This window comes from Podarcis muralis, chromosome 16, assembly GCF_964188315.1.
Source record: "Podarcis muralis chromosome 16, rPodMur119.hap1.1, whole genome shotgun sequence".
Lineage (NCBI taxonomy): Eukaryota > Metazoa > Chordata > Lepidosauria > Squamata > Lacertidae > Podarcis > Podarcis muralis.
In genome coordinates, this window is record NC_135670.1 from 3,169,981 (window position 1) to 3,232,111 (window position 62,131).

The window sequence follows — 62,131 nt, forward strand, 5'->3', positions numbered from 1 at the left end:
AGTTCCCCGCAAGGCTCCCCAAGCTGCGGATAGCAGCCTGCTGCCCGGCGGGTGGGGCGCCCTGAAGCAGAGCGCCCCACGCGCCAGGCAGACATCAGCCAGCCCCACAAGCTCGGGGGACAGCAGGGAGGCGCAGCGCCACTATCCCGCTGTTCCTCGACCTGGTTCGGTTTCCCTGACCTGCTTTTGGGGGGGAAATAAAGGGAAAATTTTCCCCCTTTATTTCCCCCCCCAAAAAACTAGGTGCGTCCTATGGTCTGGTGCGTCCAATCGTGCGAAAAATACGGTATTTTGTTGCGTGCAAATGGCTTTAGATGCCTATTAGGTCCATAAATTACCATATAGCATATATTCAACACAAAAAAACAGCAACAATTTGTTGTTGACAAAGGACAGCTGGACATAGAAAGGGCCCCAGTACTTTCAGGAGTTTATTTAAGGGACATCATCAATAAGGGACAGCAGCGGGACATGGCGCTGGGATAAGGGACTGTCCCGCCAAATAAGGGACGCTTGACAGCTATGGTACAAGGGCAACAATTACAAAATTCACAAAGTGTGCCGTTCCACAAACTTTTGCCTCTGGCCCCTGGGAGGTTGCTCAGAAAAGAATGCGGCCCTCAGCCTGCAAAAGTCTCCCTGCTCATTTCTTGACAGCTTGTCTGAGTCATGCGCCGAAGAACCCCCTGGGACATCCGGGATCCTGCTGGACGAATGACGTCCGCCTGAGACTTTGGCCCTGAGATAACAGAATTCTCATGTTTGACTCCCCATAAACTTAATCATCAGACCAGCCTCAAAGTCCTACACATAAAAAAGAGGGCAAAGTCTCTAGCAATAACGTTTCCAGGAGATAAGAGTAGACCTTCGACCGCGGAGATATCCTGGGGGAATCTGCACCCTGCCTTGGGTGGGGAGGGACCCCAAACTCCACACAGAAACCACACTGCGATGGAGCAGATTGAAATATGCAGGAAGTCAGGATAAACCTAGCTCAACCTTGCCCAACCTGGTGCCCATGAGACATTTTGCACCACGACTCATGTGTGGGGCCACCCTAGACCCTGGGCCAGAGTCTCTAGCTGGTACAAAGCTCTATGGCTAGACAGCTCCAGCGCATAACTCCAGTGTTGAGAAGCCCCCACTGGTTGCCCCTACGTGACCGAACCGGGTTCAAGTCCTTGTTGTGATTTACAAGGCCCTTAACAGCCTGAGTTCAGGATACCCCAAGGACTGTCTGAACCCTTAAATCCCTGCCCCATCACTGAGGTTTTCTGGGAGTTAATGTTATCACTCAGGCGCACGGCTCTGATCACCCATAGATTGTAGAATTGGAAGGGACCTCGAGGGCAAACTAATCCAACCTTCCCTTTTTTTGCTGGAAATTCCCTTATTCCAGCGCCATTTCCTGCTGCTTCCCGCTGCTATCTCAGATTGTTAGATATCCCGTAGACTGTCCCCGGGACAGGTGAAACTGCTGATCCCTTATTTTCGAGGCTGCTGATCCCTTATTTTCAAATCTGAAAGTTGACAGCTATAGCCCATCCCCTTGCAATGCAGGAATCTTTCGCCCAACTAAAAGTCTCATGCTCTACCGACTGAGCTATCCCGAAAGTCGTCTGTTTTGTGGGCCCAGTTTTAAGAAACTCCCTGCCAGTTGTGGCATCTGGCATGCCCGCTTTCCCTGTTGCCCATGGTATTTTCCCTCCTTGTCCTGTGGGGCTTACAATGCAAAACTGAAAGTAGGGAAGAGGACACAGAGCTGACTGAAGATTAAGTTAAGACTGAGCTAATTTTCCCTATCCCTTAACTCGAAAACAATGGAGCGATTCAAAGATCCTTCGAGTATTTTGCGGGGAATCTCAAGAACAGTGGAATCTGAGGTGCACCGCTGCAAATCTCTTCGGGGAATGGCTGTGACTTTAAAAATCTTTAAACTCTTGGTCTCTGGCGTGCAGCTTCACTATATGGCTTTGGGCAAACGCTGAAGACCAGGGGTCAGCAAACTTTTTCAACAGGGGGCCGGTCCACTGTCCCTCAGACCTTGTGGGGGGCTGGACTATATATATTTGGGGGGGGGGGATGGACGAATTCCTATGCCCCACAAATAACCCAGAGCTGCATTTTAAACAAAAGGACACATTCTACTCATGTAAAAACACCAGGCAGGCCCCACAAATAACCCAGAGATGCATTTTAAATAAAAGGACACATTCTACTCATGTAAAAACACGCCGATTCCCAGACTGGATTCCGCGGGCTGGATTGAGAAGGCGATTGGGCTGGATCCAGCCCCCAGGCCTTAGTTTGCCTACCCATGCTGCAGACACATGCTGAAGAGACACACCTTTGACACCTGAGCTATGTTGTTCCAGAACCCTCCCTATTTCTGCGACTGTAACATTTTTTACTTGTGATCTTTGGGTGAAGGGTGGTAATAAATGTAATCATCATCATCATCATCATATCCAGAGCACAGCCCAAGAATCTCCTGACTCAGGCTGAGTGGGCAGAAACAGGAGTGGCTGCACTTTGCTACCTTGAAGGGTTTTCTGAATGCCCTGGGTAACCTCCTATGGTATAGGCGGGGCTAGAGGCAAAAGTAGGCGGGGCCAAGCAGGTGAGTCTTACCTTTGTAAGGACAAGCAAGAGGCACAATCACAGGTCAAGGACACGTTTTAAGTTAAGTTTTTTTTTTAAAAAATATTATTTTAATCCAAAATTTGAGTGACATAACACGCTGTTTTGGGGAAAAGAAAAAGAACCTGTGACCTGGTAATGAAACTCTGGGAAATCATCTTTAAAATGATAACAGAGCATGTTAACTCTGAAATGAAAAATGAATCTGTAAGCTGACGTTTTCATGGAATTACCCAGTTCTGTAACATACCGTATTTTTTCCGTATATTAGGGGTTTTTTGACTAAAAAACTGGGTCGAAAAACTGGGGTCGTCCAATACACAGATATTGGCATGGTGGGAGGAGAAGCGGTGCCCCCGCCAGCCATCCGGTTGGCAGGAGCGCAACTTCCCCCAATGCCGCTGCACGTGGGGAACGATCTACGGAGTGTTTCCTGCCCGCAGCTGGGGCGGGGGGAAAGCTCAACAACTTTGGACCATCTCCCCTCATTTCCCTAAAACCGAGTCCCCAAAATTTTGGGGGGGTGTCTTATACATGGGGGCGTCTTATAGATGGAAAAGTATAGTGTGTGTGTGTGTGGGGGAAATAGAAAGAAAAACAAGGAAGTGAAAATGAAACACACACACACACACCTGGCCTTCGAAGAACCTAGTTTCCCAACCATGACAGTGTTGCATAGTGGTTAGCGCAGTGGACGCTTGGGTTGCAAACATGATCTGTGCAGGATACACGTTCGCAACCTGCAGTGTTCGCAACCCGCAGTGGCGCTTCTGCGCACGCGTGGGTTGCAATTCAGCTCTTCTGCGCATGCGCAAAGTGCGATTTAGTGCTTCTGCGCATGCACGACTGCCAAAATCCGGAAGTAACCCGTTCCGGTACTTCCAGGTTTTGGCGGTGCGTAACCCGAAAAACCGCAACCTGAAGCAGCTGTAACCCGAGGTATGACTGTACCTGGAAGACCAGGGTTCAAATTCCCACTGGTCATGAAGCTCCGTGAGTGACCGTGGGCCAGTCACCACCATGCAGCCTGACCTACCTCACAGGTTAGGATCTCTCTGTCCCGAATCTTCCACCATTCGGCTTCATTGCACGGCCACGAGAGAGGGACGCCCACTTTCTTCACCCCCTGCATTATTTTATAAACCACCATCATGCTCTTCTTACTCGCCTTTTCTCCAAACTGATAAGTCCCGAACGCTGCAACCTTCCTTCGTAGGGAGTTGTTCCATTCCCTTGATCGTTCTGGCCGCTCTTTTCTGAACCTTTTCCATATCCTTTTTGGGGCGAGGTGCCCAGAACCGCCCACAGAATTCCAAATGCGACTCTCCCCTGCTGTTTTAGACAGACAGCAACATTTGTGTAAACTGCTTCACCTATTTGCTTCAGGAGGGCTTCAGGTATTTGCCTCCGTTTGCCTTTTTGAGATATTTACTTGCAATTTCTCTCCCCCCCCCTCTATCTATTAAAAATTAACCCAATAGAATTTTTGAACCCGATTGGTTTGTTTTTGCTTTTTATATGCAGTATTATTCTACAAAGATTTTCCAGGGGCATCAAGTTATTTTTCTGCTGAAGAAATAATGTATATGAAATAGAGGAATATATGTTAGATGAAATGCGTGATGTAATCGAGGAATATGCATTCGGTGATAAGTGGGGTAGTGACACGGGTGGCGCTGTGGGTTAAACCACTGAGCCTAGGACTTGCCGATCAGAAGGTTGGTGGTTCGAATCCCCACGACGGGGTGAGCTCCTGTTGCTCGGTCCCTGCTCCTGCCAACCTAGCAGTTCGAAAGCACGTCAAAGTGCAAGTAGATAAATAGTTACCGCTCCGGCGGGAAGGTAAACGGCGTTTCCGTGCGCTGCTCTGGTTCGCCAGAAGCTTAGTCCTGCTGGCCACATGACCCGGAAGCTGTACGCCGGCTCCCTCGGCCAGTAAAGCGAGATGAGCGCCGCAACCCCAGAGTCGGCCACGACTGGACCTAACGGTCAGGGGTCCCTTTACCTTTACTTTATGCAGTATATAAAAGGGATGACTATAGAAAGTTATGAAAGTTAGTTATGAAAATCTAATAAAAACCCTAATAATAATAATAATATTAAGTTATTTTTCTGCTTAATCTGAGAGTTGACTCAAGTGTTGCTTTTTGCGCTTTGATTTACGGACAAGAGCCTGCAGCCTAAAGTGCCTGACTTTGGACAATGCATTGCAATCAAGTTATTTTGGGATTAGGAGTCAGCAGATGAGAGAAATAAGTTTCCTTTTCCTGGGACAATAAAGAGGGAATTTGCAACCAGCGCCTTTCCTGTCCCCTGGCTGCCTCCCAATGCCAAAAGCGGAATCTTTCAGAATTCAAAGGCTCCCGAGATCTTATCTCGTGGTAGAAACAGACGGCGTGATTCACAGAACAGAGGAAGCTGGCTTTAGCATTGCTCCATCTGACTCAGTGCTGTCTGCACTGGCTGGCAGCAGCTCTCTGGGGGTTTCAAGCAGGGAGCCCCTCCCAGCCCTACCAGGAAATGCCAGTGGGGACTGAAACAGGGACTTTCTGCAGGCAAAGCCTATGCTTTGCCCCAAGTTAGGGCCCTTCCACTAAAACCAAAGCAAATGACCACATCCCCATGGCTCTGATATAAAGGGCTGGTTCCAAGAGGAACCCAGGAAGTTGCCTTGCATTGAGCCAGACCCTTGGTGCAACTGACTCAGTGCTGCATACACTGGCTGGCAGCATCTTGCCAAGGTTTCACATTGCAGCCTCCCTCGGCCCTAGCTGGAGAGGCCAGAGATTGAAGGTGGGAGCTTCTGTGTGGAGAGTGCTGTCCCTTAAAAATAATCTGGGCCTCATGCTTCTCAGCATGGAGCAGATTAGACAAAATCATGGAGGAGGAGGTGGCTATCAAAGGCTAGGAGCTAATAATAATAATAATAATAATAATAATGCTCCCACCCATCTGACTGGCCATGTTCTGCCTCTATTCTCGTTTTCCCTCACCTATGGTAGACAGCTTCTGAGTTTCCTCCTTCGGAGACTGCGCTGGAATTATTCAAAATTTGACAAAACCTGACCCACGGGGCTTTCCGGGCCGATTTGGGTACATTTTGACTGTGCTGCTTGTTTTTGGCAGAGCTATATTAGGATTAACCAAACCATTTTAAAATTATTGTTTTCATGACGCAATGGCTATAAAAACACCCAGCAACTAATTTTTCTGTAGGCAGCTTTGTGAGGGCCTCTGCGGTGGAAGAGCAACGTCATTCAAATAAACACTTTCACCACAGATTTAACCCTCACAGGCGGAAATTGACATACGCCGTTTTTAGGGTGAATTTTTCAAACCCCGAGTGGAATTCCTCTGCCTCTTGGAGCAGCCCAAAGAAAGCCACGTGGCAGGACCTTTTCGGTGGCTGCTCCCTCCTTGCGGAACACCCTTCCTCTTTATTGACTTTCAGGAATAACTTAAAAACATTCCTGCTCACTTCAGGCCTTTTGATGGCAACCTTGGAATTATTAGCTGCGAAGGTGACAGTTTTTTTAAAAAAAATTTATGGCGTTAATGTTTTACTTTTATTTTTTAAATGCATTGTTTTACCAGCATGGTGCTTTACCTCCCGGATCAACTTTGAGAGGAAGAGCAAGACGGAAAATCCTTCCTGTATTCATAAAAATGTAAGTTGTTGTCACCTTCTGCAGGCAAGCTGTTTAACACAGGGCGGAGGCACTATACACAGCGGTTTAGCAAGCTGCTGTGAAGCTCCTCCCCCTCTAAAAGAGGGTGGAGCTTGGGGCCTGATGGGAGGGGCTTGGGTGAGCTGTGGGTGAACTGGCGAGGGGTGGGTGAGGTTTAAAGGAGACGGGAGCTGGTCCGATGTGGGCGAAGGGCAAAACAGGAGGGAAGGTTGGCAGCCCCTACTTATTCATAACTGCATCATGCCAGCAGAACCGAAGAAGAATGTTGCATCAGAAGAAGAGTGCTTTCGTCTGTTTCCCTGGACCAGTTTCTGCTTGAGAAATCACACGGGACTTTGGTTGTTGTTTCGTTTCACAGCATGAAGATACTGAACGGAAACTACAAGTGGCAGCTTGGGAATTTGGGGGGCACGCTTTGCTACCCCGAGCCAAATTCAAACGTGTCTCCGCATCCGGGGCTCAACAAAAATGTAATTTTCTTTTCGATTGATTCCATCAGGCTCCGCTTTTGCCGGCCGGCCTAGAAGCAGCCATTCCGTCAGGCGACAGGAGGAGAGAAAAGGGACCGCGGGGCTTCCTTATCGGCTCAGCGGAGAGATCAGCAAGTTCCAGCTTTTCCCTCTCCTTCAGCTTGTTCCACTCCAGCCAGTTGTGACGAGAACCTTGCAGTGAAGAACTGGTGCCCAATTTTGCTTTGCTCTCCCCTACTTCCCCAAAACTTTTTCCTTTTGTGCTGCGTCTTTTAGATAGCAGGCCAGAGTGCAAGGATTATTATCACAGAGATTGCTTTGCCAGGCAGCTCTTTTTGAGGCTTGCCATTTTTAACTGTGCTTCTCATTTGGCAATACATTTATATGAAAGCAGAGTTTATAAATACTGAAATAAAAAATAAATAAATCGGAATGTCGGGTGGTACATTTTTCCCCCAACCCACCCAGCGTTGGGTCTACTTTATTTTTGGTGCGTTGATAGTGCTGTTGTTGCTGAAATCAGACCAGTGGCCCTGTAGTAAGCTCTGGCCCGTTGGCTGAAGACCGATCCTTTTTGAAGGGGTCTGCTGTGGTTCAGATCCAAAACTTTACCAGCAAACCTTCCCTCCCTCCCCGCTGCAGTCTCCCCCTTTTTGCACCAGTCAAGTGATGTTATCCCTTGCATGACACACTCCCAAGTTAATCACAGGGTGCAGGTATGCACCTGGGGAAAAAGAAAACAGCGATTATATCTTTGAAAGCAAACAGGAGAGGTTTATTTTTAAACACAGACGAAGGAGGGTTGCTCGCCCGGCCCAGTCACGCTGACTGCTAGAAGTCCAGACCATTGGAAATAGGAACAAATATCAAGCCAAAAACTGCATAGGTTTCCTCCAACTTCCAGATCAGGACTGGGGACCTTTTTCATCTCGAGGGCCACATTTCCCTCTGGGAAGTTTTTTAGGGGCCGCGTGCCAGTGGTGGGCAGGGCCAGAGGGGAAAGTGGGCGGAGCAACAACTGCGAACATAATCTTTGTAGAGTAGGCAGGTTTCTACAGCCACTCACCTATCCCCTTTTCCAAATGCGGTTGGTGTTCAGGGATGCATTCTGACCAGGCCAAAAGCACTCCAGGAGGGTGCAAAGCAGGGCTATTGAGGGGGTGTCCAGGGGCCAAACAGAAGAGCCTGCAGAGCCACACTCGGTCTGAGGTTTCCCACTCCAGTTCTAGAAGCAACAGTTGGTCTTCGATGACTCTCCGTTGCACCACCAGCAAAACAGGCCAACGAAAGAGATCCTGATTTATTTATTTCAGGGCGAAGAGCCTGATGGGGTGTATTTGTTTCGGCAGGGGGGAGAAGGCAGACTTGGAAGAAGTCTGAAGATGCTTCCAAACTGGGACTTCTCCTCAAATTGCAAATAAACAGGAAATTCTAAGGAGTTGGTTCCCATGGTTTGCTGGGCTTAACCCCCCCCCCCCCCCGTTGCTGATCATTTCTTCCCACACTTCCCGGAGGCGAATGACCTAAACCTTTGAAAATGCAAGGCAAAACTCTGGCCTCTCCTTCCCTTATTTGGGAGCGATTCGCATTTATCTGGCTTCATCCGAAAGTCTCTTTCAGCCTCTGCTGACCGAAAGGAGAACTGCAACAGCCCTCCCATCTGACGTTCTATTGAACCTTATTTTTAAACCGGTATTTTGGTGGGGAAAGGGGGCTTCGGACGGTTGGCCCGATTGTTACTGGCATGTCACAAGGGACTACATTTGTGGTCGTTTAGGATATTTTTAAAAAAGATTCGGTAGGTTTAGAATATAATCCATACTTTAGAGTGGCTGGGGGGGGGGTGTCCTTAGCTTTTGCCTGATCCAGCCATGGGTCTCTTCTGCTGTACATATGGAACCTCCAGGTCCAGAGGCAGTCTACCTAAATCTCTAGGTTCTTAAAGGAATTTGGCCTTGGTGAGAACAGGGCAAGTCCCCTTTGGCCTGATCCACCAAGGTTTCTTAGATCCTTCTTTTGTCCTCCCGATAGGGCTGGGAGAGACCGCCTGCCAAAGCCCTGGAAGGCCACTGCTGCCAGTCAGTGTAGACCAGCTTAGATGGACCAATGCCCCCAACTCAGTAGAAGAGAGCTGATAACTAATCCATTGCAACTGCAATCCGCAACTGCTTCCTATGTTCCTATCTTAAGTCAACAGCTTTCTTCAGAACATGAGGACTAGCGTTTTTAATTTTTAACTGCCCTGTGATCTTCGAAGAAAGGGTGGTGCAGAAATCAAAAAAGGAAATAAAAAGGTAAATGTAAAGGTACCCCTGACCATTAGGTCCAGTCGTGGCCGACTCTGGGGTTGCAGCGCTCATCTCACTTTATTGGCCGAGGGAGCCAGCGTACAGCTTCCAGGTCATGTGGCCAGCAGGACTAAGCCGCTTCTGGCGAACCAGAGCAGTGCACGGAAACACCGTTTACCTTCCCGCCAGAGCGGTACCTATTTATCTACTTGTACTTTGACGTGCTTTCGAACTGCTAGGTTGGCAGGAGCAGGGACAGAGCAACAGGAGCTCACCCTGTCACAGGGATTCGAACCGCCGACCTTCTGATCGGCAAGCCCAAGAGGCTCTGTGGTTTAACCCACAGCGCCACCCGCGTCCCAAATAAAGAAATACTCCCCTTTTAAAGGAAGAGCTGTGGCTCAGGGACAAAGCAGGTCCCAGTTCAATCTCTAGGTAGGGACTGGAGAGACTCCCTGTTGGAAACTTAGCTGCGTAAAACTGTGAGCAGGGAAACCTACGTAAGTAAGTTAACAGAACAAAGTTTGGGGTGCCATTGAAGCCATCGTAGGAGGAGAACCAGGAGTCCGAAAGTCCATGTCGACACGAGCCGGACGGCATTTCAAAGTACTTTTTAGGTACTTTTAAGAGAGCACAAACTTCAAACCTACGGGTCGAGACAAGGGTTACTTTATTTCCACACATTTTCTCTTTAATTCTCTTTCGCACCCAACTCTCCCTTCCTTCCTCTTTCTACATCATCATCATCAACAACAACACAGTCATCTGCAATTGCCCAACAGGACCCGGACGAAAGGAGGCTGCCAACACCCCCCTCCCCATCACCTCCCCCACCGCTACAAGAAGCTTCAAAACTCCAAAATCTTGGCTGCACCCGAGGCCTCAGTGGAACGGCAGACAGGCGGGCCAGGGATGTGCGACACATGTGGGGTGGTGCGCTTTTTGCGTGTTTTTTAGAATGCGTCTTTTGGACTATTTTTATTTATTTTTTTTAGAAAAAAAGCAAACACCAGAAGATAGAGATGAAGATGATGTAAAAAAATTATATATATATATGTATGTATATATATATATATTTATATATATATGATTCACATCTATTTACAGTATGGCTGGGAGGCGGGGGGGAAAGTATAGGAACCGGAAGCTAGAAATATATCCATGTTGTGAACTGTCAGCCTGCAGGCCAGAGATGGCCCACGAGCCAGATTTGGGCAGCCAGCCCCCAGCTCAATTTACCACCGCTGCCCGTTTGCAAGGATGCCCTGGGGTGCGGACTGGCCACACGCCCTTCCATCGCCACTGGCCTGCAGCCCCCCGACGGCTCTCAAATGGCCCCTGAGCCCCAAAAGAGGGTGTTAAGTCACCCCTGCCGTACGGTAGTTCATCTGGTAGAAACGGAAGCGAACTTTGAGGGGAGAAGTCTTTTGAAAGGGCGGAAGAGAAGGAAACAAGAGTCTGCCTCCAAGTACAGCCCACCGCCAAACACAACCTGCTCTAAAAAGCTCCGCAGTTTCAGTCCCACCCAGGGAGTGGGCATAGTGGGCAGCAGAAAGGAAGGGGCAGCAGCTACACAGATACCTGAACACGGAGGAAACGAGCCTAACTCACTCCTGAGAGTCCTCCGTCCTCACTGACCAGCTTGTGCCAAGGTAGGCACAGCCCACAGGCTGTCTTGCCGGTGGCACCTTGCCGGTGGCACTGTGACAATTTTGAGCTGGTGCCGACTACCCTCAAATCAAGGTGGGCTTTGTTTCCCCCGCTGGGCCAGTAAACCGGAAGCATCAACTGGCAGGACAGTGAGAGGAAGTCGGAGGTCCAACCGGTCAGATATTTTGCCCAGTCTCTGCCGCCTCGGCCTGCCAGCTCCTCTTGGAAAGACACAGACAGAGAGACACTCGGATGGCCACCTCTCAATTTTTAAAAATAATAATACGTGAAGCCATTCATCTTAATTTTTACATTACCCTTTGCTCCTGTTGTCTTTACTCCAACCCATCTGACGGCCCCAAATTCTCTTCTCAGCCCAGAATGACAGAGGCAGAGAGCGACAAAAGATGGGAGTAGCGGCACATTCCCGTGTCAGAAGTGCAGGGAGAAAACTCCTGGGAGCAGGGAAAGGCTGGTGGGATGTGTTTTCTCCAGGAGATGGACCATGGTAAAAAATGTTTTTAAATGCAGGCTTGCAGAGGTTCTGGGATCTCGTCGCCAGTTCGGCGGTGAAGCAGAGGACCAGGCAGCTCAAACATGCAGGGCAGCGTGGATTTCAGGCGTTGGCAGCGGAGCAGGGCCTCCGGGGACTTCCAGCTTTCCCGAAGTTTCTAGCCTTTTAAGACCACAGGATCAGCGTTACTAGCAAGGAGTGCTTGGTGAAATCCCTCAAGCCAAGAGATGAGGCGGGACGGGATTGCCAGAGGTCACAGGGGGAAGGAGGCTTCACACAAACATTTTTCTTGCAACACTGCCCCACCAAAGAGCTGTCAACTCAAGAAGGCAGAACATTTAACAGGTGGGGGTCTCGTTCTATGGAAACTGCAGAGAACTTTCTCGGGTGTCATCGAAAGGCAAAGCCCAGGACAGTAGCTAGGACCCAGATTCCCCCTGCTGCCCTTTTTTACTTTCTCATTCGCCCTCACAGCCCTGTAACAAATGGAGCCAAATGGTTGGGGGAGAGGCAAGATGCTAGATTTTGTTTTTAAATCTTTTCAGCAGCAGCAAATTAATCTTTTGTGCTTTTGCTTTTTCTTTTAGAGGAGGAGTTCAGCTCCGCCTGTTGCTGTGTGCAGTATTATTTCAGAAGCTTCAAGGATAGCCATCGGGAAGAACTTGCTCCTTGCTACAGGATTGGTTTCCCTGACCCAGCTGTCCTCAACCTGCTGCCCTCCGGCTGTTTTGGACTACAACTCCCATGAATGAGGCTGTGCTGGCTGGGGCTGATGGGATTTGTAGTCTGACACATCTGGAAGGCCTATTTGGCAAAGGATGTCCTGAACACGAAGAGGCAATAAAATCCTAATTTTTTGAAGGGGTGGGGAACCAGAGATTTAGAGTGGGCGACAGTGGGAAATCAACTAACGGATGAGATATTTCATTTCGAAATCTGCCAGAAGCTGAGCTAACTCTTAAGGTCAAGCTAACTTGGCCGTAGCCCATCCCACTTAAGGCACTGAATTTTGTTAATTTGAAAATCCAATTAATTTTTTTTTTGGGGGGGGGGAATCAAGGGATTGGAGGTGCTGAGTGGCAGAACTCAGCTCATATTTTTTAAGGAAAAGGTTTTTCACACAACGAGACCTTGGGAGGTTCAAACAGAGCTGAGTGTCGAGGTATATGGGTGTCTCTGGAACCACCTGGTCACTGCCAAATAAAACCCTCAAATTTGTCACCCGAGACCCAGATGCTTGAATTCAAAGCTAAAAGATTTCCATTATAGTCATCATGATTCTCTTACCAACTCTCTTTTCTCAAATAGAAATTCAACCTGCTTTCCTTAGGCATAAAAGTTATTTTATTTACGCTCACCAACTGCATTGGGGATGATTTTGTGTCCATTTTCTAAACGCTTTTTTGGGGGAGGGGAGAGTTAAAAGTTGTCAAGAACGACATTGGAATCAAGGTCACTTCCAAACAAGGCAGCATCACACCCCGTGAACAGAATACCTTGCAGTTTGGTAGAGGGCAGCGATGGAGAGGGAAACTCTGTAGGTCAAGGATTTCAGCACCCGTTTACAAACTAAGCCAAGGTTCTAGTCCTCAAGCCTCCAAAGGACGTGGGCAATATATTTTGCTGCAATGTCAGAAGCCGAGCGCTGCCGGATCGGCTGAGATCTCTCCTTCCCCATAACCAGGACTGAGAAGCAGCAAACATCTCTGCGGCCCCTGCAATTTCCTCGACTGATCCAGATAACCGACCCTCTGCTTCCATTGGCACAGAATTTCATGTTGTGGTTTTTTAAAAATCCACGAGGGAAGCACAGCCATTTGGGGAGTGGGGTGCTGGGACTTTGAGCCACCCGCGGTCACTCTGTGTCAAAGGGCCCTCGAGGAAAAGCTAGATGCCGACCGGTGCGGCAGTGGCGGCCTGCCTGTTTGCTGAAGAGCCGTGTGAAACTTAAAACTCTCCACATTCTTTACACCTGCCTAAAGTTGGTCTGACAAAAACGCTTTTCAAAACTCTTGCTTTGAAACAAACACAGCAACCCGGATCCTCTATAAGTTGATAACGGACTGTCTACCCCTTAAGAGCCACATTGGGCCAAAAGTCGGCTCAGGCGGCCTTTGGGGTGGGAGGGGGCGCTCCGTGCCTCCTGCCCCTCCTCAGTTTGCTAAAGAGACACAGCGCCCACCAAAACCCGCTGCGTGGAGACTTTGAGCAGCCTAGCTCACCCACAAGATCACGGACCAAGGCCCATCAAGCTTTTGCCATCTTAGCTTAGAAAATGTTGAAATGAAACAAAAAATCCTGTTCGAACCAGCCCTTCCCCAACCTAGGGCCCTCTCTAGATGTCTTGGACTACAATTCCCATCAGCCCCTGCTCAGTGTTGGTGTTGGGCTCAGAACACTGGAGCCATGATGCTTTAGACCCCAGAGAGAAACAACATGCGGAACTAGCTGAATCCTTGATCTAAAAACCAGCAGGGATCTTCTTACGAGAGCTGGCAAAGCGATGAGGTTCGAGAACCTGGGCCTTGTCTCAAGCAGCTCCCAGTTCTAATCTCACCCCTGTAAATAGCTCCCAAAGTGACCGAAAGCAAGCTTGTCTCTCTCGGCCGCAAGGCCCTGACTCACCAACTGCCATGTGGGGGCAAGCATCCTGGACTACCTTCATAGGGCTGTTGCCACAATGGCTGTGTGAACCCAGACATGTTATATAAAAATGTTTAGTGTTATTCTTAATTATGATCCTGCTCTTAGGCTTTCTCCGACGCCACTGGCAGTTCCGGATCTCGCTTTCAGAGTTCACAGCGGGGGAAAACTCACAGGTGGGGCTGGTGCTATTCCACTGGCCTTCCGCAGCGTCGCAGGAACAAGCAACAGCAGCTATAGAAAAATCTGGCTTTGGCCCGGCAGGACACCCCCCACCCCACTTGAAAGTGAGGTTCTTAACTCATCCTGGCGGGTGAGCAAAATTTAAGAACCTGTTTTCAGTGCTCATCAAGAGAACGGAGGGCGGGGGCGGGAAAGGACATCAGATCAGAACTGCAAAGAATAAACCATGTCCACGTGCCAGGCTCCTGGTTTGGGATTTGTATAAATATTTCCGACGGCTAAAACGAGTCCTGCATTATCCCAGCCTTATGATACAGCAAAGTTCAATCCATCTGACCAAAAAAATATACATAATAAAAATAAATCAAAAAAACCCCAAAAGGAAAAAAAGAAGAAGAAAACTCATCGGGAGGCGGAGGAGCGCAGGTTACCCTGCCAGCTTGCTGGTCACGAGGGAGGATTTCCTCTGCGGGAGGTCTTGCGGCGTCGGGATGTGGTCTCCCGTCACCAAGTTCTTGTCGGTCCCTGCGGTTGGCAGCTGCTTGTTCTTGATCTTGGCCTTCGCCATGTTGTAATCCCCGGAGTCGAAGTACTTTTGCTGGAAAGCGGGAGAGACAAATGTGTATGTTTCGAATCTGGGTCTCCCTTTGAAGGTGACCCGGAAACTACAACTAATCCAGAATGCGGCAGCTAGACTGGGGACTGGGAGCAGCCGCCAAGACCATATAACACCGGTCCTGAAAGACCTACATTGGCTCCCACTATGTTTCCGAGCACAATTCAAAGTGTTGGTGCTGACCTTGAAAGCCCTAAACAGCCTTGGCCCAGTATATGTGAAAGAGCGTCTCCACCCCCATCGTTCAGCCCAGACACAGAGGTCCAGCTCCGATGGCCTTCTGGCGGTTCCCTCATTACAAGAAGCGAAGTTACAGGGAACCAGGCAGAGGGCCTTCTCGGTAGTGGCACCCACCCTGTGGAACGCCCTCCCGTCATATGTGAAGGAAATAAAAAACTATCTGACTTTTAGAAGACATCTGAAGGCAGCCCTGTTTAGGAAAGTTCTTAATGTCTGAACTTTTATCGCTATTGTTATTATTATTATTATTATTATTAATACTCTGTTGGGAACCGGCCAGAGTGGCTGGGGAAACCCAGACAGATGGGCGGGGTATAAATAATTCATCATTATCATTATTATTATTGAGAGAAGAGGTCAGCAATGTGCCGAGAGTTCAGGACGCCACTGAGCCAAACCTAAGAAGAGGTTCTGCTGGACCTGACCAATGGCCCATCTAGCTGAGCATCCTTTTCTCCAAGCGGCCAACCAGATACGATACGATAATCTTTATTGTCATTGTCCCAGACAGAACAACGAAACTGAAAAAATCTACACCAGACATTCAAAAACCCACAAGCCTGCTATCCCAGCCTAGTCAGCCCCTAAAAACTCTGATACCCCATAATTGGATACAATATACCCAGATAAAGCGCATTTGGATAGAAACTGTTTCTCAGGCAGCTAGTCCTGGTCTTTATAACCCTGTACCTTCTTCCAGAAGGCAGAAGCTGAAAGAGATCATTTCTGGGGTGCGCACTATCCTGCGCTATCTCTGCAGCTTTCTTATGGCACCTGGAAGCATAGATTTGATCCAAGGTGGGAAGAGTGCACCCAATTATTCTCACCGCAGTCTTTATAACCCTGGACAGCACTGCCCCCACGGGAAGCCTCCAAGCAGGACCCGACCACAAGAGCCCTCTCCCCTTCCAGCGGTTTGCAGCAACTGGCATTCAAAAGTGCTATGGGCCTTCAAAGAGTGAAGGCAGAGCCACTGGGGCTAATGGCCACTGATAGCCTCATCCTTCAAGCACCTGTTCAATTTCCTTTTAAAAGCACCCAAGCTGGTGGCCACCGCTGTCTCCTGTGGGAGAGAGTTCCACAGTTTAAATATGTGGAGGACTTTATCATGAGGCTTCCCACAAAAGGACCCTCATACCTACGGGACTGCCTCTCCTGGTATGCCCCACAGAGGACCTTAAGGTCCATAAATAGCAACACCCTCGAGGTCCCGGGCCCTAAGGAAGTCAGATTAGCCTCAGCCAGAGCCAGGGCCTTTTCAGCACTGGCCCCGACTTGGTGGAAAGCTCTGTCTCATGAGACCAGGGCCCTGAGGGATCAGATTTCTTTCCGCAGGGCCTGTAAGACAGATTTGTTCCACCTAGCCTTTGACTTAGAATCAGTTTGATTCCCTCCCCCTCTTTCTTTTTCCTTTCTACTCCTGTGAAGAGGCTGCATCCTAATGTTTCATTTTAATCTTGTTTTTTAAATTGTATTTTAATCAACTTGTTTTTATTATTGGTTGTTAGCCGCCCTGAGCCTGGTCTTGGCTGGGGAGGGCGGGGTATAAATAAATCATCATCATCATCATCATCATCATCATCATCATCATTAAAAGCCCACTGCCCCTGCTCTAGCCCTCTGCAGCCCTGCTGTAAGCTTTCAGAATTGAATTCTCTCCCTCTCGGCACACATACCCCCTTCTGGAGTCTTTTCATTAGGAAGTCGGAGCCGCCGGGTTTCTGGAGTCCTAAACTGGGGTATTTGGCTTTGAGTTTTGCCTCCTCCGCTCTCTCGGGGATGACCACTTCCTTCTCCTGCGAGTCCTGAAAGAAAGAAGAACCCGCAAGAAATGAAACCCAGCTGTTTGAGTAAACAGAACTGCTTTGGCTCCTCTCTGACTGTGAGCAGCGCTTCTCTGGAAAGCAAAAAGTGAGCTTTTGAAGTGGGGACTCCAGGTTGGGGCAAACTACCGTTCACACCTGTGCCCGTGAAATGTGAACAAGGGGAAGGGGGCTATTTGCTTGGGCAAGGAGAGGTGAGCGCTGGGAAGAGCAGACGTTCCCAGTTGGCAAACCAGCTTCTCTTGCAGACGGGGAAGAGAATGCATGTTTCTTCTGCTGATTATTTGCATAAAGATGCACACCTCCCCTCGTCTCAATGCCGATTCATTTCTCAGAGCAGTTACATTTGATTTGGGAGTCCAGCTGGCCCAAAAGATGTGTGCCCCCCAATGCTTGCCAAGGATAGGAATCATCCTGGGGCCCTGTTGCAGCAGGAGAGCAGGGCTCCAGGGCTTATATAGAGCTTGTTCCAAATCCTTGCCCTGCCTTGAAGTTCACCTTGGTGCAGTCACGCCCTTTCAGCCTAACCTAGCCAACAGGGTCATTGCAAGGAAAAAGGTGGCTCTTCTAAGTTGCTGAGATTTTCTTCCTTCGAGTTAAGTTAAATTAACCCTCACCTCCTTCATTCATTCATTTTATTTCTCGTACAAACAAAAAAATCATGTTCAAAGTGGCTTACCACCAGAAAACGAATGCGTTTCAAAAAGCAAACAGTGCAAAAACGATTTCACAATGACATAACAAAACAACACAACACAACAGCATATATAGAACATCCTTACTATTATTACTACAACAGTAGCATCAGTATTTGTAGTTTAGCTAAGGCGTTTTAATCTGCGCTGTGAACCCCTTAAGAGTTTTGTTTTAATCCAAGTGGTATCTAAATTGTCAAAATGAAGATGTTGTGTAACCCTGAGCTCCTTTCAAGGAAAGTGGTGCATACATTAATTTTAATTGTTTTAATATATTTTTTAATGGTTACAACTCGACCCGGGACCTCATGCAGGTAAGAAATCTGATCGATAGTAACAATGCCAGGATATTAAGGAGTAATATAAAGGCAATGCTAGTTTTTGCTTTGCTCCATTAGAGAGAGAGAGAGAGAGAGACTGTGTGCGCACGGATATGAGCAAGCACGAAAGAGAGATGGGGAGAGAGGCTCAGCCTTTATTGACTTCTGCTGAGTCCCTGTTCCATTATAAACCTCCAGGCCAGGATGCCCTTTGTCGAGTCACGAGCACCATCTGGAACATCCGACTATTTTCAGACCAGCATGTGCCAGAGGGCAGCCATGCTCCCGAATGCAATGCCCTTGTCCCGTAAACCCAGCTCGTTCTAACATCTTTAGGAAAATACACGCCACTGCTCCTCAGTTTTAATTGGGAGTGGGGGGGGGGGGGCGGGGATGGAGGGAACACTTTTGGGAAATCTGCTGCTACCTGTCAGGAGGCTTTGGGATGGAAATAAATCACAACTACATGGTCTAAAAGGAAAAAAACTCGCTTGCAGAGAAGTTACACCCCAGCTCTCTTATTGACCCAAGGAGGAGACCGTACAAGCCAGGTCTGTAAACCCAGGAGGGGTCGGGGAGACCCAGGTTTCTCTGCCAGCAGGCTAGAAGCCGTTCCACTTGGAAAGAAGCCAGCCATAACTGCGAAGCTAGAGATGTGTGAGGCAAGCCAGCAATTGTAGTGCGGCTAAATATCAACTTTCCCACAGATTTGGGCTGGAAGGTGTGAGATGAGGCACCTTCCACGACCACTGAAACGCAGAACTGGCAGAGGCACATCTAGATCTTCCTTGGAGGTTTTTAAGCAGAGGTTGAATGGCGACCTGTCATAGATGCTTTAGCTGACATTCCTGCATTGCAGGGGGTTGGACTAGATGACCCTTGGGGTCCCTTCTAACTCTACGATTCTACGATTCTAGACCAACCTCCCAAATGATTGATGCAAGGGAGGTGGGATCCACAAACCTTGGCAACGGATATTATATTGCTGCAACACAATAAGGCCAGGTGTGTGGTTTTTTGAGGGAAGAAGAACCTATTAAAAAACAGATCAACCCAAGTTTCTAGTCCTCAAGGTGCTCACTTGTTATTTACTGCTTAAGAAGCATTTCTGAGAGGTCCCATGCTTTCATCCCAGTCATTCTCTTGCTCATCCTCATGGGAAGAAGTCTGCAGGCAGAGTTCCCTTCTCTCTTTGCTCGGAGCCTCATGAAATATGTGAATTAGCTCTCTGCAGGAATAACTTTCTGACAGAGCTGCTTGACAGCAGAGTGGACTGCCTGGGAAGATGAAAGCGGACTGCCTGGGAAGACGGAGGTTTTTAAGCAGAGGCTAGATGACCATCCATCAGGGATTATTAACTATAATTCCTCCACATGTGGCCCACTTCCAACTCTACAGTTTTATGACTCTATGAATGCTCTGTACTATCTTTTTTAAAAAAGCCTCTTTATCTTGTGCATTAGGAGGAAGCAAACACTCTGTCTCTGGGAAAGACAGGACGCTTGAATGGTTAAATTGCCAGGCGGTAGCTAAGAGCAGTTTCTGTGGGCAGCGTTCACAATAAGCGGATGACTCAGGAAAGTGTATGACACAGGAAAGGCAAAACAAGGGACGAAAATAATACTTGTGTGGAGGAATTATGTGGGATGAGGGAGAATGGCTTTTGGTACTGTTATGTCAGCGCAGCAAGCGATCCTCCGCTCAGGGTGGGGGGGCGATGTGCGTCAGCGCAGCATTCAATATTAAGCCTCCAGGGCAGGGCTGCTGCCTTTCCCACTTTTGAACTGGGTGTAGCGGCTAGTATAGATGCATTATAAATAAATCTGCAGCTAATTCTGCTCTTTGGATTGCAGCTTCTGTGACTCAGATTCAGGCTGACAAAAGATTCCTTTTTTGAAAAAAGAACATAAGAACACAGCGTCACTCCAAGTCCTGTTTCCAATGCACTTTTCTTTAATGCTGTCTCTGTATTTCAGGGAGAGTTGGTAATGATGTTATTGTGTAAATAGAAAAATAAATTAATACAGTTGTACAGTCATACCTCATGTTGCGTCCGCTTCAGGTTGCGTTTTTCGGGTTGCGGACTGCAAAAACCCGGAAGTACCGGAACGGGTTACTTCCGGGTTTTGACAGTCGCACATGCGCAGAAGCGCTAAATCGAGCTTTGCACATGCGCAGAAGTGCCGAATCGCAACCCGTGCATTGCGAACGCTGCAGGTTGCGAACGCGCATCCCACACGGATCACGTTCGCAACCTGAGCGTCCACTGTAGTGACGATAATATTAATGTAAAAGACAGTACAAGAACAGTTGTGCTAGGGGAGGGGTGGTACCTCTGGCTGGGGGACACATGTTCCTTCTGGGGTTGGTTGTTCACCTTTGGCGGTCCCCACCCTGCACTCAGCTCACCTATGGCTCCAAGAAGCTGTCGGCATGTGACAGAGGCCACACCCCAGGAAGCAACTTCAACCGCCCAGCTAAACTAGGTCAGGTGAGGGTAGCCGATGGGTCTCAAGCCCTCTGTGAGTTAGGGACTTCCCCTGCATGTGAATACAGGCTCTGAAAGACTCAGCCGGCAAGACCAATAGTGGGTCCGAATGTCAAGAAGCCGGTTTCTGCTCGCGCTGTAGAGGGAAGTGAGGGGCAGGTGTGGCTCATCCGCCTGGGGAGGGAGTCCATCTAGAAGGAAAACTCTGATCCTAAACCTCCACTGCCTTGCAGGATGTCTTCAGGAGAAGAACCTGGGACTTTTCCAAGCTTCTCCACGAACTCAAAAATCCCATTACAATTAAGAGGAAGGTACAGGATCAAGGGGACGAGTGTGGCGCTGTGGTCTAAACCACTGAGCCTAGGGCTTGCCGAACGTAAGGTTGGCGGTTCAAATCCCTGCAACAGGGTGAGCTCCCGTTGCTCGGTCCCAGCTCCTGCCAACCTAGCAGTTCGAAAGCACCCCAAAAAGTGCAAGTAGATAAATAAGTACCAGTCCGGCGGGAAGGCAAATGGCGTTTCCGTTTCCACATGACCTGGAAAAACTGTCTGTGGACAAACGCCGGCTCCCTCGGCCAGTAAAGTGAGACGAGCGGCACAACCCCAGAGTCGTTTGCGACTGAACTTACCGTATTTTTCGCACCATAGGACGCACTTTTTCCCTCCTAAAAAGCAAGGGAAAATGTGTGTGCGTCCTATGGAGCGAATGCAGGGGGGAGGCAGGCGGGAAAAGCCCTCAAGAGCCGCACACAAGCTTCGTGCGCTCTTGCGGGCTTTTCTCCAGGAGGGAGAAGGGACTGACTGGCCACAGCAGTCCCTTCTCCCTCCTGGGGGAAAAGCCCCCAAGAGCGGTGCCCTCTTTAAAGGCTGTGCGGCTCCTGCAGGCTTTTCTACGAGGTGGGGGAATCCCCCCACCTCCCAGAAAAGCCAGGAGAAGCCGCACAGCCCCTTTAAAGAGCGTGCGGCTTCTGCGGGAGGTGGGGGAAGCTGCAGCAGATTCCCTCCTCCCGGGCTCCCTTTGAAGCGGCAATGTGGGAGGGGAGCAGCTTACACTCGTGTAAACAGCTCCTCTCCCACTTTCCTGCTTCAAAGCAACCACGGAGGAGGGAAGGAAGGGGACCATGGATCCTCCGCTGCTCGAGGCTTCAGCGGATTCCCCCCTCCGTGATTGCTTTGAAGCAGGAAAGTGGGAGGGGGGCAGTTTACACTCGTGTAAGCAGCTCCTCTCCCACTTTCCTGCTTCAAAGCAACCACGGAGGAGGGAAGGAAGGGGACCATGGATCCTCCGCTGCTCGAGGCTTCAGCGGATTCCCCCCTCCGTGATTGCTTTGAAGCAGGAAAGTGGGAGGGGGGCAGTTTACACTCGTGTAAGCAGCTCCTCTCCCACTTTCCTCCTTCAAAGCAACCACGGAGGAGGGAAGGAAGGGGACCATGGATCCTCCGCTGCTCACGGCTGCAGCGGATTCCTCCTCCTTGATTGCTGGGAGCTTCTCTGGGCAGGAATTCCCTCAGCTTAAGTGGGGTGGGGGAAGTGTGGCAGGGGGGTAGCTACCTAGACACTGAAGCCACATGTCTCTCAGATGAAAATTGGGAGTGGGCATTGTGTGAAGTGGCTGTGGATCTCCTGCCGCAGAACTGTAGGACTGTATAGAGTTGGGAGGGCCACCCAAGGGTCATCTAGCCCAGCCCCCTCACAATGTAGGAATCACAGCTAAAGAACGCCAGGCAGATGGTCCCCCAACCGCTGCTTAAAAGCCTCCAGTGGTGGAGACCCCAAACACCTTCCGAGGTCATAGAATTGCAGGGTTGGAAGGGAACCCCAGGAGTCATCTAGTCCAGCCCCGGTGGACAGCGGGCGCAATCCATCCCGTTGCGCAAGACTAAAGATGCTGTGCAAGGCTAAAGAAGAAGCCAAGGCAGTGAGCGGGATGGATCGCGCTTGCTGCCTTGTCTTCTTCTTTAGCTATAATATTTTTTCCTTGATTTCCCCCTCTAAAAACTTGGTGCGTCCTGTGGTCCGGTGCGTCCAATAGAGCGAAAAATACGGTAACTGTCAAGGGTCCTTTACCTTTACAGGATCAAGACTCTCAAGCTTGATAAATATTATTGTTCTTCATAAAGCAGCAACACACAAACCAAGTGTGACACAACCTAGATCTTACCCAAGCCAACCAAATTTTGTTTGCAGAGCCCTGCAAAGTCATGTCAACAGAGATCAACAGACATCACTTATCTGGGCGATGCCAAACTGGATGCCCCACCGGTGATTCTTGCTTCCTAAAATTCTGTCGCTCTGCTAAAGCTTTTCCCCATGCCAATCTGAGCTTGGCAGAGACACCAGTCCTGAGCCGTTTATTTGGGGCAACCAGTAACCCAAGCTTGATGTGCCCCATCAGGTGGGAGATCACACACACCCTTCAGCTCTGCCTGGCTGGCTTTGTAGGCAGAAATCCCAATTAACCACATAAGGATGAAAAGGGGTCCTCGGTTGAAAATGAGAGGGGCCAGGTTCAAATGGGCGACTTGTTCCACCTTTGTCAAGAGACTCCTTTGCATACTCTCAGACAAGCTGCTTGTCTGAGCCCCAGCATCCTGCCTCCAACTGTGACAAGCAGAAAGAGGGACCTAGAGCTTAGGGGTAGAGTGCATGATTGACTCACAAAAGCCCCCAGGTTGAATCTCCAGCTCACAGGGCTGTTAGTTAAAGATTTCTGCCACAGACCTTGGTGGGTGACGGTCAGGCATATTAGACAGTGCAGGCCATCCCAGATCAATGGTCTCAGACTCTGAACGATGCAGCTGTATTGGAAGGAGCCCTCAGTAACAGCCCTAATAGATGGTCACCCAGCATCTAAATAAGTCACCAATGAGTAAGAGCCTACCAACGTCCGAAGCAAACTGATCTGCCATCGAACAGCTCATTCCACCAGGAAGTACTTTGTTCAGTCAAAACCCCTTTCTGAACCTGCTGGGATACTACCTTCCTGGAGCAACAGAAAATGAATTTGCTGCATCTTCTCGGACTTGTCCCTTTAAACGCTTGAAAATGGCTACCGTAGCATTTCTCAACGGTACATTCTCCAGGCTAAACGTGGCCAACCACTCCACCTCTACATTTCCTCATAGGATTTTGATCTCCAAGTCCCATGCCAACTTTGTTACCCTTCTCCTGACATGTTCCTGCTTGTAAATATCCGTTGTAAAATATCAGAAAATGTACCGTCTTGGAACCACAAAGGATTTGATCTCATTATCCTTCCTGATAGGAAATTCCCTGCAGACGTCAATTCCCCCTTTGAAATCCCGGTAATTTCAGGGGAAATCCAGATATATGGTGGCCCTACTTCTTGACGTACCCATAACTTTATGTTCTCTTTGCTAATTTCGAAACCACATTATTTTGAGCAAGGGCAGGAGAGAAATCTTGTCTGGAAATATAAAGGGCTGATTTTATCTGAGCTCCATCAGCTATTTATTGATTGACTGTACTTCTATGCCACCCTTTTTCCTCTAAGGAATACAAGGTGTACACATGGTTCTCCTCTCCCCATTTTATCCTCACAACTGAAAGACAGCGACTGGTCTAAGGTCACTCAGTGAGCGTCAAGGCTGAGTGGGAAGTTGAATTGTCCAGGCCCTTAAAAGCATGTAGGGCAGCCTCTCTCAACCTGACATCTTCCAGATGTTTTGAACTCCAACTCCCAGCAGCCAACATGGTCAATTGGCAGGGATGATGGGGGTTGTGTTCTGAGAATATCTGGATGTTTCCCACTCCTGTTCTATGATGAGTGACAGGTCCCACAAGCCTCGCCATTCTATTTCACACCCACCAGCATTGGCGCAGTAGCCGTGCAACACAGTCCTAGTAAGATTGGTCAGTTGTAGCAGAAATTCACAGGAAGCATGTCTGCCAATGGGTATCACACAGTTTCCTAGCATCTAAGGTTGAAAACCGGCTTTATAGTTGTTCCCCTTCTTCAGTTCCTAGCTCCAACATGTCCCACCTCAATGATCCGAGCCCACAGTTTAAGAGCATGGAATTTTTATCCCATGATTCTGTACTGTAAGAGCTGAAGCAATTCCCGTTTTTCAAGATGCAGAGCTAAGGATTTCTTTTAAAACGCTAGTCACTCACCATCCCAGTCCTTAGTGAAACTTATGGAAGGTAAGGCTATATTAGCGGCTACTAGCCATGATGGCAAGGCTCTGCCTTCACACTCAGATGCAGCAATGCTTCTGAAGACGAGTTGCTGGGAACCATGGGAGGGGAGAGAGAGTTGCTCTTGTGCTCAAGCCCTGCTTGTGGGTACCCCGTAGCAGGCATCTGGTTGACCAATGTAAGAAGGGGATGCTGGACTAGATGGGTCCTCAGCCTGATCCAGCAAGGCTCCTCTTATGTTCTTCCGGTTTCAAATGGAACTAGAATGCCACTCAAATGTAAAATCAGTCAAAATGCATATTTAGGGCAATGCCAAGCTAACCAGGGCATCAAAAGTTTTCCTGAGCTCCTTACTCACATGTGAACATTACTTTTAGTAAAGGTAAAGGGATCCCTGACCATTATGTCCAGCCGTGGCCGACTCTGGGGTTGCGACTCTCATCTCGCTTTATTGGCTGAGAGAGCCGGTGTACAGCTTCCGGGTCACATGGCCAGCATGACTAAGCCACTTCTGGAGAACCAGAGCAGTGCACAGAAACACCGTTTACCTTCCCGCTGGAGTGGTACCTATTTATCTACTTGCACTTTGACACGCTTTTGAACTGCTAGGTTGGCAGGAGCTGGGACCAAGCAACGGGAGCTCACCCCGTCACGGGGATTCGAACTGCCGACCTTCTGATTAACCCACAGCGCCACCTGTGTCTCCATTTACTTTTAGTAGGCCAGCCAAGAAGAGAAGACTCCCTGGAAAAGACCCTGATGTTGGGAAAGATGGAGGGCACAAGGAGAAGGGGACGACAGAGGACGACATTGTTGGACAGTGTTCTCGAAGCTACCAGCATGAGTTTGACCAAACTGCGGGAGGAAGAAGAAGACAGAAGGGCCTGGCGTGCTCTGGTCCAGGGGGTCATGAAGAGGCCTACACGACTAAACGACAAAGCCAGCCAAAATGTTACAAAATAGCATGGAAGCGAAGCCCCTCAAATCTCCTCAGCGGGAGAGCCATAGGAAGAGTCCTGCATTTCACAAAAGCTTGCACGCTCACGAAGAGCTCTGGGAAACCCAAAAGCTTGCACAGTTTTGTGACATTTTGGTCGACTTAAGGGGAACGCGCTCCCAACAACGGACAAATCCCCCCTTCCCTTTCCAATGTCAACTATGCATTTTTTAAATTCATAATTAAAAATAGTGGCTTTTTAACCCCAGAGATGCCAAAATGAGAGAGAATCTTGGTGGGGGGGGGGGGGTTGCTGAAAAAAGCCGGAAGTTCAGAATGAATCTCTATGGTTCCAACGGCCTCCAATACCGGAAAGGGCACCTGCCTGGAAGGCGCCAACCAATGAGCGCCGAGCATTGCTCGGGAGCGACCAATCGGAAGCAGCTTCGAGAGCCGGCGAACCAATCAGGACTCAGACCCACACACCAGAGACAGAGCGCTCCCTCGCTCCCCCTCCCCGACCTCACCTGTTTCTCTTCGCCCGTCTCGTCAGAACGGGCGTCGCCGCCGCCGCCAAGCGTGTCAGACATGACGGGGCCTTGGGCTTCGAGGCAGGCGGGCGAGACGGTGAGGCGCTGGGGCCAGGCGAGGCCGGCGCTCCTGCTCCGGCGCCCTCTTCGCCGCGCTCTCCCGTCTCTTCCACAGCAGAGCCAAAATGGCCGCCGCCTCCACCGCCCCCTTTCTAAAGATTGGCCCCGCCCCATCCCCCGCTCTGACGTGAGCGGCGGACCTCGGACCCAATCAGGAGCCGAGTCCCCGGGGGCGGGCGGCGTCTCAGCCGACCAATCCGGTGCGGCTTTGTCCGACGAGTGACAGGACAGCCGAAAGAAAAGGGAGGGGGGAAACGAGCGGGAGGAGAGACGTTCGAATTAGACGGGCATCTTTTGCAGCCAATAGAAATAAGCGAAGGGGCTCGTTGGGCCAATGAGGGAGCGGCCGGCTATGACTTCGGGAGGGATCAATTGGCAAGGGAGCCAATCAAATCGTAAGAGTGGATTGGAAAACCAACTGGCGCCTGAGGAAAGAGGTTCCTGAGCATGCGCAGAGTGTTTATTCGCCTGCCCCGAAGGACAAGATTTTTTTCATGACAAAATCTCTCTGTGCGCGTGCAGAGTGCTAGTTAAAAAAATACTTCTTGGTCAAATGCTACTTAGGGTTTACAGAGTGCCTTACATCGGGTCAAGGTGCCTCTGAGCCCGTGCAGAGTGTTCGTTTCCAGGCAGCAGAATTAGTGGTTTAAAAAATAAAAAGAGCTCAGGCCAAAGTGGATCTGAGGGTGGACAGAGGGCTTGTCCTCTGAGTAGGGGCAGTTTGTTTGAATAACCTCAGGTCCAGGTGCCTCTGTGAGCCTATAGAGATCATGTTCCCATCAGGAAAAGGAGATTTAACCATGACCTCTGGGCTAAATGCACAGACCAAATGAGTTAAAAGTAAATGTGTCCAGGGCAGCTGTCTACCAGCTCCATCTGGTACGCAGGATGAGACCCTACCTACCCACAGACTGTCTAACCAGAGTGGTGCATGCTCTGGTTATCTCCCGCTTGGACTACTGCAATGAGCTCTACATGGGGCTACCTTTGAAGGTGACCCAGAAACTGCAATTAATCCAGAATGCGGCAGCTAGACTGGGGACTGGGAGCGGCCGCCAGGACCACATAACACCGGTCTTGAAAGACCTACATTGGCTCCCAGTACGTTTCCGAGCAGAATTCAAAATGTTGGTGCTGACCTTGAAAGCCCTAAATGGCCTCGGTCCTGTATATCTGAAGGAGCGTCTCCACCCCCATCGTTCTGCCCGGACACTGAGGTCCAGCTCCGAGGGCCTTCTGGCGGTTCCCTCCCTGTGAGAAGCGAAGTTAGAGGGAACCAGGCAGAGGGCCTTCTCGGTGGTGGCGCCCGCCCTATGGAACGCCCTCCCTCCAGATGTCAAGGCAATAAACAACTATTTTACTTTTAAAAGACAACTGAAGGTGGCCCTGTTTAGGGATGTTTTTAACCTCTGACGCTGTATTGTTTTTAATATTCGTTTGGAAGCCAGCCAGAGTGGTTGGGGAAACCCAGCCAGATGGGCGGGGTATAAATAAAATTATTATTATTATTATTATTATTATTATTATTATTATTATTATTATTATTATTATTTGATGTCAAGATGCCTCTGATGCATGTGCAGAGTGCCCAGCAGAATAGTCTCCACACACCCCAATCTCAGGCCAAAATGCCTCTGAACATGTATGCAGAGTGCTTATCCTCTGAGCATAACTCCCTCCTCAGAGAGACACCCACTTTGCCATCTTTACCTCCCCCATATTTCTGCATTTAATCGCTGGCTCTGCTGCCTTTGATTTGTCTGAGAAAAGAAAGAAGATTTAATAAATATCTTCAGACCGACAACCCCATGAAGAAGTGGCTTTGGAAACTCTGGCTGCATTTTACTCTTCAAAGTAAAACGAAGGCACAGGGTCTGATCTGCCACCCTGTTGAAGCATTTCAGCCAGGTGGGGAATGAAAAAGACATCACTCCAAGCTTAATGATCCATCCTCGATGCAACACTTATGTATTATTGTTCAGGGCAAAAGGGAGACCAGAAATTACGCCACTACCCACAGCCAAACTCAAGATTTCTAAGGCCTTCTGTTTTGCATTCAGTTATTTACCACCCAGGGAAGAGTGAAATATAAGAATATGTACATAAAGCATAGGGACGCGGGTGGCGCTGTGGGTAAAACCTCAGCGCCTAGGGCTTGCCGATCGAAAGGTCAGCGGTTCGAATCCCCGCAGCAGGGTGCGCTCCCGCTGCTCGGTCCCAGCGCCTGCCAACCTAGCAGTTCGAAAGCACCCCCGGGTGCAAGTAGATAAATAGGGACCGCTTACTGGTGGGAAGGTAAACAGCGTTTCCGTGTGCTGCGCTGGCTCGCCAGAGCAGCGATGTCACGCTGGCCACGTGACCCGGAAGTGTCTGCGGACAGCGCTGGCCCCCGGCCTCTTGAGTGAGATGGGCGCACAACCCTAGAGTCTGTCAAGACTGGCCCGTACGGGCAGGGGTACCTTTACCTTTACCTTTTTACATAAAGCATAACCCAGGGGTAGGCAAACTAAGGCCCGGGGGCCAGATCCGTCCCAATTGCCTTCTCAATTCGGCCCGTGGACAGTCCGGGAATCAGCGTGTTTTTACATGAGTAGAATGTGTGCTTTTATTTAAAATGCATCTCTGGGTTATCTGTGGGGCATAGGAATTCGTTCATTCCCCCCCCCCAAAAAAAAATATAGTCTGGCCCACCACATGGTCTGAGGGACGGTGGACTGGCCCACGGCTGAAAAAGGTTGCTGACCCCTGGCATAATCCATTAATATACACCCCCAAAGAACGCCCCAAAAGAAACCGTTCAAGCATCTTTACATCGCGGATCTTGATTTGTGGTGATTCAAGAACCCTGAAATAAATTATTAGTACAGAACCCCACCCCAGAGCAGTTCGGGTTCAAAGCAGCTTCCGAGAAAGAGAGGAGGCTGCTCGCTGTGTCTCTGTGTGATTTCCTCATTCTAGCCTTGGTCCCTCCCAGACCGGGTACGTCCGCCTGGTTATGTCAGTTCTGATTCAGAGATGCTGTGTTTAGTGGCCCTCAGAGGAGGGTATTGGTTGCCTCTCAGCATGAGTCACTATTCTCTAGAGGCTGGGGAAATGTTACAAGTAGTGAGATGCCTGTGCATTTGGAAACGTGGCCACGGAGATGAGACGACAATGCATAAGTATTGGGTTGTGTTTGTTGCAACTGGTAGGGGAGATGGCCAGGAGACCAACAGCAGGGGGCGCCAGAGCCCATGACAGGCAGAGCCAACTAATTCTACTTTTGTGCCCGTCCTCCCTGCTGAGTTCTACAAGGACAACAATGAGACTCGGGTGGAGAAAGCTGGCAGGCAAGGCCACCCCCTGGCCTGGGTGTAAGCAGGAAGTCACGCAGGGGCTGAGGACAGAATGAAGTTGGTGGGGCAGTGCCCCTACCGCCAGTACAGTGATACCTCGGGTTAAGTACTTAATTCATTCCGGAGGTCCGTTCTTAACCTGAAACTGTTCTTAACCTGAAGCACCACTTTAGCTAATGAGGCCTCCTGCTGCCGCCGCGCCGCCGGAGCACGATTTCTGTTCTCATCCTGAAGCAAAGTTCTTAACCTGAAGCACTATTTCTGGGTTAGCGGAGTCTGTAACCTGAAGCATATGTAACCCGAGGTACGGCTGTACATGGTATGGTGACAGTGGGCAGAGAGAAGTTTTCCTTCCTCTTTCAGAATACAGTCATACCTCGGGTTACAGACGCTTCAGGTTGCGTTTTTTCGGGTTACGGATGCGCCGAAACTTGGAAGTACCGGAACGGGTTACTTCTGAGTTTCGGTGGTTGTGCATGCGCAGAAGCACTAAATCGCAACCCATGCGTGCGCAGATGCAGCGTTGTGGGTTGCGAACGCTGCGGGTTGTGGACGTGCCTCCTGCACAGATCACTTCCTCATCCTGAAGCAAAGTTCTTAACCTGAAGCACTATTTCTGGGTTAGCGGAGTCTGTAACCTGAAGCGTATGTAACCTGAAGCGTGTGTAACCCGAGGTACCACTGTACTTTCCTCTAGTTCCCCACTGGCCCATTTTGCCTCCAGTTCTGTCGGTGCTGAACAGTCGAGTTTGCTATTTGAGGGAGGTTCGCCCAGTATAACAAGGTCAACTTGCAAACATCCAAACACAAGTTCTCCTTACTCCTTACAGCAGGCATGTGCAGCTAAACATCCGCTTAGCGAAATTTGCCTGATGTTTACTGATTTTGCCTTATGTAACCAGGAAGCGTGCTCCCCATTTTATTTTATTTTTTTAATTTAAAAGGTTCAATGAAATTTCATCAAAGGGACAACCATAATTCTTGATTCCAGGTTCAATCCCTGTCATCTGAGCCCGGCCTTGGCTGGGGAGGGCGGGGTATAAATAAAAATTATTATTATTATTATTATTATTATTATTATTATTATTATTATTATCATCTCTAGGTAGAGCTGCCTGAAACCCCAGGGAACAACTGCTAGTGAGTGTAGGCGATTCTGAGATCGATGGACCAATGGCCTGACTCAGTAGAAGGCAACTTCTTTAAACCAGCCTTCTTTAAATCCAGACTTCTTTGTCTGGAACCATGAGGTCTGGAATCTTGTGTTGTTTTAGGGGGAAGGCCCACCACTTACCGACAAAGTATCTTGGCATCACCTTGCCAACAAAGGTCCGTATAGTTAAAGCTATGGTTTTCCCAGTAGTGATGTATGGAAGTGAGAGGTGGACCATCAAGAAGGCTGATCGCCGAAGAATTGATGCTTTTGAATTCTGGTGCTGGAGGAGACTCTTGAGAGCCCCATGGACTGCAAGAAGATCCAACCTCTCCATTCTGAAGGAAACCAGCCCTGAGTGCTCATTGGAAGGACAGATCCTGAAGCTGAGGCTCCAAGACTTTGGCCACCTCATGAGAAGAGAAGACTCCCTGGAAAAGACCCTGATGTTGGGAAAGATGGAGGGCACAAGGAGAAGGGGACGACAGAGGACGAGATGGTGGGACAGTGTTCTCGAAGCTACCAGCATGAGTTTGACCAAACTGTGGGAGGCAGTGGAAGACAGGAGGGCCTGGCGTGCTCTGGTCCAGGGGGTCACGAAGAGGCAGACACGACTAAACGACTAAACAACCACATCTGCTTTGCACGCAGAACATCCAAAGCCCGGTCCCTGGCATTCCAGCGTGAGGCTGGGAGAAACCCCTGCCTGAAACCCTGCAGAGCTGCTGCCAGTCCGTGTAGACAATACTGAGCTACCACCTGAGTTGTGTTATGAGGCAGCTTCCCACGTCCGCCGCGGCAGCCCTTTTCCTCTTCAGGGCTGCAGCTGGAGGATGCTCCATAAGAGGGAGCCAGCATCCTTTTGGAAAGCCGGGGTTTCCCGTTGTCGAAAATGAGAAACTTCATCCTCCCGGAGTTGAGACAGACACAAATTAAAAGGCATCTATTAGTGGGCTACCAGGCAAGCCCAACCAGGCAGATAGAAAGTGGAGTTAATAATTCAGGGCAACGTTGAGTCAAGCGGCTAAACAGCGGCTCTGCCGAGCTCCTAAATTTAGACTCCTTCAATAATTCGAAGCAGGCAGGGATCTCTGCCTGGGCTTTTCGCTTTAGCTCGATCTGTAAGTGGAGAGAGAGAGAGACACACAGAGAGAAAGGGAGTCCTTCGCTCCCCAAGCATGAGGTCAGCCCCCCTCTATCTCAGGGGCAGGGAATCTTTTCCAGCCTGAAGGCCGCATTGCCTCCCAAGGAACCTGCTGGGGGCCACATCTCAGTGGTGGCCGGGGCCCAGGGCAAATAGGATCAGAGCAATGGATGTAAATATTATCTATCTCTGAGCGACAGCCTGGTTTCTAGATGCACCCCTCTGTATCCCCCCGCTCCAGGGAAGCAAGTCATCGGAGTTGAATGGGGGGGGGGGCATCTAGGCCAGGCAAAGTTTCTGGTTGCGGAGCAGGGGGCCACTATGTGCTAGGGGGTTAAGAGGAGGAAGGGGCTTGCCTCCATGCGCAGCTGTGTGTGGGGAGGTCCAAACCGAGGGAAGTATTTGGGGAAACTGGAACGCTGAACTAGACGTGCCTATCGCTCTCTTTCAGATCCTCACCACACATTATTATTATTATTTTAGAATTTTATTTATTTATTGAAGTTCTTACGTTACATTGGTAAACATCATATTATATCACAAGGCTTACTGTACTATAATTTTCAACATGTATACAAAGTTTATACGGTATACTAAAAGAAAGAAAAAACAAGGGCAAAAACCTATTCCAAAATCATATATATACCAACACTTTCGACTTCCTGTCTATCCCGTTGTATATTCCTTTTTTACAAATGAATGTACTCTCATTATTGTATATTTCTTCACATTTTTATCTAATACATTTCTATATTAATATGTACCCTAGCTCTTAGTTCTCAACTCAGTCTCCAACGTCAATTGAATGCTAGCATAGATAGCGAACCTTTACTGTATTTTTGAGCATATATCTTATATCTATTCCACTTTCCCATAATTTTTTGTTTCGAATTGCCTCTCAGGCTATTTGTCATCTGCGCCATTTCAGCAGATTCTTGTAGCTTGTTATGCTGATCCGTTATTGTCACCACACATTAAAAGCACAGGATACCCCCCCCCCCAAGAATCCTGGGAACTGTGCTCACCCCCTTGCAAAGGGAAAATCTGGGGCGTACCTAGGTTGGCCCCCACCAAGGGCGTAGGCCAAAGGAGGGGCAGAGCAACCACCCCTCTCCATTCTTGCTTGGAGTCGGCCAACGCTGCCTGCGAATTCCCTCGGCGGAGGCATCCAGTCACCGGCACAGGCTATTGCAGCAACTCTCTGGGCCCCCCCTCACCAGGCTTTAGATGACGGCTTGTTGCTGTTTGGTCAGACTCATGCTAGTAGCTTTGATGTGGGGTGGGGAGCTGCTCATTGGTAAGGAAAAAATACTCTGGACATGCTCAGAGGGCTTCTCTCTGTATGTGGGCAGAACCACAGATGAGAGAGGGTGGTTCTACACGTGCAAGATGAATTTTCTACAATGCGGAATCATCAGGCGGCGGGGGGGGGGATGACACTTCCTAGAACACAACCGTGCAGAGAAATTTCCTCCCTTATGACCACCCCATCTTAACAGCGTTCTTAATTTTGGCTTAGAAGCGCAGAAACTCCCTGCAGAAAAAGGAACGGGTTCTGCTTGAGACATGGGAAGGTTAGAAAAACAAAAGGCACCCTATTAAATCTGGGGAGATCTCTCTGTCTTTTTCTGTCTGCTGGATTTTTTTCTTCCAAAGGAAAAAAAATTATACACACACACACATATATATATATTGAGCGCTCCCCAGCAGCCAAGAACTTTGGAGCCATCTAGCAAACAGCCCTAATTCTTGTCTTTCCTGGTTGCCATAGCTGCAGAGCAATTCCGGGTGTATTGATGTCCCCCCATTGATCTGTGCGATGGTGTGGTGTCTGGACATGCAGCACAGCCATTGTGCCCGGCAAGCTGACAGACACCAATCAATACCGCCCGATCTCTCTCCTGCCACCCCTCCCCGCCATTACCATCCCAACCCCTCTCCCCCCCCACCCCCAGGATCCTCTTTTGTGTTGCTATCACCTTAGGTAAGGAAGTGAGGCAGATCCCACACCTGCGATTTGGGCCTGGCGGTAGAGAAACTTTGGATTTTGGGGGCCGGGTGTGTGTGTCATTTTATAAACGTCCCGTGGAAAGGGTGTGTAGTTCTGTGGTGGGACGCCTGCTGTGCCTGCAGAAGGCCCTGGGTTCAACTGCAGGTAGAGCTGGGAGAGACCCACGTGTCAGAATTGTGTTTTCAGGGTCATGAGGACTGGAAACTTGCTTTATTTTCTAGGGGAGGGTTGCACTGGTGGAGCACAGGCTCTGCATGCAGAAGGGCCCAGATTCGATTCTCCACATCTGCAGGAGAAACCCTGGAGGGCCGCTGCCAATCAGTGAAGACAATCTGACTCCTTTGTGGGAGGAGCTTCCTCTGTTTCTGTTTAAATCAGCCCTTTCTTCAGAACTTCATGAGGACTGGAACCTTAAGGGAAGGGCCACAGCTCTAAGGTGGAGCACCAGCTTAGGTAGGGGGCTTAAAAGAAACAGCACCTTAAATCAGGGGTGGTTAAGCACTCCACCTAGGGGACACCTCAGAGGGTCCCAAAATACGTCACACCTTTCCCTGTCCTTTGCCCGCTGGTTTCCCTGCAAAGGTTTTCTCTTTTTTGCGGCTGCCTCTGCCAAAAACCCTGCGCTTTGCCTCCACCGCCTTCCCTCCCAGCGACCACGCAGCTGCTAACGATGTTGCTAATAATAACGAGCTGCACATTAAAAGCCCATCCTCGGCTTTGGAGTGGCTGGCAGCAGCCAGAGAGAGCCTCCTCCCCCGCCGCACTTTCCCAAGAGCCATCCAGAGGGGCCTTCAACGTCAGCCGGGATGCGAGGCGGCGGAGAAGCTGGAGGTGTTCAAAGGATGAGCTTAGGCCAATTATGCAAGGCTTTCGCCCACACACAGAGATCAGATTCTGCGCCGATTAATCCCAAATAAATGCCTCTCCCCATTGCTTAGAGCACCTGCTTTGCATGCAGAAGGTCCCGGGTTCAATCCCCGGAAACTCCAGGTGAGCCTGGAAGGACCCATGCCTGAAACACTGGAGAGCCTCTGCCAGTCATGGAATCGTAGCGTTGGAAGAAGCCTCGAAGGTCATCCAGTCCAACCCCGAATCTCTTGCCCAACGTTGGGCTCGAACCCACAACCCTGTAACTTAACATGCTCTAAGTTAGATTATCCTCCCCCAGGGCCAGGGCCTTCTCAGTGGTGGCTCCAACCTGGTGGAAAGCTCTGTCCCATGAGACCAGGGCCCTGCAGGATTTAACCTCCTTCCGCAGGGCCTGTAAGACAGAGCTATTCCGCCTGGCTTTCAATTTGAACTTAGCCTGATCATTTATTCCCCTCCCCTTTTTATGAAGATTACCCATTCTGGGATCCCACAGCTAATTCTCCCCTTGTCTCCTCGCTGGCCCAAATAGGGCTAATTTAGCCAGCTAGCCCTGGTGATCATCTAATGTTTATTGGATGGATTTCCCCCCTAAATTGATTTTTGATTTAATTGTTATTCATGTTTTATACCGTATTTTATGCTGGTTTTTTGGTAGCATCAATCAAGTGTTTTAAATTTGTTGTTAGCCGCCCTGAGCCCGGTTTTCTGAACCGGGAAGGGTGGGCTATAAATAAAAAAATATTATTATTATTATTATTATTATACTCTACAAACTGAGCCATCCCAACTGGTCAGTGTAGAAGATGGACAAATAGTCTGAGGGCAGATCCACGCGGTGTGTTCAAAGAGCATCTAATGTGTGTTCAAAGCACATGACTTCCCAAAGGAACCCTGGGAATTGTGTTTTGTGAAGGGAGCTGGGAATTACCTAGAGACGTATCTAGGTTCATTTGCACCCTTGGCAAGGAGATGCATTGACTCCCTAAAATTGGGAAAGGAGTACGACCAGGCTGTATATTGTCTCCCTGCTTATTTAACTTATATGCAGAATTCATCATGTGAATGGCTGGGCTGGATGAATCCCAAGACGGAATTAAGATCGCCGGAAGAAATATCAACAACCTCAGATATGCAGATGACACAACCTTGATGGCAGAAAGTGAGGAGGAATTAAAGAACCTTTAAATGAGGGTGAAAGAGGAGAGCTCAAAATATGGTCTGAAGCTCAACATCAAAAAAACGAAGATCATGGCCACTGGTCCCATCACCTCCTGGCAAATAGAAGGGGAAGAAATGGAGGCAGTGAGAGATTTTACTTTCTTGGGCTCCATGATCACTGCAGATGGTGACAGCAGTCACAAAATTAAAAGACGCCTGCTTCTTGGGAGAAAAGCAATGACAAACCTAGAGAAAAGCAATGACAAACCTAAAAAGCAGAGACATCACCTTGCCAACAAAGGTTCATATCGCTAAAGCTATGGTTTTCCCAGTTGTGATGTATGGAAGTGAGAGCTGGACCATAAAGAAGGCTGATCGCCAAAGAATGGATGCTTTTGAATTCTGGTGCTGGAGAAGACTCTTGAGAGTCCCATGGACTGCAAGAAGATCAAACCTCTCCATTCTTAAGGAAATCAGCCCTGAGTGCTCACTGGAAGGACTGATCCTGAAGCTGAGGCTCCAGTACTTTGGCCACCTCATGAGAAGAGAAGACTCCCTGGAGAAGACACTGATGTTGGGAAAGATGGAGGGCACAAGGAGAAGGGGAGGACAGAGGACGAGATGGTTGGACAGTGTTCTCGAAGCTGCCAACATGAGTTTGACCAAGCTGCGGGAGGCAGTGGAAGACAGGAGGGCCTGGCGTGCTCAGGTCCAGGGGGTCACGAAGAGTCAGACGTGACTCAACAACATAAGAAAAGCCTGCTGGATCAGGGCAATGGGAGCCCATCTATTCCAGCACCCTGTTGTTCTAGCGCTCATGTGCCCCATAGAGCCTAGGAATCTAGATAGACTGCCTCTGGACCTGGAGGTTCCATAAGAACAGAGCCCTGCTGGATCAAGCCAATGTCTCACCCAGTCCAGCATCTTGTTCTCACAATGGCCAACCAGATGCCTGTGCAAAAGGAGCAAGGAGGACCTAAACAGAAGAGCACTCTCCCCTTCTGCACACTCTTCCCAGCAACTAGTGCTCAGGGCCATTGCTGCCTCTGAACATGGAGGCAGAGCATTGCCTTCGTGGCTTGTAGCCGTCAATAGCCGCCTCCTCTGTGAATTTGTCCAACTCTCTCTTAAAGCTGTCTAGGTTGGCAGCCGGGACGGGGGTGGCGCTGTGGGTAAAAGCCTCAGCACCTAGGGCTTGCCGATCGAAAGGTCGGCGGTTCGAATCCCCGCGGCGGGGTGCGCTCCCGCTGCTCGGCCCCAGCGCCTGCCAACCTAGCAGTTCGAAAGCACCCCCGGGTGCAAGTAGATAAATAGGGACCGCTTACCAGCGGGAAGGTAAACGGCGTTCCATGTGCTGCGCTGGCTCGCCAGATGCAGCTTTGTCACGCTGGCCACGTGACCCGGAAGTGTCTCCGGACAGCGCTGGCCCCCGGCCTCTAGAGTGAGATGGGCGCGCAACCCCAGAGTCTGTCAAGACTGGCCCGTACGGGCAGGGGTACCTTTACCTTTACCTTTTAGGTTGGCAGCCATCACTGTCTCCAATGGGAGTGGGTGCCATAGTTTAACTGTGTATTGTGTGTAATTGGAAAAGCAGCAGCGTCCCAACTAAAACAGACTGGTTATCTAAAATGAGGGAATACTTCCATATTGGGATGCGGGTGGTGCTGTGGGTTAAACCACAGAGCCTAGGGCTTGCCAATCAGAAGGTCGGCAGTTCGAATCCCCGCGATGGGGTGAGCTCCCGTTGCTCGGTCCCTGCTCCTGCCAACCTAGCAGTTCGAAAGCACGTCAAAGTGCAAGTAGATAAATAGGTACTGCTCTGGTGGGAAGGTAAACGGCGTTTCCGTGCGCTGCTCTGGTTCGCCAGAAGCGGCTTGGTCCTGCTGGCCACATGACCCAGAAGCTGTATGCCGGCTCCCTCGGCCAATAAAGCGAGATGTGCGCCACAACCCCAGAGTTGGCCGTGACTGGACCTAACGGTCAGGGGTCCCTTTACCTTTACCTTACTTCCATATTGCCGAACTAACAGGGAGGATAAGAGGAAATATGGTACAAAAAGTGAATAAGGAGTGGGCTTTCTTTAAGGAATACATCAAAACTTATGTGGAAAAAGTAGAATTTCTGACAGATATTGAGTGAATGCAGAAAATGGTTAGAGTGAAAGGAGAGTAAAGTTAAGATAAAAGAAGAGATTAATGAAATAATGAAATGTGTTTAAGCTAGTTGGAAAAATAAAGTAGCGTAACAAGAACGGCTGGAAGTCAAGTCACTTTTTGGGTGTCCGTGTGGGGTAGGTGTGCAGGTACAGTGGTACCTTGGGTTACATACACTTCAGGTTACAGACTCTGCTAACCCAGAAATAGTGCTTCAGGTTAAGAACTTTGCTTCAGGATGAGAACAGAAATCGTGCAGTGGCAGCGAGAGGCCCCATTAGCTAAAGTGGTACCTCAGGTTAAGAACAGTTTCAGGTTAAGAACGGACCTCCGGAACGAATTAAGTACTTAACCCGAGGTACCACTGTATGTTGATATGTATAGTATAGGTAGGTATTATATAGAGTAATGTAGGTATGTTTTATGTTATGAAAATAAGGTAGTGTGTTGTGTACGTGTATTATGTAAATGTATATGTATGTGTTTTATATGTTAATAAAAATCTAGCTTGGAAAAACAAAAAAAAAAAGATTTTCTTTTATCTGTTGTGAAGCTTCCAGCGTTCATAACACTAATTCTAGTGTTATGACCAAAGAGTAAGTTCTCTGCACCAAGATGTACCCGCCTCACATACAGAATGTTTTGCATGAGGTTTGTGACGGAGGTGAAATCTGATTTGTTTGCATCATAATGAGAAACTACCTCATTTGCACTTCTCAACCCGGAACACAGTTATCCTTTGAAATCCACACTTCTCTGAATTTTGTAATGCACTTAGCCAACAAAACACCATTTGCAAAATGTATATATTAGTGGGAAACATGAACGAAAAAGAATACGCTAATGGGAATAATGTACAAGGATCCAGTCTACTGGGGAAATTGCAATAATGTGTATCTCAGTCAAAACTGCATACAAAAATCTGTTTGTTAGGAGAAATTTGCACCAAAACAGTGGCAAATTTTCAGAAGAATTCTTTTCCACTGAGAATTGCAGCAGGACTGTGCAGAACTGAGTTTAAGACTGGAGAAATGAAAAACTTAGTAAACAGAACATGACAGATTTATCCATCCTTACTTGGATACGTGGGAGTTTGTGTGTTGTTTCCGACATGGGAGTGTGTTTCCTTCCATGTCGGAAATCGTAGCATGAGTTTTGAAACAGAAGAAAAGTGAGACAGAGAGATAGACTCACCAGGAGACCTTCGGCTGAATCTAATCCGGTCGTTTGTTTCTCTGCTTTGCAAACACGCAAGCGCTGCGGACGACTACAAATTTTAAAAGAGATTGAGGGCCCAAATAAAAACTGTCAAGCGTTTTAAGATCCTTGGGGGTGAGATGGTTTGGAAGACTTGCTTGAAATGGCTCTTTAAATCAATACAATTGGGGTGGGTGGGAAATCTATCTATCATCTCGGAGGAGTTTTCTGCCGAAATCCTCCGCCCAGCACCCCACAAAGCAGGTGAGATGTGTGAGCCAAATCTAGCGCTGTGTTGGTCAGGACGGCAAAGGGCCCCGTTTTACAAAGAACAATAAACGACCTGTTTTATTGAGTGCTTGTTTGCTGGGAGATCGGACGACGCCAACTATTGCATAATAATTCATTCTGATTTTTTTGTGGGAGATTCCAATATCTGACAAATTTCTGTCAATTTCTGTCAATTTTAGCTTCTCTCAATTTTTCACTCTTTTAAAGTTCAGCTCTCCACATTTCCACATCAGTTGGGAATTTATTTGTTTTTTAATTCTCAAAACCAGCATTTCAGTGAAGATTTATCATGATGTACATTCCCTCCCCCCTTGTCAATATAGCCTGATAGACATACCTTTGGAAATCTATTTCCCCAAGGCAATGCATTTCTGTAATTTTATTTTTTTTAATCTACACATTTATATGCACACCCCTGTATTTGGACTTTTTGTACAGGTTGCTTCTCTGGAGCACTTGCATTGCAAAATTCGGAGAAGCGTGAATTTCAAAGGACGGCTGTATTTTGGCTCCTGTATTGATTGGGTTTATTACACGTTGCTTTTCACTCAAATGAATCCCAAAGCGGCTTACAAACAACAAATAAGAATAACATGGTAGAACATACATAGAACATCCCAAATACAATACAAATCATACAGAATAATGAACAAGTCACCAGTAAAACAATTGCAACCTATAAAATACTATAAACAAAGCAACAAATAAAACGTAAGCTAAACACCACAATTAAAGGAAACATCACATAATATGATTAACAAATCAAGACAGCATTTATAATATATAAAACAATATGAATGGCATTAACAAAATAGCAACCAAAAGATAAACTAAGCACCGTTAAGTTCATACAAACACTCTTGTTTTCGAAAGTGTGAATTAGGTTAAGTGAGGCGGGAAAATGTGCAGTGGATCACATTATTCTCCCACTTGGGGACCCCAGAGATTTCTACGGGCTCTCCTGCTGAACATGCTCCCTGCGCTGTTGGGCAGACGTGGCCGTCACACAGGCAGCACTTGAATCCAACAAGCTTAAGCTCAGGGAGGTGGGATCTTTCAGGGTTCCTGTCTCAGACTCCTTCCCAGCTGAGTGATACTTACCCTGCTCCTCATTCTCCTCCAACTGAAAGACAAAACTGAAAAACTACAGCTAAGTCAGAATGCGGCAGCTAGATTAGTGACTGGGAGCAGCCGCTGAGACCACATAACACCAGTCTTGAAAGACCTACATTGGTTCTCTCAGCCCCACTCACCTCACAGAGTGTTTGTTGTGGGGGAGGAAGGGAAAGGAGAATGTTAGCCGCTTTGAGACTCCTTAAAGGGAGTGAAAGGCGGGATATCAAATCCAAACTCTTCTTCTTCTTCTTCCCAGTACGTTTCCAAGCACAATTCAAAGTGTTGGTGCTGACCTTTAAAGCCCTAAACGGCCTTGGCCCAGTATACCTGAAGGAGTGTTTCCACCCCCATCGTCCAGCCCGGACACTGAGATCCAGCTCCGAGGGCCTTCTGGCGGTTCCCTCGCTGCGAGAAGCCAAGTTACAGGGAACCAGGCAGAGGACCTTCTCAGTGGTGGCACCCACCCTGTGGAACGCCCTCCTACCAGATGTCAAAGAGAACAACAACTACCAGAGTTTTAGAAGACATCTGAAGGCAGCCCTGTTTAGGGAAGCTTTTAATGTTTTATAGGTTATTGTATTTTAGTGTTCTGTTGGAAGCCGCCCAGAGTGGCTGGGGAAGCCCAGCCAGATGGGTGGGGTATAAATAATAAATAATGATGATGATGATGATGATGATGATGATTATAAAGAAGGGCTTGGTTCCTTAAGGTCCACAGTCTTGGGGCCATGAGGGTGGAGCTTGGGAAAGGGCAGGCTGGCAGACCCTCCAGGGAGAAAGTGTCTCTCTCTCAGAGCTGTCCGTGGTGCTTGCAGAAGAGGTGCTGGAGGCCTCAACTGACTTTCCAGGGCAAACGGGAGGAAGCGTCCCTGGAGCCATCCGTGATGCTGCAACCTCATGCAGGCCTTCAAAGAAACCTTGACTTAACAATGGACGGGTCAGGGGACATTGGCTGATTCTCTGGTAGGGAGAGACAGAGCCACCAAAGTCTGGCGCATCTCAGTTATCAGAAGAGATGGGACTAAGTCCGTCTTGTTTTCCCAGTGGGTGTTTAAAGGGGAAACCCCCTCTTTTTTAAAGTCTGTCTAGAAGCAGACATTACCAACATTTAAAAACAACTTACAAGGTGGTCTGTGGGTTGTACACTGTTCCCCCATTCCATTTCCCTAAAACCTTCAAAAATAACGTATCCAGCCACTGTATACCTTGAAGAAGAAAAAACTGGCGTCAAACAATATCTGGGGAGCACGACAGCTGGACACTCGAGTATCGGGCAAAGTCTGGGGAGACCCAAGTTCAAACCCCCCATGAAGTTTATTGGGTGACCTCAGTTTGGTTACTCTCTGTTTAACCTACCTTGCAGGGTTATTGTTAGGAATAAAATGGGACGGGGACAGAGAGAACAATGCCACCTTGATGGTCTCCTTAGGGACGAGAGCCAGGGTATAAAATAATATGCTGTTTTAATGGTGCCCCAGATCCACTGTGCGGAGTCTCTTGTGAGGATACAGCCCTTGCTGGGATGGTAGGGGCTGCACTGCTCACATTTGTGTCAATTAAGCAGACTCCTATTTGTCTGGGAATTGTGGAAGCGTGGATTATTATTATTTCTTCCCAGCGTGGGACCGGCATGTCTCCAAAAACCAAAGTGTGCCCTTGTCATCTGGAGCTCCAGCGCACTCTCTCTCTCTCTCTCTCTAGGCGTGCATATGGAGTGTGTGTGTGTGTGTGAGAGAGAGAGAGAGAGAGAGAAAGAACGAGAGCGAGCGTGTTCCAGTGTGTACCACATGGGTGAATCTCCTGCTCGGCTTATTGATTGGGGCTGCATTGATCTGCTAGAAGGGGATGGGGTGGAGGGGGGGGGCAGAATGAAAATCAATAACCAACCCTGCAATATGTTTCTGGGTCTCGAAGATTCACTCGCTCGCACGCACGCCCCACGCCGGAGCTGTTTTAATTTGCCGGGAGGACCAAGTGAGTGAGTGAGTGTTCATGTGTCTGCGTGTGTTTAAACATGAGGGTTGGTTTTTTTGTTTTTTTATGAGTGGAGATGAACCGGCAGCCTAGCCTCGTTGCCGTATATAAGAGGGATTCTGTCGGTCCTCGGCCTTGTAGACTTCTCCTCCACCCGGATCCTCTGCGCATTGTCTTCCGCCAGCCAGTCCCCACTGCTGAGTCTCCTTCCAAGTTCATCCCAGGCCCAGGTAGGTGGGTGGTTTTGCAGGGGTGACAGGAGGGGAAGGGGGGCTGGCTGAGCCACGTGAATTAAACTGCGCCGTGTCGGCATCCTTGCATGGTTCAGATGGTGCACTCCCTCGTTTCTTCTTATTTTCTCTTGGTATGCGTGGCTTCATGGCTCCTGGGTCGCATTCACAAGTGCTGCTGTGGCAGGCCTTGTGGTGAGAGAGGTTTTGCCTGTGGACGTCAGCAGGGGGCGTCCTTCTTCCTGCTGCAAGAGCCGCTGATTTATTTGCAAGCGAGAGCCCCCCAAAAACTTTGCAGGGGTTGCGTCAAGCCAGGCTGCCCAGAAACAATTGTCCTGCGAGGCCTGGTTGGGATAGAAAGTTGTTGACTGAGGGAGACACCCAATCTGCAGAAATCCAATAATAATAATAATAATAATAATAATAATAATAATAATAATATATTTATACCCCACCCATCTGGCTGGGTTTCCCCAGCCACTCTGGGCGGCTTCCAACAAAATATTAAAAATACAATAAAACATCAAACATTAAAAACTTCCCTAAACAAGGCTACCTTCAGGTGTCTTCTAAAAGTCAAAAAGTTGCTTATTTCCTTGACATTGTGCCTGTGGGAAAAGGAAATGTGAAATTTCAGGCCATTTTAAAGATTTGAAGCGCAGGGTGAGGGGGAAAATGGTAGCAACTTGAGGCAAAGGACTGGGGTTTCTATGGCATCTGGTATATTTACTTATACGTCTCTCTGTCTTTCCTACATTTTTGTGGGGACATATTATTGGGGAGCAAAGCTACTTATTTCCTCAGCACACACTCTGGCAAACCTGTATGTGATTCAGCACCTCGAATACATATTTTCAGGGGTGCTGAGTAGTCCTGGGTGGGTATCTGCACCCAGCAACTGGGATTGATCGCTAGTACGTTGTCTGATTTTGAAATTTCGATGGCATTAATATCACAGAGGCTCGAGGCCTATCGCAATGCAAGGCTGCGGCTCTTAATCGGTCAGAGGAAACGATATTTTAGGTATGTGTGTATGTCAGCCGAACCTGCCTCACAGGGTTGTTGTAAAGATAAAATGGGGAGGGGGAGGACTTTGTCCATAGCCTTGAGTTGAGAAAAAAGGTAGACTATAAATGTAGGAAAATAAATATGTGTGTGTACACAGACACACACACACCTGCTTCAAGGTGTGAAGTGTGATACAGAGGTGATTTGCAAATAAATAGCAAAAAGTTAAAACTATTTCAACAAACTTGAAAGCTGCTTGAGATTAAGTAGGTGGTGGGTCTTAAAAAACAGAGTACACATTTTTCTTTTTAAACTGTATTTTTTAAAGCAATGTATGGGAACAGGCACTCCCTGCGACCCCAAGGTATGCCTTTTATAACACCACCTTGGACGAGGAATCGCACCTTCCCCCACGAACAGTAGGAAGGCCTCTTCCAACACCATCTTATAATTATGGAAGTATATGCAAACATCTGGCTCTCTTAAGACTTTATAGAACCTTTGTTCTCAATCACGATGGAACTCACAGGTGATGAATACTATATATATATATATATATATATATATATATATATATATATATATATATATCTCTCCTTATTATTTGTAAAGGGAATATTTCCACGATTTAATACTTGATTATCCCTGTAGAGTTGCGTCCCATGTCTTTGTACTTTTGTCCTTCCTGGCCGTGACGCTTTACATTTTTTATTCTTTGTTTTCTTTCCTTTTGCTATGTTTGCAATTTTTTATGTGGTCAACGAATCGATATTGTTTTAAAAAAGGAAGCGGTAAACAGAAACAAAACAAAAAAAGAGCAAAAAGATCCCCTCTTCCCGCAGACATGAGAATGCCTCTTCCAATACCATTTGAGAAAAGGTATAGGCCTCTACTCTGCCACACAGGTAGAATACCTTTTGTTTTTAAACAAGAGGTATTTCCTTCCCTGCCTCCTCTCTCACACAGGGGACAATGCCTCTTCCACAATGATGGTGGGTTGATTCTCCTTTTTTTTTTTTGCAACAGATGCATGCATGATAAAAGAGCAACAAAACCAATCTCTTTCCTTCAAAGCCTCGCCTTTCACCCTCCTGTGCAGTTCTGCAGACTGAGCCACATGCGGTTGATAGGCTGAGATTTCTTTAACCGGCTGCAATCTCAAGTTGTGGCATTTTTAAATATGAGTACAGTTGTTACGGATTACTGTTGATTCCTAATAACGGGAGATGCTCAGAGCCTAAGTGCGCATTATGAGGAATGTGTGCAAGGCTGACAGTGTTAAAATAAATACATAAATAAGTGCAAGTCCCGTCCCCTTAAGTGCAATGGGGGTGGGGGGAGTTTAAACTCCACCCCCCTTGACTGTGACCCCCATGAAAATCCCACCCCCAAAATCTGGCAATTACCTTTTTGAAAATTCCCATTGTAACCCACTGCTTTCTCCTTGAGATTAATCACAGAACGGGCAGGGGGGGGCGTTATGAGGATCTTAGGTGGGGAGGCCCCATTGCAAGTCATCCCCCTCACCTCCCGCTAACTTTAAAAAAGCCCAAATTTTGCTGGTGATGCAGATCCCTTCCCATTAACATCCATTAAGCTTTTAAAGAACCACCGTGACCAAAACGGTTCCCTAAATACTGACCATCTCAGATTGCTCCTAGCAGTGACTCATTCTCCTACTCTAAAAAGAGCCCTGTTGGTTCAGGAGGAAGGTCTATCGCATCCTGGAGCCTTCCCTACAGCCCACCCCCCAAAAGTGCCCAACCAGATACCTTCAGGAAGCGGACGAGAAGCAAAGCAGACCCTCCCTCTTGGCTGTCCCCTAAGCATCTGGTCTTCACTGGTATACTGCTCTTGAGCATGGAGGTTCTATACAGGAAGCACGACCGATGGGAATGGGGGAGAAAAATGGATCCTGCCTCATCCGCACTCCTCAAAATAATGCACAGGTCAACATCTGGGTTATTCCTTCAAGATTTGCCATTCTCTGAATTTTACACTGCAGTTCTACACACACACACACACACACACACACACACACACACACAGCATCTCTTAAGAAGTGTGCATTAAAATCTGTAAACATTAATGAAAGTAATGGAGCCGTGTTAGGGGAAACCGCTGGCAAAAGTTGTGTGGGTTAGGCAAATCGTCACCATCATTGCAAATCTTTGTAGACTACTTTGAGGGTCTCCCCAGGTGCTATGTAAATAATAATAATAATAATAATTTATTATTTGTACCCCGCCCATCTGGCTGGGTTTCCCCAGCCACTCTGGGCGGCTTCCACAAAGACAAAAAATACACTAATATGTCATACATTAAAAACTTCCCTGAACAGGGCTGCCTTAAGATGTTTTCTGAATGTCAGGTAGTTGTTTATCTCTTTGACATCTGGTGGGAGGGCGTTCCACAGGGCGGGTGCCACCACCGAGAAGGCCCTCTGCCTGGTTCCCTGTAGCTTTGCTTCTCGCAATGAGGGAACCACCTCAAGGCCCTCGGCGCTGGACCTCAGTGTCCGGGCAGAACAATGGGGGTGGAGACGCTCCTTCAGGTATACTGGACCGAGGCCGTTTAGGGCTTTCAAGGTCAGCACCAACATTTTGAATTGTGCTTGGAAATGTACTGGGAGCCAATGCAGATCTCTCAGGACCGGTGTTATGTGGTCTCAACGGCCGTCACCAGTCTAGCTGCCGCATTCTGGATTAGTTGTAGTTTCCGGGTCACCTTCACCTAAATTGAAGGAAATGAATAAAACAAACTGATGCAGAAATGTGGAGAACCAAGTTTCACTCGGTTTCCATTTCTTACCTTTCCAAGTGAAACTGACCACCCCTGAGATGAAATTGACCACCCACTAGAGATTTTCCCATTCCTGAGGTGACAGTCATGGAGAGAGCAATCCTTCCTGCCCAGTCCTCTTTCAATCCATGCCTCAAAGTTGAGGAGCAGCCACCCCAATCGCCTTTGTACGTGGCTGCAGAGTTTGGATTTCACACTGGCCTATAGTGTCTCCTCCAACTTAGGTGCTCCAATCAAGGGAGGTGGGATAGCAGCTTTCAAGGCCAGGGGAGCGCACCTCCTAGGCAAGCTTGCATCCCGCTTGCAAAGTGTCTCCCTTTTTTAGAAGCTCAGGCACCAACCAGCATTATGTCTAGCTCGGGATACTGACTGACAAACGGGCAAGACTCTGGGCCTCCCGGGATGCTTGTTGCGGGTCGTGACGAGGAGTTCTGTGAAACCCAGAAGCTGATGTCCTTCGAGCCCCCAATCTGAAATGCTTATATATTCTTTGACCTATATCACATGAAGCAGAACCAAAATATATTTTTAAAAATTCAGTTTAGGAATGGGGAGCAGAACCCACCCCAAAAATCATTCACACACACCCCCACTCTTTCTCCCTATAGCCTGCCTCTTGCCGTTCATACAAACACCTGTCCTTAAGGAATAGGGTTCTTTGAGAAGCTTGGATGAAGCTTCTCTTCTCTGCCTCCCCCCCCCCCCGCCCCGCGGCCTTTCCTCTCCCCACACCTCCATTACCCACACCCCATCTCCAGCCCTGGGTTTCCATGGTTACGGCTGATGTATTGGGCTATTGATCAGCTCAGCCAAAGCCTGCTGTCCACTCAGGACTCCGCGGCAATTTCACATTCTTCCTCCTAACCATAGGCCTAAATCAATATCAGACACTGTTTATTCCGGATGAGTATTCCTTCTCTCGCTGGTTCATTCCCCTCTTTTCATCATGTATTTTCTACCCTACAACTCCCCCCCTCCTTTAACTCTACAGAGCTTCAGGCTTTCGTTCAGATAACCTCGCCCGCCACAGGCTGAGGTTAGCCATAAGGGAGTCTCTCGTTATCCTATATGCATATTTCAGGATCAGCCGCGATGCTGCGGGGCTGCAAAGAGACGGTGCGCCTGTAACGCTTCTGCAGTTCCTCTGCTGCAGCGCAGGAGTCCGCAGGGAGTACCCGTCATTCAAGTTTCTAGTCCCTATGAGCACGGATATTTGGGCTGCAAAAGTGAGGCCTGCTGGTCAACACAGATGTAGGAGGAAGTAGGGGCTCAAATTGCGAGACGATAGAATGGGGTGTAATATAAAGGTAAAGGGGACCCCTGACCATTAGGTCCAGTCGTGGCCGACTCTGGGGTTGCGGCGCTCATCTCGCTTTACTGGCCGAGGGAGCCGGCGTACAGCTTCCGGGTCATGTGGCCAGCATGACTAAGCCGCTTCTGGCGAACCAGAGCAGCGCACGGAAACGCCGTTTACCTTCCCGCCAGAGCGGTACCTATTTATCTACTTGCACTTTGACGTGCTTTCGAACTGCTAGGTTGGCAGGAGCAGGGACTGAGCAACGGGAGCTCACCCCGTCGCGGGGATTCGAACCGCCGACCTTCTGATCGGCAAGTCCTAGGCTCTGTGGTTTAACCCACAGCGCCACCTGCGTCCCTGGGGCATAATATAAGAGCAAGCTAAATTTGTCCAAGTAGCTCAGCTTGTCTGCGCTGACTGCCAGCAGTATTCCAGGTTTTCAGGCACAGAATCTTTCCCAGCCCTAGCTGGGGACTGAACCCGCGAACTTTGAATGCAAGGCAGATTTTCTACTAACTGAGCAACGGTCCCTGATTCTGCTACCTCGTTCTGCTACGTGTGTAGACTAGGCCACATCTCTCCTCCCGAAACTCCTCCTGTCTTTGTTTTTCTCCCCCCCCCCCCGCAAGTGAAATGTACGGTAAGTCTCCAGTCCTCATGGTGGAATTATTATTATTTTTGCAAGGAAAAACAAAACAAGTCTGTAAGCCGGCCTTTGCCAACCTAGTGCTGAGCCAGCCGTGCTGGCTGATGGGTGTTGTAGTCCCAAACATCTGGACTGCCCCAGGTGGGAGAAGGGGCGAGTCTCCACGTCAGCGATTTTGGTGCTGTGCTGAGCTCACGCAACATCTCGGTGCTGTGCTGAGCTCACAGCCCTTTCCACCCCAGGCCTAGAACAAATCAGGGAAATCAAGGGTATCTATTGCAGAGATGCTTATAATGGATACCTCAGAGCGCTGACACAGACGTTGCCCAGCGCTGAATTTAGTTTCCTCTTATGCAGAGTATAGCTATATTTACACAGGCTGGCTTGTTCCCTCTTAAGCGAACGAGGCTTTTTGTTATTATTAAAAATCCATGTGTACACAAGCGCACGTAGAACTGATTTTTCTGTCTGCAAGTTTTAGAGAGTCAGAAGAGTCAGGATTATTTTCACCTTGGAGTTGGGAACGAGAGAATCAATCCATTTCAGTTTCTTGTTTTTCCACTCTTGAACTCAGCTCTCCACATTTCTATATCAATTTGTGATTTATATATATTTTTAACGTCCTCGTGAAAGTTGGGTTTTTACCATGAGGGCCCGCTTGTTAGCCTTATAAAGGTAAAGGTACCCCTGCCCGTACGGGCCAGTCTTGACAGACTCTGGGGTTGTGCGCCCATCTCACTCAAGAGGCCGAGGGCCAGCGCTGTCCGGAGACACTTCTGGGTCACGTGGCCAGCGTGACAAAGCTGCATCTGATGAGCCAGAGCCGCACACGGAAACACCGTTTACCTTCCCGCTAGTAAGCGGTCCCTATTTATCTACTTGCACCCGGGGGTGCTTTCGAACTGCTAGGTTGGCAGGCGCTGGGACCGAGCAACGGGAGCGCACCCCGCCGCGGGGATTCGAACCGCCGACCTTTCGATCGGCAAGCCCTAGACGCTGAGGCTTTTACCCACAGCGCCACCCGCGTCCCGTTAGCCTTATAGTCTTGTTTTAAATGTATCTGTTTTCGTGATTTCACCTGCTTTTTAAAATTATCTTATTGCAAATCTCCTCGGGACAGTGGTTTGGAAAGCAATGAATAAATCATTGATGGTGATGATAACAATCAGCACTTTAGTGTGAATTTTTCCTAACATACTCATTTTTGTATGCATTCCCTCCTAAAACAAAACAATTTTGCAAAACAATTCGTTCTAATGTAATGCAATTCCTACACAACATTTTCCACCGGTGTAGGCATTTATATGCAAACTTCAAATGTGTTCTTTTACATCTCGGCCAGAGAACTGCATTGCAAAATCTGGAGGCGTGAGAATTTCGAAAGATGCTGCCTATGTCTTGCTTTGAAAAGGATGACTTGGGTGAAGTTTGCCTCTCAGTGCAAGCTGAACTTAATTCCTTCCCCTGTCCTTACATAATGCACATGTGATCTGTGGCACTGATATCCTCTGGATACTGGTGTCTCAAGTCAGCTTTGCTATGCAGGAAAAGCACAGATGTTTTAAAACTTTTTGAACATTGTCTCTCTCTTTCACGCACACACAAACGCGTCACCTCCTCGTTATTCCCCCTCCCTCTGAGCAAAAGTGTGCCTCTAATTAGCTCATCTGGTGGGGACTTTGGGGCCCTTGCAGCAACAGAAGGGACCACTGATCTTTAACCTCGCAGCTACTCAGAGGTCACAGTCCCTTGGCTGCTGATCGATTGGGCAGTCGCGGCTTCTTAAAGTCACAGGTTCTCAATATGCTCGCTTGCTTTTAAATGGCGAAATCAGGAGACTTTGGGGAAACAGGGATTGTCCACCAGCAACACTGTGCCCAGTTAGTACCACCATTGTGTGTCTCTGAAATCCATCCGATTCTACCAAGCTCCGCCCACAAAGTCCTCCAGGCTCCACTCACAACGCTCCCAAATTTTGTCACCTCCTCACTAGATCGTGTCTCGGCCTTCCAGCAGCCAATGCAGCCAGCTCCTCCTCCTGGCCAACCAGAATCTTCCAGGCTCTGCATTGGCTCCGCCTTCATTGCTTCCATGACTGTCCCTCGTCAACGGAGACAGTAGGCTGGGGAGCTAAAGTGGGGAACTCTGAGCAGGAAACCGCTTTGAGCAATTAAACACTTTCATTACTATTATTTTTTAAAAGGGGAGTAATGATGCAATGAAACATTTTCATAGAAAGGGTGAAAACGAGCAGTGCCCTCGGCCACTCCCATACCAGCATGCAAACTTGCCCCTGAGCATGTGCAGAGGAGATCCTAGCATTCAGCGGTATCCTGCCTCTGACCTTGGATGCAGAACATAAGACGATGGTGATTAAATATATATCCCTAGTTGGGATTCTAGGTGGCTTACAACATTGAGAAACGCATTTTAAAATGCAAAGCTAAACAAAAAAAAACAAAAAAAACTAGTTGAAATACATTAAAACACATTTAAAGCCAGCAATTAAAGTACAGTTTGCCCTCACAGCATTGCCTGCACCTCAAAGGCCTGTTTGAATAGGAAGGTCTTGGCCTGCAGGTGGAAGGAGCGCAAGGAGGGAATCGGGCAAAACTCTCTTGGGAGGGAATTTCATTCGGGAGCAGCCCCGGAAAAGGCTCTTCCTCTCTTGTCACACCCAACTCTGCCTCCGATGCGTATGGGACTGAGGATCTTAGCACCTGGGCAGGTTCGTCTAGGCCCCCAAACTTTTTTCAAAGAGGGCCAGATTTGATGAAGTGAAGGGTCGTGGGGTCCGACCAAAGTTGTTGACCTTTTGCTGAGCTTTTTTAGGGTTGGAGTTGTTGAAGTTTTTTTAGGATTTCACTCCAGGAAATAAACTGCCACAGGGGCTGGATTAAACTGACCAGCGGGCCGGTTTAGACCCCCGAAACGGACTTTGGACATACCTGGATATAGTGGTGCCTCGCAAGACGAAATTAATTCGTTCCGCGAGTTTTTTCGTCTTGCGATTTTTTTTCGTCTTGCGAAGCACGGTGTCGGGAAAGTTTTGGAAAAGCTTCAAAAATCACCAAAGTCTTTAAAAACCTCAAAAAAGGCTACCACACCACGTTCTATGAGTTGCTCCTCGAAGTCAAGTCGCAACTGTATTAACGGTGTTAAGAAAAAGGAAACAATCTTGCAAGAAGTTTCCGTCTTGCGAAGCAAGCCCATAGGGAAAATCGTCTTGCGAAGCAGCTCATAAAACGGAAAACCCTTTCGTCTAGCGAGTTTTCCGTCTTGCGAGGCATTCGTCTTGCGAGGTACCACCGTACAATCTTTCAGGTACCCTGGGCCCAAGCCACTTTGAATAGTGACTGGAAATGGCCTGGCAGCCAGCGAAGCTGTTTTAACAAGGGGAGCAACATGTTCCCCTTAACTAGGGGTCAGCAACCTTTTTGAGCCGTGGGCCGGTCCACCGTCCCTCAGACCATGTGGTGGGCTGGACTATATTTTGGGGGGAAATATGAACCAATTCCTATGCCCCGCAAATAACCCAGAGATGCATTTTAAATAAAAGCACACATTCTACTCATGTAAAAACACGCTGATTCCTGGACCGTCTGCGGGCCGGATTGAGAAGGCGATCTGGCCCCCGGGGCCTTAGTTTGCCTACCCTTGCCCTTAATGGTCCTTAGCCAGCAATCAGGCTGCAGCATCCTGGGCCAGCTGAAGCCCCCAGAAACCCTTGCCTGGAGTTAACAAGATGCTTTGGTGGCCAGGGAACAAGCAAGCATCAGGTCCGACACTCTTGCCACTATCACAAGGGGGCAGGGGGTGTCCGTGAAGAGCAGGCGCTGAGGAGGGATGAAAAAAACTTCAGGGAGGCGGCAAAGGAGGCAGAAAGAGACCTCGAGAGAGCAGGCGGAAGAGAGAGCATCTGATTGGGTGGCCTCTCTGGAAAGCTCTTCAGAACAGCCACAGAAAGGCCTCTGAGAGGGCTTTGTTCTCGAAGGGCAAGTTTTGATGTTCGCTTCGCCTTCGGAGCCGGCTGAAGTGGGGCCTTGAAGTGGGCCTTGTGCCATTTTCCTGCAGGCGGGGAGGGGGGGCACCCTGTCTTTTTTCTCCTGAGCCGTCCATTAGCTTACCTTTCTGGCTGCCCCTTTCATCTCCAGAGTGCCACTCTGGCCATACGCTTGGGGGCCCCTTCCTCCCCACATCACCCCACTCCGGGGCTCCGACACCCCCCCCCCCGGTGGCGAGGCCTAAATGGACGAGGGCTGCTCATCCCCACATGGCAAATTAAGTGCTTAGCACGGTCCTTTTCTTCCTTAATGGATCGTGTAGCAGCCATTCCCCCACTTTCGGGGCGAGAAGCGACAGGGCCACTAGTTCAACAGCTCTGGGAGGCAGCCTGCTCATCAGTGAGACGGGAGAGAACCAGCTTCATGGAGAGACCAGAGCAGCAGACATTTGTGCCACGGCCCCGTCAAACATTTCTTCCAAGATTTATCCCCAGTCATCCTGATTTTGGGGGCCTCCTCTCCCATATAAATGATGTGTGCCCTGCCAAGGAGGCTGCTCTCTCTTAGGTTTCTAAAGAGGGAGGGGTGATCTGTAAAGACTAGCAAGACCAGGGTCCAAAGTCGCCAAACTGCTCCACCGGCCAATGGGAGTTGCAGTTGTTGGCATCCGTCTGTCTCGCGAGATAATGGAGGAGTGTGCCTTCGGAGGTGAAGTCAAACCATTGGAGTCACAGCATCTGCTGTGGCTGTAGAGACCGATACAGGAGAGACATGTTTTGTTGCAGGTGGGGCAGATGAAGGTGTCCGGTTCTGCTGCTACAGATGCCCCATGGCGTTTCTTCTCTCTGCCCTCCTCCCAGCGGTCATTCCTCCCCTGGTCACTGTTATGGATGCACGACCTGTCTCCAGGCACTGCGGTCATCTGTGAGGGATTCCCGCACAGCATGGTTGATGTTGCCAGCAATCACGTCCACCAAAACCTTAAAAAGCCACCTGTTCTCTGTCCCTGCTCTAGTACAGTGGTACCTCAGGTTAAGAACTTAATTCGTTCTGGAGCTCCATTCTTAACTTGAAACTGTTCTGAACCTGAGCTACCACTTTAGCTAATGGGGCCTCCCACTGCCGCTGCTGCGCAATTTCTGTTCTCATCCTGAAGCAAAGTTATTAACCTGAGGTACTATTTCTGGGTTAGCTTTCTGAGTCTGTAACCTGAAGCGTCTGTAACCCGAGGTACCACTGTAATTGGGCCCATAGGAGCCCACGCGAGATGGGGAGAAATCTGATTTATTCTGCATTTAAAGGCAGTTTTACCTATCACTTTCTGAAACAATATGTAATACCGAAACACAGCCATCCCTTGGAATCTGGATTCTGCAGTGCCGTTCTCCATCAATAATGGCCAATGGTCCTATACTTTCCCTCCACTGTTGCAGTAAATCATATCAGGTGCTGGGAAGCACAAGTGGGGAGTGTTGATTGGGTCTTGCTTGTGGGCTTCCAATAGGGGCATATGGTTGGCTGGACGATGGGCCCTGATCCAGCTCCAAGGCTCTTTTGATGCTCTTATGGAGCCTCCAGGTCCAGAGGCAGTCTACCTAGATTCCTAGAGGCATTTGGCCACTGTGAGAAGCAGGGCGCGCCTCTGGTCCAAATCCGGCAAGGCATTTTCGCAGCCTCCGTGCTCCGGTTCCCAAGCATCTCGCAGACCCTCCGGATGACCTCTGGCATCTCCTTGAGACCTCGGCTTACCCGAAACCTCTCCCTCCCTCGAGCTCATAAAGAGTTAACCCAATTACCTCTCCTCCCTACACAGAGGATGAAAAAAAGGGAGGGGGGAACTCCCCGAGACTCCATCAAAGAGATTCACCAGAAAAAGAGTAAAACATGGATCAGAGTTAGCCAGGCTGTTTGGAAAGGGCCACGTCGCTGGCTGTCCATTTATTATCTTGGCAATCGATAGGGCGGTCCTTGGAGCCGGCCGGGGTCAGATACGGTTGCCTAGGCGACCGCTGCATCGAGGATGGAGGGGCAGCCGATTGGGCGGGCAGGCGGGAGACCCAGAGGTCACTGCCACTGGGATTTGGGTGGTGTGGGGAGAGAGGCAGAGGCCAGGTGGGGCTGGTGTGGTGGAAGCAGAGGTTTTGGTGGGCAGCATCTGGCGGGGGGCTATTAAAGCCCCTTGGCCTGACCCGTCCTCTTGAACTCTGGACCCCCAGGCCAGGAGAGCTGGAGGAATCCTGGAGGCAGAAGCAAACAGATGGGAAGGGGGGGGTCCCTAGAGCTAGAGGGATCTCTCAACCCACCACACCAAAGGCCCCCCATGCATTGCCTGGGATTCTGTGGGCATGCAGCCCCCACCCGAGGCTCTCTGAGAACTGGGGCCACAGGTGGGGGGGTGATGGGTAGCCAGTCCAGGTAGGGCAGCTCCCTGTGTTCCTATTTAAAACCAGCCCTTTATTCAGAACCATGAGGACTAGAAACCTAGGTCAGGAACAAGCATTCTGCATGCTGAAGGCCACTTGTTCAGTCCCCAGTATCTCCAGGTAGGACAGTCTGGGAGAGTCTCCCGCCTGGAAACCTAGAGAAGTGCTGCTGGTCCGTGTTGAGAATACTCAGCTGGTGAGGCTGATTCATAGCCGATTCCCTTTGGAACTCCCCGCCTCTTGACACCAGGCAAGCGCCTTCAGTGAACTCTTTTCGGCACCTGCTAAAAACCTTCTTTAGGCAAGCCTAACTACATCTGCAGGATGAGGTCACGCATTTAATCTGGTTTTTCAGCTTATCTTTGATTTTAACTCATTCTGAAATGTATTAAATGGTTGCTTTTAAATGGCCTTTTTTATTTTAAACTAGTAATTCCATCATTTTACTCTTTTTGTAGACCGCTTTGAGGTTGGGTTGGTTTGCTTTGAAGTTTGTTTGTTTTCAGCAAAGCGGTATATAAATGATCAGAAATAAATAAAAATAAAACCCAGGGCAGCCTTCTTCCCGAAATGTAATTCCTTTGTGGAACTCCCAGACACAAGATGCCAGCTCAAATTGCTTTCAAAAAGGGAATTAGGCGGTTATTCACCATGGAGGCCACTGGGCTGTATGGAACATCCATGCTCAGGGCAGTCTATCTGAATACGGGCAGCACTAGTGGGGAGGAATATTGCTGGCCACTGTGAAAACAGGATGCTGGGTTATGATGGGGCTTTGGCCTGATCCAGCCACAGAGCTCTTCTTACAACATCACTCCGTCCAGTTAGGTCTGCCACCTGGATAAAAGCCTTCAGGTGTGCTCTTGACAGGTAGATGAACGTTTGGGTGCTTGGTTCTTAACCAAAGAACCACAAGCCAGGTTTTCTCAATAAGGAGCAAACCACTCTCCATTTCGACGGACACTTCAAAATCTGAGTTGGATGCCATGGTGCACGTTGCCTTGCTGTTTTACGGCAAACTCCCCCTTCCCCTGAAATAAGACTGCTTTTGGAATTTGAAAGCTAGCTAATGTCCGGCTAACCAAAATATCAAGTACAAACAGGAGCCAGCGCTAGGTTAAAAGAAATGCAAAGCCCAATAGCAGTCTAGACCTACGCAGAGTCAATAAAAGCAACACACAGGCAGAGTTGCTGTTGGTAGACATTGGACAGGCTGAAATCCAACAGGTACACTTCCCTTTCCTTGGAGCACCACCTGTTCAATCTTGCACAGCTCCTGTTTGTGTCAGTGGGGCTGCGGTGCAGATCTGTCATTCGGGCTGGCTTCTACACTCAGCCCTAATAATAATAATAATAATAATAATAATAATAATAATTTAGTTATTACCCCCCCATCTGGCTGGGTTTCCCCAGCCACTCTGGGCGGCTTCCAACTGAATATTAAAAACAATACAGCAGCAGACATTAAAAACTTCCCTAAACAGGGCCACTTTCAGTTGTCTTATAAAAGTAAAATAGTTGTTTATTGCCTTGACATCTGCTGGGAGGGCGTTCCACAGGGCGGGCGCCACCACCAAGAAGGCCCTCTGTATGGTTCCCTCTAACCTCACTTCCCGCAATGAGGGAACCGCCAGACGGCCCTCGGAGCTGGACCTCAGTGTCCGGGCGGAACAATGGGGGTGGAGACGCTCCTTCATGTATACTGGGCCCAGGCCGTTTAGGGCTTTGAAGGTCAGCACCAACACTTTGAATCGTGCTCGGAAACGTACTGGGAGCCAATGAAGATCTTTTACCTGTGGTTCCTTCATTGCATGGGGTGGGACTAGATGACCATCGGGGTCTCTCCCAACTCTACAATTCTGTGAGGCCACGATTTGAATCTGGGGCCTTCTGCATGCTCTGCCACTAAGCTAAGGCCTTTCCCCACACATTGACGTTGCCTGACACAAGCACACTTCTGAGCAAAATGCAGGCGATTACCTGCGTATGCAAGTTGTGTCTACCTGCCTACCTGTATTTGTGATGTCTGGAAGCACCTGCATGGCCACATCCCCAAACTAACAGGAAACAAAACTCACCTTTCTCCTCGCCAAATACCGCCAGGCAGAGGAGGAGGAGGAGGAGGAGGAGGAGGAGGAGAAGGGCGAGATGAATGAATCTCCCGGCGTTTCCACTCTGGAAATGCTCATATCTGGTTTAGGGAATAATTAAATTGGCTTGTCAAATGAACCCATCAAGAGTATTTGTTTTCATTAGCTGGTCGCAATGGAGTGAGCGGAGGGTGGGGTGGGGGCTTTGAGGGTGGGGGGAGGAGAGGGGAAATGATAGACAGCAAGCATCATATCTTCTTGCTTTCCTGATGGAAACTATTAATTAGGACAGCTTCTCGTTAACATGCTGATGAGCCAGAAATGATTGGAAGGGAAGTGTATTGTAGTGTGTGTGTGTGTGTGTTTGTGTGTGTGTGTGTGTGTGTGTGTGTGTAGAAAGCAGGGAGCTTCACAGACTGTGGGGTTTGCTGGTGATCTGGATCTGTCAGGACAGACGGGGGGGGGGGTTCATTCCCCCCCCCCCCCTGCTAACTGCAGTGCTATTATTTTTAAAATGCGTTTCGCTCCAGTGATGTATAGTAACCGTGGAGCTGGGCACAAGCCGCACAGGTTCATTGTCTGCCTCTCCAGCCCAAGGCAGGGATTGGGCGACCTGTGGCTCTTCGTATGTGGTTGGACTCCCAGCAGGCAGTGTGGGCCAATGGTCAGGGACGATGATAGCGCAGCACATCGTTAAACAGTGGAACTCCCTGCCACAGGAGGAAGGGATGGCCCAGCCACCTAGATGGCTTTGAAGGAGGATTGGACAAATTTGTGGAAGATGAGAATGTTATCAGTGGCCACCAGCCACAATGGCTATTCTCTGAGTCCGTATCAGTTGCTGGAAACTGCAGGACCGTGTGCTCAGGTCCTGTTGTGGCTTCCTCTTTGGGGCAAGAGCTTGGGTGTGACCTTCGACGCCTCCCTCTCCATGGAGGCGCAGGTTGCAGCCACAGCAAAGGTGGCATTTTCCCATCTCTGCCGTATTGAGCAGTTGGTCCCTTACCTCTCTCGCCGTGACCTGGCCACAGTGATCCACGCGACGCTCACCTCCAGGCTTGATTATTGTAACTTGCTCTATGCAGGGCTGCCCTTGAAGCTGACCCAGAAACTCCAGCGGGTGCAGAATGCTGCGGTGAGACTCCTTACGGGGTCCTTGCCGTGGGATCACATTCATCCAGTGCTTTACCAGCTGCACTGGCTCCCGGTGGAGTACAGGGTCAGGTTTAAGGTGCTGGTTTTGACCTTTAAAGCCCTACGCTGCCTAGGACTCACGTACCTACAGGACTGCCTCTCCCTGTATGCCCCACAGAGGACTTAAAGGTCCACAAATGCCAATGCTTTGGAGGTCCCAGGTCACAAAGTGGTTAGATTGGTCTCAACTAGGGCCAGGGCCTTTTCAGTACTGGCCCCGACTTGGTGGAACGCTCTGTCCCAAGAGACCAGGGTCCTGCGGGACTTGACATCTTTCCGCAGGGCCTGCAAGACAGAGCTGTTCCGCCTGGCCTTTGGTTTGGACTCAGTCTGACCCTTAAGTTTCCCTCTCCTTATTGTCTTGATCTATGGGCTACTTTTAAAATGAGGCTACATTTTAAATTGCAGTTTAACCTGTATTTTAAATTGGGTCCCCCCCTATTATGTTTTTACTGTAATTTTACTGGTGCTAGCTGCCCTGAGCCTGGCTCTGGTCGGGGAGGGCAGGGTATAAATAAATTTATTATTATTATTATTATTATTATTATTATTATTATTATTATTATTATTATCTGTTTGGCCACTGTGAGAACGGGATGCTGGACTAAATGGGCCATATACCTGATCCAGCGGGCTTTTCTTATACTCTTACCTGGAGGCCTGCACACACACCCCTTTCCCCACTTTAAATCATTGGACCACAAATGAGACACAGTTAAAACACCTACTGAATTCAACATCAGTGGAGCTTGATAGTGGAAGGGTCTCTGAGCATGTCAAAAGCTCCTTTCACTCATCACTTGAGTCATTCCACTCAGATTTCTTCCCTTGAAACATCAAATCCACTTTCTGGATTTGGGCTGGTTCCTAGGGTTGATAAAAAAACCTGCTTCCATTCCTCTTCCCCAGTCTCTCTCTCACAATGGGTCAAGAAGACCTATCGCCCTACAACATGGCTGGAGGCTGGTTGCATTTTTCCAGCAAGAGAACAAATAATCTCCGTTGGCATAGCCACAGTTCAAGGGACTTTGCCTACAATCTCTGACTGCTTCTCGCGACAGGACAGGTGTCAACCATATATCTCACCAAACAAAAAGCAGAGACCTGAATGGGAGGAAATTCAGTCTTCCAGACTACTGGTTGTGTCTGTGTTTCTTCTGGGGCTCTGCAAACCTCTCACACACTGAAGAAAATCCTGGGCTTTTCGCAGGATTGGGAAGTGTCCAAAAATCTAATTCGGCACTCATAAATGTTGTGTGTTTTTTTGGTCCTATTGATTTCCCTTGATGATCCATTTCGACACGATTGTGTGTGTGTTTGATGAAATTTCCCCAGCCAATCAGGGTTCGGATTACACGGTGCCAGTCATAGTGCATTCAAATACAATTAAATTAATTTCCAGGCAGGGTTTTCTTTTCTTTTTTTCCTTTTCTTTTTGCATTAATAAAATCTTCGGAAAGGGAGATCATTGATAGACAAACAGATTGACTTGCAAGAGGGAGGAAAAATCTCCCTGCTATTGAGAACTGAAGCATTGGAGAAAAATTGTCATATTTTATATTCAGCCGTCGATACATTGGGGCTGACCTAATCTGGTTTGAGAGCAGGGTGAAGAATCGAGCATCTCTCCCATCCTTCTGCAACAGCAATAAACTCCTTTAAAAATGGTCAATGTGTCTTACAATACAGAACACAGATTGGGCTGGGTCCCCAAACTGATTGTTCCAGAATTGTATACAATTAAATTCTACCCATATAGCAGACCCATGGGAAATGAGTTGTGTTCATGGGTCTACTTTGAGTAGGGTTAGCACTGGATCCAACTCTTAAGATAGCATCCCTTTAATTTGTTTCATTATCTTGTAGGTCTCCTTTAGAGAAAGCGAACAAAGAGAGGGAGATACAATCTCAGTCTCTCTCTCTCTCTCTCTCTCTCTCTCACACACACACACACACACACACACACACACTTTCCTCCCAGCTCACCCCTAATCAACAAGGTGATCTCTTCCAAGAAATTCTACCTGTTTCAAAGCTCATCCTGTTGCTTCTGTCCACCTACCTTATCCCACCCAAATTGGTTTTCTAAAACAAGGCCATATTTTATTAGTATAATGTGCCTCCTCCCTTTCTGCAGAATCTGTGAATTAGCTCTTGGGGAATCACTAGTGCTAGGGAACCGTTGTGATTTGGTGTTTATAATGAGTGTGCAAATGGATGGATGACTAGAGAGCCAGGAAGGCTCACCTAATGGCGTTTTATGGGTGGAGACAAGGCTAGTACTGTATGCGTTTTACAGCGTTGTGGCTGAATAATACCTTCTGATTGATCTGTAAATAAACAAAGCTGGCATTTTTAAAATGTTGGTTTAAAAATGGGGCTTCAGAAAGGTGAGGTTTGCGGGTTTTTTAATCTGTGCGTAACACAGATTCATATATACACTCCTTTCAAGTGACTCTTGATTTAGAAAGGGAGAATTGTCTCTCAAACACAAACACACACACACTCTTACATTGAAAGGGGAAATGTTGTGTTTGTGGGTGAGAGTTATACGAACTAAATTGCTCCTGATATTGAAAAGGGGGAGTTGTTCATTTCTCTCTTGCATGCAGAAACTTGCGGAAAGGAAAATACTTTGTGTATGTGAGTCAGAAATTATAGACATCATACACACACCCTTCTAAAATTACTTCTGAGGTTGAGAAGGGACAGGGCCCCTTTGCTACTAATTTGGAAATATCTCCCAGAGCCTTCTTCAATATGTAACTTCATGCTGCCTTATCAGACACCTCCTTCCTGTCTTCTAATTGGGGAGATCTCAAACGCTTTTAATCAAATTATCTTTCTCCCCTCTGCCCAGTGTGTGTGTGTGTGTGTGTGTGTGTGTGTGTGTGTTATGCACACTCTGCAATCAATAAGAAACGAAGGAGAGAAATGCAGGAAAACAAAAAGGTACTGAACAGGTTTCTGACCTGCCAGTTTGGGGTGAAAAAAGAAAGGTGGATATGAGCTAAGGAACCTACCCAGGTCCTCTTTTCCCCTTAAGACGCATATTAAAAGCACTCCTGTTTCAGTTATTCAGCGCTTTAGATAGAGAACGAGGTGTGATGCTGTGGTTCAGAGTCCTGCGCTTTAGGTTGCAACATGACATGAATATAGTCTACTCAGAAGTAAGGCTCGCTGATTTTTGTGGCACTTGCTCCCAGGTAAGAGAAGGGGCAATTCTTACAAAAAACAAAAACCTGCAACCGATATTGAAATCATAGCAAAGAAGCACAACCTATTGCAGATTTACTCGGAAGAAAACCCTGAGCAAATTCAATTAGAAGCCCAGGAGAATTTCCCCCCTGCTTTCAGTTACAGGCTGCAAGCCTAGCTCTGCTTCCTAAATATATTCATCTTTTTTTTTTAATTAAAAAAATACCCACAGACAAAATTAGAAGCATAAAGTCCTTGAGATGCGAAGGTTTTGTGCTTGAATATCTGTTTGTGTGAGAGAGAGAGAAGCACCAGAGAAGCCCACCTTGTGAATTAACCCCCTCCCCTTATACTGAAAGCGGGGGGGGGGACGACTGATGGGGGGCGCTCCTTTTTTAAAAGTCAACTTTTAAACTCCCATAAGAATCGTGGATCTCGAGTGTGTGTGTGTGTGTGTGTGTGTGTGTGTGTGTGTGTGTGTTGGGGTGTGGAAATACACCAGCAAAAAGATGGGGAGGGAGAGAGCTAGCCTACGGGACTGGCCAGTGGAGTACCTTGAACTCATGACTTCCTTGTTCATTTTCTCCTTGGCTCTTTTGCTAAAGGGAGATGGTTAATTTCACCGCTTACTCAGCACCTTGGAGAGCGCCTACGGCGGCTGCGGAGGGACCACGCAGAGACTCTCTGCAAAAATCCGTCCCCTTTTGCAAAAGGCACTCGCGGTTTCTAAAATGCAAAATGATTCACAGCCGCTTCTCTCTCTCTCTCTCTCTCTCTCTCTCTCTCTCTCTCTCTCTCCTTTCCGCCTGTCAGGCGTTGGCAAACCCAGGGAT

At 48.6% G+C, this 62,131-nt stretch overlaps 1 protein-coding gene across 1 annotated transcript; it reads right to left on the reverse strand.

The window, feature by feature from the left end:
* Positions 1-9,740: 9,740 nt before the first annotated feature.
* ENSA (endosulfine alpha) lies at positions 9,741-26,133 on the reverse strand. The gene is made up of 3 exons (XM_028709326.2): positions 25,882-26,133; positions 16,610-16,738; positions 9,741-14,675 (listed from the first exon to the last, which is right to left on the reverse strand). The coding sequence occupies exons 1-3, from the start codon at positions 26,116-26,118 to the stop codon at positions 14,505-14,507; spliced, it is 537 nt and encodes a 178-aa protein (XP_028565159.2). The 5' UTR covers positions 26,119-26,133; the 3' UTR covers positions 9,741-14,504.
* Between the last annotated feature and the right edge of the window lie 35,998 nt (positions 26,134-62,131).

What these genes read in the sequence shown, in the direction of transcription:
- ENSA (XM_028709326.2), bottom strand. Translation starts at nt 26,118, where the DNA reads ATGGGGCGGGGCCAATCTTTAGAAAGGGGGCGGTGGAGGCGGCGGCCA. An exon ending in AGACGGGCGAAGAGAAACAG is followed by an intron (nt 16,739 to 25,881) that starts GTGAGGTCGGGG and finishes TCTTTCTTTCAG; the next exon opens with GACTCGCAGGAGAAGGAAGT. An exon ending in TGAAAAGACTCCAGAAGGGG is followed by an intron (nt 14,676 to 16,609) that starts GTATGTGTGCCG and finishes CCCGCTTTCCAG; the next exon opens with CAAAAGTACTTCGACTCCGG.